Genomic DNA, 53,900 nt, shown 5'->3' on the forward strand with positions numbered 1-53,900 from the left:
AGCTACATTATCCTTTTCTTAATCACACTGTGGTCATTTACGCCTGATAATTTTACTTCTATTCTCCCATACCTTCCTTTTGATTTTGCCTATTCTGGACGTTCATGTAAACGTAACCATATAATATTCAGTCTTTTGTGATTGACTTCTTCCAATTAGAAAGTCTCCAGGGTTTGTCCCTGGCATTTTGGTATTTTGTTCCTTTTTATACTGGAATAATATTGCATTGTATGGCTACAGCACATCTTATTTTTCCCTTCACCAGCTGATGGACTGTACTGTTTTGATCTATTGGTAATAATGCTGCTACAAATGCTCCTCTAGGAGTCATACCATTGGGTCATGTGGTCAATACATATTATTTAACCGTATGAGGAACTGACAGATTGGTTTCCAAAATGGCTCCACTTACAGTTCCACCAGTGGTGGACCTGGGTGCCAGTTCTTCCATTTACTCGCCAACACTTGTTAATCCACAGAAATATGATAACTTAGTGTTGCTTTTGTTCTGTCTGGCGTCTTGCTATGTGCGCCTATAGTTCGCTTTTGAAATTATTGCTGAGTAGGATTATGTGGTATGATTGTACCAGAGTTTGTTTATCCACTCATCTAGCCACACAGACCAATGACTGAAAATGGCGCGAACACACTTTTAGCTGAGTATTGAGACCAAGAGGAAGACCGGATTGTTTCCTGTTTGGGGCTATTGTGAATAAATGTCATATAAACATTTTTGTGAGGACCTATTGTTTTATTATTTCTGAGTAAATATGTAGGAGTGGATTTCCTGTGCCTGTAAGGGTTATTCTTTGCAATTCTCCCAACGAGTCAAATATTTGTTGAGGCTTTTTATTTGCAAAACTTTCCTCACAGTTCCTTGTTTTAAGTTAAATGGATGTAGTGCTGACACAGATTTTTCACTTGGGGGCAGTTGTCTACAGGCTTATCATGAAGACTTCAAAAAGCCCCTCTTCTAAACACAGTGTACAGGAAGTTCTTTCACCTCATTCTTCAAGTAGAGGTATATATTAATTATGGTAAGAACAGATCTTTAATTTTCATTCTAATGACTAAACACTACTTTTAGTTCAGCATGTAGTATATTATGATTACTAGTCCTTTCTTGTACATCCATTCTTCTCAGAGTTAATCTTATTTAACTTCCAGAATTTCTGGCCTTTGATCTTCAGAAAGCTCCTCACTTAATATTGGTTTCACCCATCCCACGAAAGAAGGGAAGCCCTTTACAGTGTTTCCTGAAAGAAAAGATGGATGGATGGCCTCCCTCATTGGAATCCCTCTTCAGTTGGCTTCTTGCTCCTCTCTTTCCTGAACAATAACCAGGTTTTCCCAGGAAGGTAAAGGAGGTTCCTCTGACTCCTTCACTTCCTTTTGATGGTGTGACTGCTATCTATCGCAGTTGCTTTTCCAGACCTTTTTTTGTCTTTAAATTCTTCCTCTTGCCTTCAACGCGCAGTTTGAACCATTCCTGCCATATTTTTGCTCCTTTTACCCTTTACCGAAGAAGCGTTTCATTTGTACGGACATTTAACTTCTTAACTTCGAAGATGGCTGCGCCTATTGTATTGTTTCAAAGTCTGCCTTTGCTGGAATGGACATAGCCCACTTCTTGTTTACTAGAATAGAGCCTATGAAAGTCCATATATAATCTGAGGCACAAGACTTAAGGCATCAAAAAATGGGGTGGCTCCTGTGATAAAAACAGCATGGTACTGGCAAAGAAATAGGCCTGAGGATCAATGGAACAGACTGGAAGACACAAAAACAAATGCAGATGTACTCAGCTACCTCATCTTCAACAAAGGAGCTCACCATCCTCAGTGGAGGAAAGATAGCCTCTTTAATAAATGGTGTTGGAAAAACTGGATATCAACCTGCCACAGATTAAAATTAGACCCTTATCTTTCGCCATGCACTAAATTAAAATCCAAATGGATTAAAGATCTAAATATTAAAACAGAAACATTAAACTTGCTGGAAAGTAAGTTAGGCAGAACTCTGGAAGACATTGGTATAGGAAAAGACTTTATGAACAAATCCTCAGTAGCACGGGAACTAGCAGAAAGAATCAACAACTGGGATCTCATCTTACTAAAAAGCTTCTGTACTTCAAAAGAAACCATTAGCAGAACTAAGAGACAATCTACAATGTGGGAAAAAATTTTTACCAGCTGTACCTCAGACAAAGGACTATTATCAAGGATATATAAAGAACTCAAAACAATCAGTCCCCCCAAATATAAAGACCCGATCCAAAAATGGGCATCCGAAATGAACAGACATTTCTCATACAAAGAAGTGAAAGCAGCAAGAAAATATATGAAAAAATGTTCCACATCACTGGTCATTCGAGAGATGCAGATGAAAACAACACTGAGATTCCACCTCACCCCACAAAGAATGGCTGCTATCAAGAAATCACACAATAACAAATGTTGGCGGGGTTGTGGGGAGAAAGGAACCCTCCTCCATTGTTGGTGGGAGTGCAGACTAGTGCAACCACTATGGAAATCAATATGGAGATACCTCAAAGAGCTTGGACTGGAGGTTCCATTTGACCCAGCCATCCCTCTGTTGGGTATCTTTCCAAGAGAACTAAAAGAATCATATCACAGAGAAGTATGTGCACCCATGTTTATAGCGGCACAGTTTGTAATAGCTAAATCTTGGAAACAACCTATTTGCCCATCCGTTGGAAACTGGATAAAGAAGTTGTGGTTTTTCTATAAAATGGAATATTACTCAGCCATAAAGAGCGAGAGAATAGATTCATTCATAGGAAAATGGATACATATTGAAGATATACTCCTAAGTGAAATAAATAAGTCCCACATGTGTAAATACCAAATAGTTTCCCTGGTGTGAATATTCTGCAACAATGCATAAGATTCTAATAAGATTACTGACATTTAGAAATGGGAGGAAAGGAGCTAAAGGTGTAGGGAAGGTGTGATACGTAGGGGAAGAACAAAAAGGGAAAAGAAAAAAATGTGAGAGAATGAAAAGATGAAAATAAAGTGTTTGTAGATGGGGAGGGGAGGAGGGGGTGAAGGGAGGGCAGAGGTAAGGGGAAAAAAATGAGAATCAAGACTTGCCATGTAAAGGTACATGATCCCAACAATGAATGTAACTGTACTGTATCCCTAAATGTACCAATAAACTCAATTAAAAAAAAATAAAATAAAATAAAAAAAATGGGGTGGCTCAAGTAGCCTTTCGCTGCCATTAGCCTTCCCAGGATGGTTAGACAAAACATAGGCCACTTTGCCTCCTGTACGTCCCCCAGTGTTGAAAGATGGCCGCCCCCACCTCCCAGGACACTGAGGGCGCGGACATATTACTTCCCTAAAAGGAAAAGCCGGAAGTCCAGGAGTTTGCGCTCTGCAATAATCGCCTCCAGTCCTCATCGGCCCCCGTAGGCGGAACGCGAATCCTGGGAGTGGCCCGAGAACACTAAGACTTCGAAGTGCAGCTTCTGGGAGGTCCTTGGGATATGGAGAAAATCGGGTCTGTGTGTCGCTCTCTGTGTGGAACAGGATGAGAGGCGGGGTGTCTGCGCGTGTCGATGCAGGTAAGAGTCACTGAAAGGGAAGCAAAAGGGAGTCAGCCCGGAAGGATCCCTGCGGCCGGCGGTGACGGGTATCGGAGTTTCGGATCTGCGGGTCCCTATGGGGAGAATGAGCTGGAGCGGTTTTGTCAGTGGACGGTGTCTGGTTCGGATTCGGGATTTAACGTGCAGCTCAGAGTCAGGGGCCTGGGGGCTGTGGTCAGTGAGCCCAAGGTGGGGCCCGGGATTCGGGATCGGCGCAGAGGAGTTTGGCCAGAGTTCGCAAGTGTCGCTCTGGAGGCACGGGGGACCCTGGTCGGTGAGTGTTTTGAAGCTCAGACGTTACAGTCCCCGTCTTACTCTCGTTGTTGAGACAAAATTCCCGACACCCAAAGTCAAAGGAGGAAAGGTTTATTTAGCTCAGTCTGTAGAAGTTTCAGACCATGATCAGCTGGCGCCGAGGCAGGGTGGCACGGCAGAGGGGCATCACCGAGAAGAAACAGTTTGTGGCAGGCAGAAGGTAGGAAAGCAAGCAAGAAAGGCAGGAGAAGCCTCTTTCTGTTCTTTATGTTGCATCAGGGCGATAACAAACCAATGAGTGGACTGATCTAGTAATCACTCACCCCAGATCCTGGCCTCGCGCCATTAATCCCTCACGCACTCTAGATCCAGCCACCTCTGAAAAAGCCCCACTTGTGACTTCAAGAGGCGTTGAGGGGACATCTAGACACAAGCCAGAACATCTGTACAAGTTCTCTTTGGCTTCTTACATTTCTTCCTCCTCCCCCGCTTCAATAGGAAAGCTGTGGAAGAGGTCAAGACGGAATGAAATCTGAAATGGTAAGGAACATCTAATTCTCAAATAAATTTGATAACCTTTTTGTGTTATTTAAATTTCAGTCTGTTTTTCGATGCTTGATTTTTGCAATTCAAACTTCTGAAACATTGGTCTAATTTTTCTTTATTTGATTTCATATTAAGAACATTCATATAATGAACATATAACTTGTTTTAAAACATTTTTTGGAGATTTCTGTGATAGTAAACCATCAAAAGGCAAGCCTGTGTCATAAGGATGGAGTCACTAAATATATGCATATATTTAAATTTAGCTTAAATGTTAAAATGTTCACTTTTCAAATCATCACTTTTTGTTTTGTCTTTTGAGATAGCTTTGCTATGTAGTTCAGTCTGGCCTTGAACTCTGTGATCCTCCTGCCTCAGCCTCCCAAGTGCTGGGATTATAGGTGTGGGCCACCAAATCCAGCTGAGCACTTTCAAGAACAGGTTATGCTTCTGCGTTTCAGCAAGGGTATTGCTTTCTACGGCTAGTCTTTCTTTTTCTCATTGTTGCAGCTGTAAAGGGTATCTTTTTTTGTCTTAGGCCTTTTTGTTCTATTTACTATTATGTAGAAGAGTAGTTTAAAATTTTTATTTCTAGTTGCATTACTGAGTTGTTTGTAGTACAAGCTTTCTCATCTTCCAACATACAAAAATTTAAATACATAACAAGGTTTGAAGAATTTTACAGCTGAATATGTTTGTCTACTGCCTATATTTTATCATTTTTATTGTGTCTGTATATCACTCTTATTATTAATACAGCTTTTAAAAAAATTGTTTTCATTTTTGGTCCACTTCTAAGGAAGTTGTAGATATCCGTACATTTGCCATTAAATATTTCAGTAGGTTATATACTAATTAAGTTCTACTGGTAGCTTTTTCTAATAATAGCTTTATTATTCACGAACCATGTAATTCACCCATGTAAAGTGTATAGTTCGGTTGAGCTAAGTGGTGAGCCCCTGTAATCCCAACTGTTTGGGTGGTTGAAGCAAGAGGGTAACCACTACTTACATAATACAGCAAAATCTCATCTCAAATAAATACATAAATGAAATGTGTGATTTGGTGGTGTTTAATATGTGCAAACATCACCAAAGTCAAAATATAACTTTGAGTATGTGTGTGTGGTACTGGGAATTAACCCAAGTACTTGAACATGCTAGATAAGTCCTGTGCCACTGAGCTACATCCCCAGCCCTAATTATAGAATATTTTCATCAGTTCAAAAGCTTCATACTCTTTTACTACAGTCTGTTCCTCCCTTCCCCCATCTACAGGCATAAACCATAAACCTACTTTCTGCCTCTCCAGATTTGCCTATTCTAGACATTTAGTGTAACGGTCATCATAATATGTGGTCTTTTGTGGGTGGCTTTATTCCTTACAGCCTGATTTTAAGGCTCATCCATTTTACAGTATGTTGTTTTTATACTTGAAAAGTGTTTGTTTCCCACACTGGGAAGTGAATCCAAGGTCTCAAGCATGTTAGGCAAATATCGTACCATTGAGCTACACCTACAGCCCTTTTGGGTTTTATTTTGAGACAGGCTCTTACTAAGTGGCCTCAGCCTCCACAGTAGCTCCACCTGGTGGAGGCTCCAACCTGCCCAGCACGTGGGTGCTTTTCAATGGCCTACTTTCCCCTGAGAAACTCTCTGCACAGATTTTCCTCAAAATCTTTTGCCTATGCCTCTGCTCTGATCCTTCGGCCCAGGAAGCTGCAGGTGTGTCAGAGCAGACCCTGCCTTACAGTACTTTTCAGAAATGCCTACCACTTTCCCACAATGAGGGAGTTTCAAAGTAGGCAGAAAAGGAATGAGTGTATGATATATATTCTTCAGGTAACTCCTGGACAGTTTAAAAAAGACAAACACAATTCTCATGAAAAGTCCCAGTTTGGGAATGTTGGCTGCAGTCTTCAAGACCATAACCAAAGTTAGGAGGCAATGGAGTAAGGGCAAATAAACACAGGACAGAGCTTTGCCTGTCTTTCCCCCTCTTCCCTCCATTACTTTAGACAGGGTCTCACCATTGTAGCCTCAAACTTCTGATTCTTCCACTTGACTTCTGACAGCTTTTGATTCTGTTTTTGCTTGATTTTTAAAGTTTCTGTAGAAGAATGAACTTTTGGAGCTTGTTACCATCTTTGCTTAGTGGGATTTTTCTCCGTGATGTACTTTGTGTTTAGTTGTTGGTACAGTTTTAAAAGAAAGAACCTGCCAGGTGTGGCACACACCTGCAATCCTGGTACTTAGGAGGCTTAGGCAGGAGGATCACCATAAATTTGATGCCAGTTTGGGCTACCTAGCAAGCTCAAGGCCTGTCTGAACTGCACAGGCCCTGTCTCAACCCTTCCCCACAAAACACACCTGTAATCCCAGCCCTCAAGGCTAAGATAGGAGGATCATCATGAGTTTGAGGCCAACCTGGAATTCATAGTGCATTCAAGACCAGCTTGAACTATATAGCAAGATCCCGTTTTAAAAACAAACAAAACAACAACAACAACAACAACAACAAAAGAACCTGATGCAAGTACAGCTTGGTAATATCCTATAGTCCATTTCCCATTTTCCTTCCCCAGGGATAACTTCTCTTTTGAACCTGTTTCATATAATGTGCATTTTACTAAATGTGTATGTATCCACAAATAATATAATTGTTTCTTTTTTATAATGAAGATTTCTGAAGATGGCCTGTTTGCTAATGATATAGAATTTGTGGATACATGTGTTTTTAGGAATAGCACTCCCAAGCCCAATGAAAGAGCACAGCCTGAGAGGCAACAGAAATGGTTTTGTTCCACTCAAAGTTCTTATGGGTCAAGAATGAGGTAGGATCTGTTCACGTATTTTTGGATGAAGGGCTGTGGTGGCTCATGGGGAATGTGGGTTTGCCATGTGAGGCGCACATGATGCCTCTGAAACGTTACGTCCATGGTCTCTTCCTCGGGGGTGTTACATCATTTGGGCTCTGTACCTTTCTATGGGTGGCCTGGTCTGGAAGGTCTACCGCTTCCGTGAGGTGCCCCTGCCTAGCGTGATGGAGGGAAGAGGGCACAGGCAATCAGTGATTGCATGATGTGTCAGAGCAGACCCTGTAAGTTCGGAGGGTGCAGGAGAAGCACAGGGAGCCTATCATATTTCTACCCAGGTAGGACAGAAGGAAAGTTCAAGATGACTCCATCAAATTGGTGCTCCCATGGTGTGAGTTCTTGCTACTGCTCTAGGACTTAGCACACAGAAAGCTTCTGGGTCTGCTCACTCTGCTCTGCTGCTTTTAGGACGGGTGGGATTCATGCAGCTTTGTACATTTGTCCTGGAGGAAGAAGGTGGTTCCTGTGTCACTGGTAGCAGTGGATTCTAGAAGTTGCGCTTGCATGTCTCTGACCATGGCCGTTCTCTGTGTGATGCTGTGTGAATTAAATCCCCTCAAGGCAGAGCAAAGAGAACAAAGTCTTTTGAACAGGTACACAGGCCCACGTGGCAGTAAAGGAACGAATGTCCAGGTCTTTACCTTCTCTATATCTTTTTTTTTTTTTTTTGTAAAAACAGATCTGGCTGAGAAGGCCCTTGGTACTTTACTGGTTCTCCCTTCTCCACTTATCCATTCATAGTCAACTCACTGCCACCTCACAGAAGAAAGACATGCTATCCATACATTTAAAGTATTTTATTGCCTTCAAGTAAAAATATTCTGGGGCCCCAGCTAAAGGTTAGAGATGGACTTGAGCTAAGGGGAGTGCATGCAGCCATGCTGGTGTCTGGACCCAGAGATAATGTGTACTCAGAGTGAGTTTCTCCTCAGCCCACAGGGCCTGGTTCCAGGAGCAAGACATACCAGGTAAAGTGGGAGGACTCTGCAGGACCTGGGTATCACCATTGTGGAGACACCATTGATTGGAGACTAAGATTTTTAATTTTGGGCTGTTCATGAAGAAGACTAAAAACACAGCCTCCTGATTACTGGCCATTTCCCAATAACAGAAAATGATTAAGACTCAGGTAACTTTCAGGTTATTTTTCTCTTCATTCTACAATCAATTTCTGAAAAACTTTCAATCAGTTGAATTGAATGAAAAAATATAAATGTTGTAAATCAGGATTTGTGCCAAAATACACTTACAGCCTTAATTTTGGCCTCAAGGCAAAGTAGAAGCAGGTGTATATTTTTCCGGTCTTAGATATTAGGTCTTTATCCCTAGTTTCTGGAATGGAGCTCCTGAAAGCCTTGGAATATTTTTATATCACTGATACAGTTGATAGGAGCCTCTTTTGTTCTAGTAAAATGACTTTTTCTGGTTCTTTAGATAGCTTCAGGTTGGATGTGACTGGTTACCTGAAAAACCAAGTCTTATTTAAAAATTTGGAACTTTGACCTTGTCCCCAACTTCCGCCAAGATTAGTGAGGTCATTCCCCAAGGACCAGTGATAAAATCAGTCATGCCCATATAATGAGACCTGCATGAAGTCCTCAAAATGATGGGGTTGGTGTCCACATTGAGGTGCTGGGAGCATGGTATACCCAGAGGGCATGGCAGTTCATACAGTCTCCACAGCCCTAAACTGTGCCTTGTGCATCTCTTCTGTTTGGCTGTTCCTGAGCTATATACTTACTACCAGTAAGTTCTACACATAATAGAAATTTCTATTTAGATGAATGATTGGTGAATGAATGACAATTACAGAATATTTTTGTAGGGTTTTACCTCCACAGTGCATTAAACAACAGGTGCATAGGTACAGAAAATAAGCAGGAAAACTTTGTTTTCTGTATCATTACAAGGAAATTACAAGGTACTCTGTTGTTTCAGGAGTCGCTGACATTAGAGGATGTGGCTGTGAGGTTCACCTGGGAGGAGTGGCAGCTCCTGGGCCCTGATCAAAAGAACCTGTACCAGGACGTGATGCTGGAGAACTACAGCAGCCTGGTGTCAGTGGGTGAGGACAGCTGCCCCATGTCACTCAGAAGGTGCCCTCCAGTGGTCTTTCCTTTCTTGGCTCCTAGAAGCTCTGGAAGGCCTGTGGTAGACTCTCAGTCCCTTTCTGGCCCAAGATAAGAGAATATAATGTGGCCTCTTCTAAGAGAAGAAGCTTTGCTTTTCAGGCATAAACTGTGTAGTTCCTAAAATAGAACATTCACCTGTGATGACAAATGACAGTCCAGTTTGATGAGCCTAAAATGTCTGTCATTTCCCACAAACAGGGTATGAAGCCAGCAACCCAGATGCCCTTTCCAAGTTGCTACATGAAGAACCATGGTCAGTGGAGGATGCAATCCATAGTCATATCTATCCAGGTGAGTAAGTAAACCTGCAAAGATGGTGGCCCAGAGTCATATTCTATTTGTCAGAGGTGTCACTGCTATGAGAGTGTCTGAGGATACCTAAATGGAGCCTGCACATCTCTTTGTACCCACATAAGAACTCTGTTTCTTTCAAGCTATTTGTAAGAATATATACCTCTTCTTGGAGTTGGTCACTATTTCTTCTAGGTCTTGACTTTTTTCTCTAGGTTTCTTCTTTTTGGGGTTTTCAAATCTTGCCATTCTTTCTGTAGTAGTGTTCTTTTCTGTCTTTTTCTTGTCCTGCTAGGATATTCTACTTTCCATGCCTTTCTTCCATGAGATCTTCAATTTTCACACTGTCTTCTTATTGTATTTTCCTACCCCCTTGCACAGTGTTGCTTTCCCTTTCTAACATTTATCTCTATCTTTGATTCTGTGCCCCCGTGGTAATCTGGGCTGTTTCTTTCTGTATTTCTGTTTCCTAAGCTTTTCTGTTCCCACGTTAAGGAAGGAATTGGTAAATGACATGCAGAGATATGCAGAATGGAAGTAAAATAACAAAAGTTTATTTTGCTAGCAAAAGGCCAATCGCACCCAAAAGCATTACTAGAGATCGACCCCCTACTGTCTTGCAGCTCCCTCTTTTATAGGGTTTTACAGCCTTGATCTCATTCAGGTGGTTACATTTCATTTTCTCAGTTCACATTACCAATATACTAATCATGGTCACAAGACAGTTAACTTTCAACCCAGATGTAGCAATTCTTTGTAGTTAGGGGAGTTTACCTTCAAGATTTGCCTAGCTATCTATCCTAGCCCATAGGAAGGGGGTGTTCAGGGTCAGGAAAGAAAAAATTAAAAAAGATTCTTTTTTTCTTTTTTTTTTTTTTTTTTTTTTTTTTTTTTTTTTTTTTTTGGTACCGGGGATCGAACTCTGGTCCTTGTGCTTGTGAGGCAGCCAGCAGAACCACTGAGCTAAATCCCCGGCCCTTCATCTTGACACTTTTACCATCATGTGGTTTATAGAACTTCAGAGCTCAGGGTCTTGATGTGCCCTGTTATCTCAGGATGAGACCAGATGCCTCATTCAGTGGTTAATGCTTCAGTGTTTGTTGATTCTGAACTAAACAACTGCTGTCAGAGACAGCAGAAGCCATTCTACATTATAACATTTTGTAGGTTTTGCTATTTATAGGAGTTTTATCTATCACCCACTATGAGATCTGTAAAGGATTATTTTTCATGTTTTGTTTTATTCTCAATCCCATAAATTTTTATCATTCCAATTTCTTAAGCTCATTTTCTTTGTTTAGATTTTCAGGAATATGTGTATCTTAATGCTTCCTAACTTACATGTTTGTACTATATAATTACTCTTTTCCTTGGCATCTTCTTGAATCTGTCCTGGCCACTACAGAAGTAACTTGAAACTTCCCTGCCTCCTCCGATCCTTAAAGTCTTGGCTCTTTCTGTTGATTTTTTAAAAATTCTTATTTTTGGTTTACACCCCAAACCAACTCATTGGGATTGGGCTTCATGCCTGCTTTGCTTTAATTTCCCTGTGCAGCTAATTCTGCTCATTATTTTAGTTTGTTTTAAATTATATTACTGTACTCATTCCCATGATGCTTTCCTTTTCTTATAGTCTGATAGAATTAAGTCCCAGTTAGTCATAGCAGTCATCTAAGAGAATTTTATCTTCTGTCAAGTGATATTATATATAGTCAAGCCTCCGTCTTGTTTATAGTATTTGCTTCCCTCTTCCTTTTCCTGACTCAAAATCATCTACATTTAAAGCAGTCTTCACAGTGTGTTCTACATATATGTGAATCTTTGTTTCATTACCTTACTTTGTGTGTGTGTGTGTGTGGAACCAGGGATCGAACTCAGGACCTTGCACTTAAGAGGCAGGTGCAGTGCCACTAAGCTAAATCCCCAGCCCACTTTAAATACTTTTTGATTGCCTAAAATGTTTTTTTATAGCCTATTACATACTGTACCATTCCTGACAACTGTGAACAATAAAAATTCTTCTTGGGATAACATTCTACAACAAGGAGGCAGAACAGTAATCAAAATAAATGTAATGGACATTGCATCCTACACTTATAATCCCAGCACTGGGAGGCTAAGGTAGGAGGATTGCTAAGAGTTCAAGGACAGCCTGCAATCCATAGGGACACTGTCTCAAAAAACCAAAAACAATCAAATGTCTTGTGATAAGATTTGAGAAGGTCGATAAAAGAGCATAAAGGAATAATGTGGGAGGGGAATAATGTGGGAGCTGTACTTTAGGACAGGAATGGCTGTTTGGAAAGGTGTCTTTGAGCAGCTGTGTGAGGCACATGAGTAGGTCACTTGGGTGAATTACTTTCCTTGTAGATAAAATAGGAAGTTCAAAGGCCCAAAGCAAGTGTATGTTTGAGGAACTTGAAGGAAACTTATTTACTTGAGTAAAAGGAGTGGCAGTGTTTGGAGATAAGATCAGTATGGTAGTTGCTAGAGTTAAGGGTAGACAGGTCACGTAGGAATTTTCAAGACTATTTTCTTTTAAAAAAAAAGAGATGAGAAACATGAGGGAGTTTTAAGTAGAGGATAACATGTTATAATTTATATTTAAAAGATCAAGTTGGCTCCTTTGTAGCAGGAAGAAGAGGTGAAATCCATATAAGTGACTGTAGCTTTAACAGACAGAGTGATTGTCTGACTTGGGTAGCGGGGGATGAACGTTAATAGTTTTTAAATATATTTAAAAAGGAGGGTAGATGCAATTTTCTATTGATGTTGACAAAGGGTGCAAGAGAAACTAAGGATTATAGTAAGGTTTCCAGTATGAGTCCCATTTCCTGAGATGAAGACAATGGGCAGAAAAGGAGATGTAGGCTGAGAAATCAGGCCTTCTGTTTTGGAAACTATAATTTAGACATGCTTCTCACTTTTGCATAAGTGCTCTCTGCTATTGTAGGATGTACCAAACCTGGAAGAGGTTAGGACTAGGATAGAAATTTGCATTAGGTAAAATCTTCTTTAATGAGAGCACAGATAAAGAAGTTTGGACAAGTAGTGATGAGAAAGATGAGTATCTGTTAAGCGAATAGTTTTCTATCGTGTCTACCAACACCTCTTCTTCTGAGTCCATTTCTGTTAGATTTGGGGTGACAGTCTGGGCTAGTCAATACATGAGTTTAAGTAAGCCCTCTTGAACCCAGTTTATGAACCCAATCCTAGCAGGCTAGAGATTGGATTTATGGAGAAATGAAAGAAAAGTTGTCAGGAATAAGATTTTAGTAATAATAGAGGACAGATTTACTTGTAATACATAAAAAAGTTCAGCTGCTGAACTTGAGGCACCCTTTGCTACCGTTCACAGCTGTAGAAAGTAAATTGCCCAGATAAGCAGTAATAGAGAATGCTTTAGAAATTTATGGAAATAGAGATTGCAGTCACCTAGAAGGGGGAATGATAGTATGATTTATAAGTGAGGCATATTTAAGATTTGAATAAATAAAATGATGAAGGGCTAGGAACGAAGGGGATACACATATACAGTAAATATGTGGAAGCAATAGATATGTTAATAAGCTGGATCGTGTATATGATTATTTTACAATATGTACCTATATCAAAACATCAAATTACACATTAAATATATTCAATTTTTATGTGCCAGTGACCTCTCCAGAAACCTATTTAAAAAAAAAAAAATAGCAGTGTAGATGTGAAATTGGAAATGCGCAATTCCTTGTGGGGGGAGCTGTCAAGATATTAGCTTGAACCTGGAAATTAATTGAGTATAAACATGGGGGTAAGAAAGTTAACCATGTAGCTGAGATAGAATTGAGGTGTAAGTTTGTTTTGTGTTATTTTGGGGTAGACATTCTTACATATTACATGCATACCAAGTACAGAATGAGACTGAAAAAGGTGATAGTTGCACCAGCACATGTTCTGGAGACTATGTGGTCTGAATCCATGGAGAATCACTATTTTTCTCTTTTGATACAGAAGAATATTTCATAGCAATCTAAAATGTTGACATGTTTGTTATGGAAGTTTTCCTTTAAATGTGAAATTGATGTTTTGGGTAATTTGGTTTGATAGTATTCTACAGAGTGAAGGATTAAAGAAATAAGATGACCACCCAAGAATTTACTAGTTATCTGGAAATCAAATGTTGAATTTACAACCTTCTAATTCACCTCTTTTGGTATATAGTTCCTAAAACCTGTATCATAATAAGTGTTTATTTTCTTGGTCATTGTAGTGTTTGATACCCTCAGTGGGCTTTTCTAAACCCAAACTCAATTATTGCAGCAATCATAAGTTTGAGGTTAATAAATGACTTTATTTTGTTTCATTCTGTTATGTTTTTCCAAACATGATCTTATCCAATCACCTGTTTATTGTGCTGGTAATTTCCACTTTTTCCATTATTAAAAATGGTAATTTGGGCCAGGGATTTAGCTCAATGGCACTGCACCTGCCTTGCAGGTGCAAGGTCCTGAGCTTGATTCCCACTACTAAAAAAATAAAAATAAAAATGATAATTTTCATTATTTCCAGGCAAGACCATTCTCAATTTATATATTCAATTGTATTTTTCATACCTGGATTTAAGTATTCAAAACCCATCTCGAGGATGATACTCTTTAAAATGCCACTTGATTTCCCCCAATACTCAAAACCTCAGTGTTATTACCCATCTCATGAAAATGACACTATTCCACTAGTAGCTCAATCCAAATAATTGGGAATAATCCTTAACTCTTCACCTTTATTAATCTCCTCATGTTGAAACCACGGGTGAACAGTGTCTCTTCTTTCTTCAGATTATATCCAGGTTTCCTCCACTTTTCTTCCTCCCTGCTCCCACCAACCACTTTTCATAATTTGTACTATATTCTATCTATATTTCATTGTTTCCGTGTTGTTTTTTCTGAGAATAGATCCTCAGAGAATGGGGGGATGCTATTATATCAATATCACCAATACAATGCTTGATACAGTCATAATTTAACAAGGGTTTGTAGATATATGAACGTGCCCCTCAGCATTTTGAAAGAAATACTAAGTTCTATCATCTAATGCTAATCATGACTTAAATGTATTTTATTATCTCAGCATACTTTGTAAAGTCACATTTAAATAGAAGCTTAATTTTTATTTAATACTAACCTTACTTATACTCTGTTCTTTTTAAATTACTGTATTTACACTTGTCCAAGTGATAATGAACATATCCACTGGGAATTTCTTTAACTTGGGAGAATAGTGTTACCAATAAAGAAACAATTTCGTGAAGTAATTTTATTCTGTTCTATGCTCATGGAATGCTTTTTTGTTATTCTCTTTCCTAGAAATCCAGAAAGTTGATGTACAGGTACGCTTACAAACCCAAAGATGGCTGAAGAGAACAGAACACCATAAACATGAGGCATTTGGAAATATCATTCATCAGAGGAAAAGTAATTTCCTTTTAATGCAAAATCGTGATATATATAACTTACATGAGAAAACTCTGAAATCAAATTTAAGTGATGTTAAACAGAATAGAGGCTATCAAGTAAAGAATCCTGTTGAGATTAATGGAGATAGAACATCATTCCTCCATGGCAAGCATGAAAATTTTCATACTGAAATTAAATTCCCGGAATGTGGAAATTCTGTCACTATAAATTCACATCAAAAGTCAGCTAAACCCCATGTATGCACTGAATGTGGGAAGGCCTTCCTCAAAAGGTCTCGCCTCAGTGATCACCAGAGAGTTCATACAGGAGAGAAACCTCATGGATGCAGTGTATGTGGGAAAGTCTTCTCCAGAAAGTTCCGCCTCACTGAGCATCAGAAAACTCATACACGAGAGAAACGATATGAATGCACTGAATGTGACAAAGCATTCCGCTGGGAGTCACAGTTCATTGCACATCAGAAAATTCATACAGGAGAGAAACCCTATGTATGCAGTGACTGTGGAAAGGGCTTCATCAAGAAATCTCGGCTTATTAATCATCAGCGAGTTCATACAGGGGAGAAACCTCATGGATGCAGTCTGTGTGAGAAAGCCTTCTCCAGGAAGTCCAGGCTCATTGAACATCAGAGAACTCATACTGGAGAAAAGCCCTATGAATGTGCTGAATGTGACAAGGCATTCCGCTGGAAATCACAGCTCAATGCACATCTGAAAACTCACACAGGAGAGAAATCCTATATATGCAGTGACTGTGGAAAAGGCTTCATCCAGAAAGGCAATCTCACTGTACATCAGCGAACACATACTGGAGAGAAGCCTTACACGTGCACTGAATGTGGACGAGGCTTCATCCAGAAGGGCAATCTCCTTATACATCAGCGTACTCATACTGGAGAGAAACCTTATTTGTGTAATGAATGTGGGAAAGGCTTCAGCCAGAAAACATGCTTGATATCACATCAGAGATTTCACACAGGGAAGACTCCCTTTGTGTGTAATGAGTGTGGAAAATCCTGTTCACACAAGTCAGGTCTCATTAATCATCAGAGAATTCACACAGGAGAGAAGCCCTATATGTGTGGTGACTGCGGAAAAGCTTTCAGAGATAAGTCATGCCTCAACAGACATCGGAGAACTCATACAGGAGAGAAACCCTATGGGTGCTCTGATTGTGGGAAAGCTTTCTCTCACTTGTCCTGCCTTGTTTATCATAAGGGAATGCTGCACGCAAGAGAGAAATGTGTTGATTCAGTGAAGCTGAAAAATACTTTCTCAAAGAGTCACAGCATATCACAAAGAAACGATCTACAGGGGAAAAATTCTATTAGCATGGTGACTGTACAGAAGCCTTCTGAGACTTCATTAAGCAACAGTGAGTTTCAAGCAAATAGGAATAGAGTCATTGTGGGACAAAGAGATCCCAGAAGTTCACCCTCAGCAGAGAATATAATTTTCACTGAAGAGAAAGCTTATGAAGGCAGTGAATATAATGGTGCTTTTGGTGATCAGTTACATCACATTTTATGCCATGAAAAAACACAAAGGAATAAACCATGATACACTTAAGGTAGAAGAGTAAAACCTAGCTCACTGTTGGCCAATAAGTGTATGCCACGAGAAAAACAGTATGAATGCAGAGACTAGGAAAGTCTTATGGGAAGATAGACCCTATCATCAGTGATGATAGATCACAGAAAATGAGCTCATAGTTGCTAGAAATATGTTGAGCATAGAAAAGTCTTTGCCCAGGAATAAGTTCTCTACTGCAGGTGTCAGAGTTCATGCAAAAGAGAAATGGTTGGAAGACCTTTGATAGTGAACATAGCAGGGTTGCCAGTGGTTTGTTCTGCCTCAGTTGTCAGAGAAAATAATATAGAGATTAAACTATGAATACACTAACTGGAACATTTTCAGCAAAATATCAAAGAAGCAAATAAGCCCAGTGAAAAAGCATAGTTCAGAGAATTCTGTCACAAGTCTAAATCATTACAGATAACATAGAACTTGTATTTTAGGACAGTATACCTTAAATGAACCTCTTGTTCAATATGTTAGTGGCTCCTTAATAAAAAGAAGGTGATTTGCATTGTACCTCATTGGTCAAAGTTATAACACTATGCACACCCCCCCTTTTCTGGTATGAGTCTTCTGTTTCCACCCAGGATCATTATATAGTTACCACTTGTATTTCTTTGGTTCTAAGAAATGAAGTCCTTCGAAAGGAAATGGAATATGCTTAATTCAGTAATGTAACATGTAGATGTGTTTATCATGTCAGGGAATGAAGTTCCCAATGAGTATGGAACCAGTAACCAGTCAGCCACATTCTTACCCTGGAAGGCAGTTCTCATCCTGTGGTTTGTCTCGTTACTGGTAAACACACCACTGAGAAAAATTTTTATCAACTATATTACCTGGTGCTATTCTAGAAAGTGTAGGTGATGACAGTGATGAACAAAAAAGTTCTTGCTATTTTTGAGTCTCCATTTCATTTAAACGAAATTCCATGCATGTAGAAATTTTTACTCTCCAGCTGGGTGTAGTGGTGGTGGCCTATAATCCCAGCACTTGGGTGGCTAAGGCAAGAGGACAGCCATGGGTTTAAGGCTAGCCGAAGCTACATAATGAGACCTTGTCTCAAAAAATGAATATTTACTCTCTAGTGCATGTACTTAAAGGATGTATATAGCTATAATACATGCAGTGGTATCAAAGTATCCTTGTAAGTTCTTGTTCCAGGAGCGTATTGTCCTTTAGAGTGGAAGGGAGAAAGGATTAATTTTATATAAAACAGGATATGGGTATCTCTTCTAAAATGACCCTATCTCTGTACCTAAATTATAAATTCCTTCATACTTTGTAGGTAATTGTATATTCCCCAATACATAGCAAAATAGAAATTATATGTAGAATTGGAAGGTAAATGAATGACTTAACAGACTAATCAATATAACTTCTCATGGAAGGAAAGGGGCCAGTGGAAAGAAATTCTAAGGATCAGTATCTGCCCCCCCACACACACACACAAAAACCCCGAGATTGGTGAAGGTGTGAACCATTCGGATGTCTCGGAGAAGAATCCTTTTACCCATCAATTTTTAACACTGCCAGGATCTCAGACATCCTGGCTCCACTGACTTACTGAGTTGAGAAATATGCTTTATCTTCATCATTTGTCCTTCTCATTTCTTCTATACACAGTTCTTTCCCTTAATAAAGCTAGATTTAGCTTGGAAACAATAAGTCCTATTTATAAAGAAAAGAAATTTGCTATGAAGTTGCTGTCTCACAGTGGAACCCCACACTCAGGGTATCAGGTAATTCGCTATACTGTATTGTTATTGAGTATCAGCATTGTATTAGGCACTATTGTAGACACTAATGAACAAAATAGGGAAAGTAATGGCCTATCACGGATGGCATTCAGACGGATGCTTCGTAGCAAATAAGAAATGGACTCCTCAACCCAAATTTCAAATCCTATTATGTCTTGTGATTCTACACATCCTGTCATGTCACATATTCCCTCGAGTCATCAGCCAGTGTCCCCAAATGGGCTGCCCTGAGGACCAGATGCTGACTTTATGCCAGGTAAATACAAAATCTTAACTAGACAATTCCAAGTTGCTTCTTTAAAAGAGGCAATACCAAGTTACATTCTTTACTGCTTTACGTCTTCAGCATAAAAACTAGCTAATATTTATCAGGTGTTGTTTGCCAAATACTGGTTTATTTAGTCATGTAGTAGTTTTACATGTTCCATGTCCATCTAAATGTGTTTTAGGAAAACAACTGGTTCCATCTGAAGCCTGATCCTTATCTCCTACCTCTACACTCCATGCAGCTGTACACAGACACTGCTCTGGATAAATGTTTTCATCTCCCGTGGACATGCTAAGCATCAACTGCTTTTTTCTACTCTGGCTGCTGCGTCTACGTCTTCCTCAGACCTCGTCTTGCACAAACCTCGCAGGTTCTCCAGAGGCGCTTCCAACGCAGAGGCCATCAGGCTACTCCCAGGTTTGTCTAAGCACTCAACATACTGTAATGCCCTAAGAAACCCACGTGGATACCGCTCCCGCCGAGAGCGCACAACCATCAGCCTGCTGACATTCGTGTACCTCTTCTAGTAACTTCCGCAGTAAAAGCGGTGATTAAGGCGCCCTGAAGTTAATTCAGTGTGTAGCCGCCACACCGGTGACCTGGAGCCGCCATCAATATCCGGGTCCTAGAGCTCTGAGGGGCGTGGCCGTGACGTCAGAACGCGGAGCTTCCGCAGGCTCCGACTTCCGGGACTTTGTGTTTCCCACCCGACCCCCGGTCGCTCAGCTTCGCTGGGAAGGGCTGAGAGTCTGTTGGAGACCAGCAAGTGCCACACTCCAGTTGTTTTGGAAGGGACTTCAGCCTTTGGTCTTTACTAGTAGAGTCTGGAGGGACTCAGGATTCTGTGTGACTGGTTCTAGGCGCTGCTTGGCAGTAGTATGAAGGGGAACCGTGCGGGACCGGAGATAGGGTTTAGGGTCTGGGGAGTCTTGGCTTTGGCGATGGAGCCATAGGCGGTCAGTGATTAAGAGTCTTGAAGATAACGACGGCGTGCAGATGTCAGGGTTTATGGTCATTGAAGAGCATTCTGCGTGATTAAGTGGCCTAGAATTGGGGTAGGAAGTGTGCATTGGTAAAAGCAGTGTATGATTCAGATTAGCAATTCACTGCGGGGCTCCGCGACAGAGAAGCTTGGGATGAGAGAGATGTTAATGCAAAAAGGTTTGTTTTAGTTTTCAGAAGTAATTTGAATTCAGTGCTGGAGGCTCGAATGTGTTTGAGGCCTAATGAGTTTTGGAGGCACAAGGCCCCTGCGACACAGCACTGTCCAGCAGTGTCTCAAACCTGAAAGAGCAGAGGGGTGGAGATGGGGCAGAGAGAAAGGAAGGACACCAAGACAAGAGTCTGATCAAGGCGACGTTTATTGCAGGCAGGCATCAGCCTTTTAAAGGAAAAGACCAAACTATTATGGGCTAGGATTACCGTAGTAACCTCAACACCCGCTCCACGGGAACGAGGGTTCACACGGGAAAGAGAAAGCAGGCTCAAGAAAAACGAATTAACAACACTTGCGACTAATAATCATGATTCCCAAATAGGTGGAGGAACTTAACAAAATGGAGTTACAACACCTGACTCCTACAGATAACGTCTGATCCTTAACAGGAAGCACCTGACTCCTACAGATCTTTGGCTGTCCGAGTTTCTCCCGTGCAGGGTCAAAAACAAGTTTAACACGTGCAGTCCTTAAAAAGGAACAAATGTTATCTTTCAAAAAGCCAGTGGGCCATGGCTGGCTTCCCACAACTACCCACTAGAAACAAACAGGAAGACTAGAGCCAACCAAACGGGTAAAAAGCATTTTTTTTCTTCTTCTTCTTTTTTTTATAGGACCAAAGGTTTCCCCTTTGCGGGAATGCTGTTAGCTGCATGATGACGAACTGCTGTTTTAGGGAGGTTGAAATGGGAAAAATTCAGATGTCACGTGCCCATGGGTGCAACATACAGAATGTGAAGGTGACAGTTTTTACATCCTATTTAGAAGCACTTGTCCTTCTAGAGAAGTCTACGGAGAGGTAGACTGCCTCCTACAAATTTCTCAAATCACCATTGTTTTCCACCTTTTCCTCTTTCTTCAAAATGTATAGGAATTGCCCACTGCAAAAGCAAAGAATGGGTATCGAGAACAACAGTTCCCCTTTAAATGTCAATTGGTGCTTTGAGAAAATTAGCTTGACATTACAGAAGGAAGAAGAGGGGTAAATTTTAGAAACTGTACAGATACGTGGCATTCTGACTGCCTTTTCAAGACACTGATTTAAAACAAACATCTCTTCCCGATTAAAATAGCCAATAATTGGACACCCTCACTGGGCTTTTTCAAACCAAAAGTCTGAATATTTGAATGATTAAAATCTTGGTCCTTGCAAAATTCCCTAACAGTCATGGCTTCCCTGTTTCATTGTAAGTGTAATGTATGGAAACACAACACAGCTAGACCAAAGGTTAAAATGTTGACTCTTCTATGAACTGTATTAGTACTTTGGGAAAGTTAATTTCTAGTGGTTTACATGTCAAAAGGCACACTTAGAAATAGGATTTCCTCATAGAAGTCAGTTTCAATTCATTTTAATTCAGATTCTATAGACCTCACATCCATGTTGGGTAACAGATATATTCTACACATTTTATTTTGCATATTTTTCTGACTTTTGTAGTCAGAGTTTCATTCCTCGAAATGGGATCTAAAACTCCACTACAGGAATATCTAAAAATCTTGATTTTGTACATTCATCACTTTTCACTTTACATGTCCTCCCAACTTATCATCCAGCCCTCTTTTTCTTTCCTTTTGTGGTGCTGGGGATCAAGCCCAGGGTCACATGTGTGCAAAGCTTGTGGCTCTATAAGGGAACCACAGTCCCAGCCCAATTTCTCTTCTCTTGAATAATTCGTGTATATTTTCACATAGCTATATTCGTTTATACTTTGAACTAGATTCTTGGTGTTAGTATTACATATTTAAAATCAGTCCCAAACTTCATATTTCACAATACAGACTTTATTTTATAGGTTCTGGGCTTAGTAATATTCCCCATCTTGTTATAAGATTCTTCCACCTCCTCCGTGGCTCCTGTAGTTAGTGAAATAACCCTCGATTCCTCACTTTCATTAACTGTTCTCTCCTTTGAAGCCATCATTTAACTCTGTATTTTCTTTATACCAATATATATACAATATAAAAATTTCTCCCTCCATCTCCATTGCTTCTTCAAATCACATTTACCATGTCTAACTCCCTTCTTTTTCCTTTATTTCTCATTTATGTTCCCTTAGATTTTGAGAACAGTGATAATAAGGCGTATTTTGTATATCCCTAACATCAGTAGTGTGCTTTTTACATGAGAGCCATTTAATAAGTATTTGTGGAGTGAATAAATGTCATTTTATCATTCTGGATCAGGGTTCCATCATTTGGGACTGATATATCCCTAAGTTTTGTGGAATAGTATTCCTAAAAACCCAGTTATTTGCTTACAAGAATGATTTGCTTGTATTCTGTTGTGTTTACATGTTTTGCAAGGTCCTATTTAGGAAACAACCGAAGCCCTACAGATTGTTAATTGGCAAACGTTACACACTTTTATATATTTTTATATACACATTTAAATATTTTTTAAATTTTTTATTTGTTTAGATTATGATTTTGCCAATAAGTGCGAAATAAGGAACAATCATTTAGGGACTTTTTAATACTGTTATCATAGTGTCATCACAAAAAAGGCTTTTTTTTTTTCCTTGAAGTGCTGGGGATTGAACCCAGGGCCTCTTGCCTGCTAGACAAGCATGCACAGTCACTGAGCTACATGGCCCAAACACCATTTTTTAAAAACACCAAAGAACCTTTTACAAGTATAGTCCACATATGCTATAGTTCATTATTCTCTTCTTTTGTAGAAAATGGCAGAGTTGGTAAACATGGGCAGCGTCACATGAAAAATCAAAGAATGCTGAAGAGTATGGAACACTACTATAAACACAATGCCTTTGGAAATAATGTTCTTCAAAGCAACAGTGTTACACACAAAATCTTTGAAATCAAATTTAAAGTTTTATCAAGCAGAACAAAAACTATGAAATTAAGAATGCTACTAAATTTAAGGAAAATGTGGAGACATTTATGAATGGCAAGTGTGAAGAATTCCATTCTGCAGTTAAATTTCTTGTAAGTAGAAACCCCATTAACAAGTCCCAAATCATTAAGAATCAGAAAAGTCATGAAATAGGAAAATCCATGTATGCAGCGAATGAGGAAAAAGCCTTTGCCAAGAAGTCTCAGCTCAGTGATCATGAGAGAGTTCATTCAGGAGAGAAACCTTATGGATGCAATATGTGTGCAAAAGTATTCTCAAGAAAGTCCAGGCTCAGTGAACATCAGAGAATCCATTAGAAAGACAATTCATTTACTTGCAGTGAATGTGGAGAAATCTTCACCCTGAAGAGCCGTCTGGTTGAACATCAATGAATTCACACTGGAGAGAAAAACTTATGTATGTAATGAGTGTGGAAAAGGGTTCTCAGGCAAGCGTAATCTCATTGTACATCAACAAAATCATACTGGAGAGGTGTCTTATGTATGTAGTGAATGTGCAAAAGGCTTCACTGGGAAAGCATGCTTATCATACATCAGCGAACTCATACAGGAGAGAAGGCCTGCATCTGCAGTGAATGTGGGAGGGGCGTCACCACAGGGCACTAAGCCGTCCTACACGGATGAAATCATATAGGAGAGAAACCATATATATGCAATGAATGTAGGAAAGGTTTCACCATAAAACGTCAGCTTGAACATCAACAAATTCACGCAGGAGAGAAACCCTATGTGTGCAGTAAATGTGGAAAAGGATTTGTTAGGAACAGTAATCTCATTGCACATCAGAGAAATCATACTGTAGAGAAGTCATATGTATGTAATGAGTGTGGAAAAGGTTTCACTGTGAAGACTGCACTCGTACATTAGCGAACTCATACAGGAGAGAAACCCTCCATTTGCAGTGAGTGTGCGAGAGGCTTCCCCTTGAAGAGTCGGCTGATCGTACATCAGCGAACCCATACTGGAGAGAAACCTTACAAATGTAGTGTATGCTGGAGAGGTTAATAGTTAACCTTTTAATCATTGTTAATAGTGAACTGATGGTACACCAGTGACCTCATATGGAGAGAAACCCTATGTATGCAATAAATGTGGAAAAGGTTTTTTCTTTAAGAGCAATCTTGTACATTGGCAAACTCACAACACAGAGAAACCTTTTGTATGCAGTGAATGTGGAAAAGGATTCACCATGAAATGTTATCTCATTGTATATCAGCAAACTCATATAAGAGAGAAATCCCATAAATGTAGTGAATATGGAAAAGGCTTTGTCATGGAAACTGAGCTCATTTTACATAAGCAAGTTCATACCGGAGAGTAACCATATGCATGCAATGAACGTGATAAAGGCTTCACTGTGAAAAGCAGCCAAATTGTTCATTAAAGAACTCATACAGGAGAGGAACCCTTTATTTGCAGTGATTGTGGAGAAGCTTTCTCCTCAAAGAGAAATCTCATTGTGCATCATCAGCAAACTCATAATGGAATCAAACCCTGACAATTTAATGAATAATGCTTATGCTTTCAGGAAGAAAGTACATCTTGTGCAACATCAGATATTTCATGTAGGATAGACTTCTTTTATGTATATTGAGTGTGGAAAATTCTACTTTGTACATTGTCACTCTAACTATTTACCAAATAATTTAGACAAGAATTTAATACAATCACTGTGGGAAAATCTTCAAAATGAATTGTCTTCTAATTCCTTGATGCACCCATTGTAATCAAAGAGCTAATCCTAGAGAGGAGACTATGGATTTAGCAGCTGGAGGTAGCCTCATTTATCAAGTTTCATTAAAATACAGCAGTACACACTTGAACAATCTTATATCAGGGTACATAATCCTTTTCACATAATCTGAACTCATTACATACAAGAAAAGTCACGTAAGGGCAAACTGTATTAGTACTGGGATTCACATATTAGTGTGCATCTAGCATTCATGAGTATAGTGTAGAGCAACGTACTACTAGGTCTTTATTATTGGAGATTATGGAATTGCTTGGAATGAAATGAAACGTCTATAGAAAATGTACTAGTGCCTTCAGTGATTAAGTTGAGGTGTATGTCAAACGTGGGAAAACCCTCTGATACACTCAAAGTAGAAAAGCCTTGAAGAAAAATTTCTAAGTAATTACATGTCTAGAAAAGTGTATGTTGAGATACAGTACATATTAAGTCAGGAGACAAAGCCTTGTATAGGAAGAAAGACTATCTATCTCATTGGTGTTCAAAATAGATTATCAGTGAGCTGAAACACAGTAGTGCCATAACGAGCATAGAAAAACCTTTGCCCAGAAATGAAATCTTAGTAATGAGATAAACACTGAAGAAACCTCCAATGGCAATGAATGTGGCAGGCTTTCAGTGTTATACTCTGCCTCTTGTGTCATTAAGGAGCACAGATAAAACTGGTAAGACACACTAAACGTGTAGTAACCAGCAGAGTGTCACGCATTCACAGAAGCAAAAGAGCCTCATGAAAACAATCTATTTGAAGGGTTTTCCATCACAAGGCTAAAGTTATCACACACCTGGTAACTATTTTGGAACAGACCAACTTTTCCAAATGATTCCACCATTTTAAAATGGCTTGTTCTCATAATTGATTAAATTTCAATGTTATGTAAAAGGCAAGTGTGTTCTGTGCCCACGTAACGTATCATCAGCTAAGAATTTGTCTACTACTGATACACTTCAAAAGTACATTAAATTTATAAATGTAGCTAAACATACTGGTGTCTATCAAAGCGCATAAGTAGTATTAAGTAGTTGACAAAAATACCTTAAATGATTTCACAGTTTTGAAATAAGTTTAGGTTCACAAGAAATTACAAAATACATGTTCCTTTAGTACCCTTCACACAGTTTCTTCAGTGATACTATTTTAGCCATAATATGTTATATAATTAAAACCAGTTAAAGTGTCAGCACTTTTTAATATTTGGTGCTCAGGATCAAACAACTTTGGGAATAGTGTGTGCTTGCTCTCATTAAGTGAGATTCACAGTTTAGAGATCAGTTCCAATTACATTACAGATCTTATTTGGACTTCACTAGTTTTTCAATGCATCTGATAGATAATGTTTTATTAGTTTTTATGTGTATGCAGAATTCTAAAAAATTCTGTAATGTACAGGTTTCTGTAAATTCCACCCAAATCACAAACTGTACAAGAAAATATCATCCTGTTCTATTACCTTTTAATACACAAACCCTCTGCCCCCAGCTTGACCTCAAGGTAACTGCTGATGAGTACTCAACCACTGCAATTTTGTCAAGGATGCTATAAAACTGGAATCATACAATATGTAACCTTTAATATAGGCCCCCTTTCACTCAGCAGATTGCCCTCTAAAGTCCATTCAGACTGCTGAATGTGTAGTTTTTTTGAATTCAGCTCTGCTAAGTGCTAGAAGAGCTAGGACGCCTAAGTCAATAGGTCGTAACTGAAGAGCCAGTGTAATCATTTTCAGGCCAGGTATTTCTGAGTAGATGTAATCAGAGCTAAAATCCAAGTGTTGTGAGGGGTGTATAATATTTGTCAGTCTAGAACACCACACAGTTGTTTCCGAGGGTTGTATCTGGGACCCTGACTCAGCATCCTCCAAGAGGCTTGTAAAAAAGCAAGTCCAGACCTCCTACCCTAGAGCTTCTGAGGTTGGTGTCCAGGATTCTGCACTTCTGCAAAGAACTTTCTGAGGGCTGGGGTATAGCTCAGTGGTAGAGCTCTTACTCAGCATGCATGAGCCCTGGGTTCAAGCTCCAGTGCTACAAAAAACAGATAAAAAGAACTTATGCTCTATGCTTCAATCAGAACATCTCTGCCCTAAATTCTGGATTATTAGATTTGAGGCAGATATTTTCCATCAAAGAATCAGGTGCTGAGCTTTGCCAGGTAGACTGTTGAATCCTGGCTGTCCTGTGAATCTGTACATCCTGCCATGGCAAGACCAGCTCAGCTCACTGTTTGAACCGATCACTAGGTTCCTGGATGAGGTGTCCTGAGCTCTGTACCAAGTGCTGAACTTTTCAGAGGTTGGTAGTTTAGATGAACAGGCCTGAAATTTAATCATACTGGAGATGACATAATACCCAGGAATTTAGACACATTTTTATATATAAATTGGAATATATAACAAAGTTAAGAAATTTTAAGTCACTATAATTGTACCTAAAGTCAAACATTAACAAAATATTCTTCTCAAGTTTTCAGATGCATGTAAGTATATTGATCTTATAAAATGAGACTAGTTTTTTATGTATCTACTGTATGATAAACTTCCTTATTAGTCATTTAAAGTTTTTTCCTGAAATTAAAACCTCTACAATAAATTCATGATTATGATTCAATATATTAACAGAATTGCCAAAATTGGAATTTTTAAATCAAATTTATGACATTTTCATTGATATGTACCCTAATGTAATCTAATTTGTTGACTTTTTTTTTTTTTTGGTCCTGGGGATCGAACTCGGGACCTTGCGAGGCAGGTGGCGGAACCACTGAGCTAAATCCCCGGCCTCTAATGTAATCTAAACAATGCTTTAACTAGTCAAAAATTTCAAAGATACATGTTTATGATTTATTCCAATAACCAGACCATAATACATATAGTATCTTACAGATCGTCTTTTTTTCCTCTGAAGAATCTATTATCACATATACTGAAAATATAGTAATGAGAGAGAGCAGAAGCGAGGCCCAACCCTTCTCCTTTCCCTCTGATGGCCAAAGGTGACCAGCTGCCGTCACACCACATCCTGTGCTACCCTTGAGTCCTCCAGGGTAATGGTCTTCCCACCAAACATGGTGTTACTTTGCTTTTTGACTTCTCCCTGCAGGCCATGCTGACATGAACCAGAGCTTGGCTGACAGCCTTAACACCTTTCTTTGCTCCTGCTGTTCTAGGTGCTGCTATAGCCTCTGTGAGGAATGAACAACAACAACAAAAAATCACATGTGATGGGGCAAAGATTGGGTTGGGATGTGGCCCACTGCTGAAATCTTGGAAATCTGCACTCAGCTGAGTCATGAACAGCACAGCTGACCTTTCTAGAGGTGGCTTAAGAGCAACAGCAGTTGCAGTTTTAGCCTTGCCACTTTTATGCAAGGCGGGAGGTGTCAGTCAAGTGGCTGCTCGTGCCCAAGTTCTGCTGAACTGATGCCCCAGCGTGACTCCAGGAGACATTTGCCGTGGCTGTAGCAGGCTTAAACTATGGATCTATTCCAGATGACTGCCCTGTGGACAGTTCTGAGGACCCTGTTTCCCTCTGTCATGACTGCTGAAGTCCTCAGAAGGCTGGTAAATGTATAAAATCACAAGGGCAGTCCGTGCCTGCTGTAACTAGCACTCCCTCACACTACTCAGGCCAGGCGAGAGGGGTTCCCTCCTGTGCATTACCCCTCCTATGCTGCAGCATACATCTTAATAAGCCCCTGCTGGATTGGTCCTGCTACCTACTCATGATTCCTACCTCAAGAGTGGACTAAGTAGGTTGCACTAAAGCTGGTAATAGCAGTGGCTAGTACCTCTAAAGAGATCATTGGTGGACATCAGCAGTAACCATCAGGGAGCAGCAGCAACAAGTATCAACCGGTGCTGACTGGTGGCGACCAACAACGACCTGCAGTGATAGAGCCCAAAGAACCTGTGGAAACTGCTATAAGGGCTCTAGGAAGCTATCAAGGAGGCTGGAGCCTCAGCTGCTCAAAAGCTAATAGCAGGGGCTAGGAGCCACCAAGAGCACTAACACTGTGAGCTGTAACAAGAGCAGAGAGCCGCTGGCTATCCCTGAGCCCCTGACGTCTAGGAGGATGCCCTTTACCAATTCTTTTTTTTTTTTTTTTTTTTTTGGTACCGGGGATCGAACTCGGGTCCTTGCGCTTGCCAGGTGGGCCACCGAACCCCTGAGCTAAATCCCCGGCCCCCTTTACCAATTCGTGACTTCTATTCACATTAAGCAAAAGAATCCTCAGCTGACTCATGACAGTAAATCTAAATAGCTGTATATTTTATGCTCCATATTTTACCACAGTATTCAACTAATCATTGTACATCGTTTTTAAATACAAAAGAAAACTTTATAAAAAATTCAAAGTTAGTATTTGAATTGTTGTGTCAAAAGAAAATGAAAAATTGCAACTGGATCTAGGTTGCATTCCAAAAAAGGAACATCTACTACATTCTGCTATGATTAACACCTCCTATACCTGAATAAACTGAACCAATATTTTTGGGGGAACTACACATTCTCATACTGACACACCCACACACTATCCTCAAAGGTTGGAGTTCAAAAACGCCTTTGTTTTTGCCAACTCTGAACGCTGCTAATTCTAGGCTTTCACAGCCCTTTCTCCTCGCCTTCACCGCTGTACGGACTCCGACCTTCTTCTAAGATGGCCGCGCCCAATGGCGAGGCGGAAGTGCGCAAAGAGCATCGCTATCTTTCCTTACCGTCCCTAGCAGACGCCCGCGTCTTGTTGCCCTTGGACACGCACTGGCCTGTTCGAACTTACGCAGTTGCACAGCGTAGTAGGGCGTCCCTGGCAACCAGAAGGAAAAGGGACCAAAGCGGCTGGGAACGGCCTCAGTTTCCTCGCACCCCTCCCACCGCAGCGCCGCGATGGGCGTGGCTTGCTCCATCCGCAATGGCGCCCCAGCGTCCACTTCGCTCTGAGTCCCCGGATTGTGAAAGGGCGGGGCAGGGGGGGCGAGAATAGCGGAAGTGTGGGACGCTGGCCAAGCGCACACACTGACAGAAACTTTGGAGACCCGCTTGGCAGTCCCTGCCCCAGGCATCCAACTCCCCACCCCTTCTCTAGGTGCAGAAGGAGTAGCTGCTGAGAGCAATAGCACTTCTTTCCACATGCTAGGCTTTTTCTGGACACCTTTTTCAGTACAGTGGTCCCGCCCTGCTCACCATGTCTGTGGGTCTGTCTTTTTCTGAGCTGCCTATACTAAACATGAAGCACACACTGTAGGGAAAACGGCCTCCTTTCTGGGTCAAGTACAGTGCTATCCTGGATGAGCAAAAGCAAATGTAACTAGCTTTCTTTCCTCCCGCTTCGCCCCCTGCCTTAAGTGGAGCTACACAGGCAGTTGCTGCCAGAGGTCCTGCACACGTACAGTACCACAGCAGAAGGCTTTTCCTACCCGTTGCTGTGGCCCAGGTACTGGTAACGTGGAAAATCAGTAGCAGCACTATGGCCCAGGTGCAGATTTGCGGGTTGTAGCAGTGTCGTTTTGTTTGAGTAGGAGAGGAAGGGGAAAGTGGGAGCCAATGATGCTCATTATCAGGTTTAGAAAATTCCCGTTTATAGGTTTGTGGGTTTTTGTTTGTTTGTTTGTTTTTAAGACAGGGTCTCGCTATGTAATTGAGACTGGGCTGGAACTCACTATATAGCCTAGGTTGGTCTCGAACTCACAGCGATCCTCCTGCCTCAGCCTACCGAGTGAATACTGTCCTCTATTTCTAGAGACTAAGGTTCTTATCCTCCTGTGTGTTCTTACTATTTTAAGGATATTTTGCCTTTTCTGCCCTGCCTCTTCTATATTCAGTTAAGTCCAATCACACACAAAAGTTTTGGGTGACAGTTCTGTTAAGTGTTGTTCTCTTCAGTGATTTAAAAAAACCCCACTTTTTGATTAGCCCCTTAGTTCACGAATTCAGTTTCTAAATCAAGAAGTTGTTCTTCTCTGTGATTGGGAAACAAAGTCATGCAAACCAGCACTCTTCAAACTGTGCGATGGAAACAGACGCCCCGCTGTCTCCGCGGTGCCACCTCCGTGGTCCAACTTGGCAGCCCCGTGGGAAACTGCTGCGCTGTGGTTTCTGTCAAAGGACATAAACAGGAGCTTCTCTTAAACATCAGTTCACCCGGGTGCAGTCGTTACTGTTACAAGGAAGAAGCCGGCTTGGACGCCCGCAATTCCTCGTGCGAAAGATTTCTAGTTCCCCGCCCCAGCCCCCAGCAACTCTGCCAAAACCCTCCAGACCATCAGGCCAGGCTGTGAACCTCTGAGCTGCCCAGGGGGAGCAGGTAAGCGACCCCCAGGCCTTAGGACACAGAAGGTGCAGCTCTGTGCTCAGTGTACTCTTCCGCAGAAGTAAAAATTGAGTCTAGGCTTCTTTCCAACAGCTACTACTCATCTACGGCCAGTGCGAATGAGGAGTTGGATTTCTAATTTTGCACTCATAGGTTTAAAAATTTTAAGTAAATACACCACAAAAATTATGTGCTTTGCAATCTCTTGGAAAGATAAGGTGTGAGCATGAAAAAACAATATATTTATTTGTGCTCTAAGGCGTTTTAAATATAATTGTAAACAAATGTTCCCCATTCCTCAAAACAATATGCTCCTTGAACAATGAACCATCATATATATATCCCTGCGAGACTTAACTCACATTCATTTCACCTAACGTAGGTGTTTGTATCCCCTCCTTAGACTGGCCGGAGCGTACCGATAGCACTTAAACATAATCCAGCTAGCTCAACGCTCTCTCCAAAAGACCACGGACATTTTCTTTTGTTCACCATTGAAACCTAAGCTCCTAGAGCAGGACTAGGTACGAGGAAAGCACTTGTCAAACACTTGTTAGATAAAAAAACTGACTCGATGGGAGGCTGCTCTTAGGTGCCTTTATATACTGCAAAATTCTCGAAGTTTGCCAGGTGTGGTAGTGCACGCCTGTCATCCCAGCACTTGGGAGGCTGAGGCAGGAGGATTGCTGCGAGTTTGAGGCCAGCCTGAGCTACTGGACTGAGAAAACAGAACTGACATGGCTGTGCTCCACAGGCTCGTGGCCCGATGCTAACCCTTTGACAGCCATAACTTCCTGTTTTTTTTTTTTTTTTTTTTCGTTCACAGCAACATTCCAGATACCAATTTAAACCTTGAAATACTTATTTCCTTCTCTTAAATGAACTTAGGCTTCCTTCGCTCATTTAATCAACAGGACAGCAACTCCTGGGCATGTTTTGGTGGTGTCTGTGTAACAATGCAACCTTTAGTGAGGATGCAGGTATGGGCTTGTCTAGTCTCTGCCTGTATACAGCTTCTCCCGCTGTTTCCCAGCCACACAAAGAACTAGAAACTTCTGCTCAGTGCTTTTCCACACAGGATGTATCTGAGTGCTTTCCTATGGGACATAAAAAACGACATAATTGACAACTGGAGGCACAGCCATATTCACCGCATTCCTCGGGTCTCTCTCCCGCGTCCACTCTCTGTTGTTTCCTAACCGTACGTATCTGGCCCCTGGCTGCCCCACAAGGACTACATTCCTGTTTGCTAGAAGGCCACTAACGTTTAGTGTTGATGGAGAGGCCACAGAAGGCACCTGGGTGATCAGGGTGCTAATGCGTTTTGTCTCCTGTACGACACCGCCAGTGTGTAATGAGCTGTCGCTCTCAGCAGGGTTTTCCGACCTCGTTGTATCTCTCTGTTTTTCCCTTGTGTGTACTTTCTTATGCTTCACGAGGCAAGACATATATGCGAAAGCTTTCCCACAGTCCCTGCAGCCATAGGGCTTCTCTCCTGTATGAGTTCTTTGATGAACAATGAGCTTCTGCTTTGTGATGAAGGCTTTCCCACAGTCACTGCACACAAAGGGCTTCTCTCCCGTGTGAATCCTCTGATGTTTAATGAGACCCGACCTCTGGGAACAGGATTTTCCACATTCACTGCACACAAAGGGAGTCTTCCCGGTATGAAACCTCTGGTGTGCTATGAGGCAGGTCTTCTGGATGAAGCCTTTTCCACACTCACTGCACATATAAGGTTTCTCGCCTGTATGAATTCGCTGATGTACAATGAGATTTCCTTTCTGGATGAAGCCCTTTCCACACTCACTGCATATATACTGTTTCTCTCCTGTATGCGTTTTCTGATGGATGTTGAGCCGTGATCTCTTGAGAAAAGCTTTGCCACATTCAGTGCATGCATAAGGTTTTTCTCCCGTGTGTGTTCGGTGGTGCTCAGTGAGCATGAACTTTCTGGAGAAGGCTTTCCCACACAGACTGCAGCGATGGGGTTTCTCTCCAGTATGGATGACCTTGTGATCGGTAAGCCAAGACTTCTTGATAAAGGCTTTCCCGCATTCTCCGCATACATGACGTTTCTCTACTTTTTGAGTCTTCTTAGGCTTGGGGCTACTGAAGTGAGACTTAAGGTTGATGCATTTTTGACTTGCAGGAAATGGAATTTCAGTACGGAATTTTTCACAGTTAGCAGGGAAAAGGGATTCCTCATGTCTAGGGAATGCCATGGGGTTCTTTATTTCCCAGCTTTTGCTCTGGTTAACCAAAGTTAAATCTGACTTCATACTTTTTCCATGTAAGTGAAACAAGTCATGATTTTGCCTCAACAGAAATTCAGTTTTGCTCTGTTGAACATTTTCACATGTATTATGTTCATGCCACTCTTCTGACCTGTTCACCTTGCTTTTGTTTCGTGAATGACTTGGCAGATCATCACCAGCTTTCCAAATGTCTAAAAACAAAAGAACAATGAGCTTTCCGTCACCTTGATTTGGAATTAAGGCATTTAAAAAAAGTGGGCGGTATCTCTTTAGTGGCAGCTCTATGACAACAGTATAAGTACAACTCTACATTTAATGTGTTTTGCATGGATAGAAAATAATGAACTAAACCAAGAGTCAGCGATAGAAATGAGGTTAGATAATTAATAATGAATACACACAGATTGTGACGCTTTCATAACAAGGTCTTTCGAAGACATGCAAAGATAATTCATTGTAAGCAGCAGAGCAGAGGTTGGGGAGCCTCCTCACCCAAAGGGTTCCCCAGTCCTTACTGACTTTGTCTCCTCCTCTCAGGACAAAATCTTTGAGAGCTTGTGCTCTACCGTTTATTCCTGCTCACTGCTGTTTTCCCTCAACACACACTAGGCCAGCAATAATAACTCTAAAAGGAACAAATCAAGGAAGTAATCACATATTTGGGACACATCTGTAGGAAAGATGGAAATCTGTGCCACCGAGACGACACCCTATCAGAGGGGTCGGGAAGAGTTTCAGTGTCCGAAGCTGGGTTAACAGAAGTTAACACAGGTAACAAGATCAGAATAGGACAAGGAAAGACACAAGGCAAACACAACGGCGACGTCTACAAAGCAATGGAAGAAAGCTCAGAATTAGCAAAACTACAAATGAGTCACACTGAAGTCGGCATGCGTTCTGACCTGAGAATATGCAGGGTGTTCAAAATACCTTTTCTAGCTAGAAATTCATCATGAACAGCTCAATGAAAGAGCTCAGTAGGTAGAGAACATCCGAGCAATACAGTAAGTCCCCAATTCATGAATGAGTTCCATTCTGGGAGAATTGCTTCTAGGTCAGATTTATTCATGAGCTGACAAAGTGAGTCTTACGCAGTACACGACTGTAAGACGGGGACTTCCTGTATCCTGATGGCCCGGATTTAGGACATACGGGAGTAAAGCAAAGTCAAACCTGGCACTGCTTTTCTTGGAGAGATGATGATTGTAGCTTCTTACAGATATTAGGAACTCCATGATATTACTTTATTTTATGTCTCCTCCACTTAAAACAAAAGTTCTCTGTTGTTTTTACTGACTGCTAGTACCATCCAGCATACATTATCAAAAAATAGTTTCTGAAGGAAGAAATCAAGGAAGTAATCACATGTGTGAAACACATATTACAAACACCTTTAGTAGCTGCTGTATTAAGACAGCAGGAAGCCTTGGCATCAAGAGCTGTGAATCACAGAAAATTAAAGTCTGTATTCGACGGCATGAGAGAGATACCAGTTTGGGACACTGCTCCCGGAAACAGAAGTTTAACTTATTCGGCTAAAGGAAAGGCTGGAAGGTGAGAACAGATAAGAAAATGGAAAACAGAGCCTTTGGGGGTCATCACGGTGAGAAGAGATGCTCAGGAGGCCAAGGGCTGCTGAGAGACCAGGTCACCTTGGCATCAGAGCTGGGGCCAGCAGTATCAGTGGAGCACGAGGACATGGCAGTCGGGAGCCAGGGAAGAGCCAAGCTTAGTAAAGAGGAATCAGATCCCAGAAGAGATAAACAGGTCCGTTTTCCTCTGAACTCCTTCAAAGCAAAGTCTCCCAGAGACAGCACGCAGAGGAGGCCACGCCGAGGCGACCTGGTCTATCGTGCTGCGGCCTCCCGCGTGTCTGCTCTCCTCACTCCGACGTTCCCACTTTCTCATCAGTTGTCATATCCTAGACCCCTTCACAGCCACGAGGCTTTCTCACCCCCGCCTTTCCCCCGCTAGTCCTACTCACCCGGATGGGGTCCGCAGTGGTGCTCATCCCCCACCGCCCATGGTTCTCCACGCAGCAAGCAGGAGAGGGCATCGGGCTGGCTGGCTTGATACCCTGCTTGTGGGAAATGACAGCAGTCTTAGGCTCAGCACACTGGGCTGTCCTCTGTCAACATGGGAGGTCTATTTTAGGACTGTGCAGTTTACATCACAAGGTAAAAAGCTTTTCTCTCAGAAGAGAGCACACTGCGCTCTTTTTGGAGGCCAGAGACACCACACTCAAGGCTCCACAGGACCTCCAGGGGTTCCAGAAGCCGAGAAAGGACAGGCCACTGACGGGGGACCCTATGAGTGACGCGGGGCAGCTGTCCTCACCCACTGACGCCAGGTTGCTGTAGTTCTCCAGCATCACCTCCCGGTACAGGTCCTTCTGAGCAGGGCCCAGGAGCTGCCACTCCTCCCGGGTGAACCTCACGGCCACATCCTCCAGTGTCAGCGACTCCTGAAACAACAGTCTCACTAATGACTTGATAAACTGGGAGGATATGAAAGAAATATTAATTAATTTGTTTTTCCTGTTCTTTCCATTCCATCTGTACACCTAGCTGATGTCTGATACACTGTGGTAGTAAAATCCTAAGAACACATTCTGTAACTGTCCATTTGATTATATATTACATTATACGCAGATATACACTCGAAATCATCGGTAACATAATGACAGGAATGCATTGCAGGAAATGAGACCTTAGACAATTTCACCTGTGGGCAAACATTCTTGTACTTGTACAAACTGAGACAGCTACAGCATTTCCAGGCCACACACGCCCACGGGACCCATCGGTATATGCTGTCCACCGCCGACCGACACAGTACTCGGCACGAGTGTGCACCGCAAGGCTCAGCCTTCGAATGTCGGGCTCACCAGCTTTCACTCAGAGTCCCATGAGCCCTCCCTCGAGTTTGATAATTCATTAGAACGGCCCACAAAACTCAGAAATGGTTCACTCGCTGACGGCATTTTATAATGAAGGCTTGATTGGGAAGAGCCTAACGGAAGAGATGCTTAGGGTAAAACCCTGGGGCTTCCTGCATTCCCAGTGTTTCCACCCTCACCCGCCCAGATGTCCCTCCGCTCTTCGATGGCAGCTTTACTACCTAGGCGGGACTGATCACATCACTAGGCTGTGATGATCACATCCGTGTCCAGCTGCTCTGCTCTTCTCCGGTGGGGCTGTAGGCCGCGACCTTCTGTTAACCAGACCGGTTACCCAGACAGCCGGCTTTTCTGCCTTCAGAGCTTCCCCGAAGCTACTCTGCTGGCACCAGTTCAGGTTATGAATAGCAAAGCCATCCCTTCGCCTCTACCCTCCAGAGCCGTGTCAGGAGCCAAGGACAAAAACACAAATACAAGTACAGATTCTTCTATTGTTCCCCTCACAAAGGAAATTACCACAGTTTTAGGAGCTCTGGTCAGAAGCCAGGGTCAGACACAAATATTTATTTCTTATATCACAATATGATAGCGACAGTGTATTGTTCAGTGGCCCAAAGCTAAGACTTTTAAAGTTATTTTACAATGACCATAAAATGGCACAGTTAGTTACTCTGCACAGCAACCTGAAATGTTCATTAAATATAAAATTAGTGCATTCAGCAAATGACTTCTCTGTAGCTACCTTCAGAAATACTGATACACCTTCCTAAAAAGGCATTAACAACAATGTGCACTGCTGCACAGTGTGTTATAAGAAAGTCACCCAAATGTTCAACAAGAGAACAGTTAAATGATGGCACCCACATCATTCGGACCACACTGCTGTCATCCCAGCACTTGGGAGGCTGAGTCAGCTGGACGGCCCCAAGTTCAAGGCCAGACCGGGCTAAATAGTGAGCTCAAGGTCAGCCTGAACTACAGACAGAGCAAGACCTTGTTGCAAAAAAACAAAAAAGAAAACAACAACAACAAAAAAGAAAGTAGGTAGGCATGTCATAACATCTAAAAAAAATGCAGGCATTTTAAAGGGAAAAAAACACTACCAAAAACAGAGGGCCAGGATGTAGCTCAGTGGCACGGTGCCTGCCTGGAAAGTACAAGGTCCTCAGTTTGACCCTTGGTACAAAAAAAAAAAAAAAAAGTAGTCTTGATTTCTTTCAAAATCACAACAAAAACACTAACAAAAAAAGTACACTTCTGCTGAAAACACAATAGAAAATGCACATTAAACTGATAGCCCAGTTCTTCCTAAGGGAAGGGATCATATACGAGTATATGGGTCTTGGACTTTATTAACAATGCTTAGGTTTTTCTCTTTTTTTTCACATTAAGTATGGATTTGTTTACACACACAGGTTTTTTTTTGTTTTGTTTTTGGACAATGTTAGCTTAGCACGTAGAGCTGAAGAAATAATATAGAAGGCGGGGGTACAGCTCAGTAGTAAAGTGCTTCCCTCCATGCATCAGGCCCTAGGTTTCATCCCCAGCCCTGAAGAAAAACGAAAGGAGAACAGGAGGGGAACGGGGAGAGGAAGGGGAGAGCAGGAATGAAAGAGGGGCAACACCAGGACACTGGCGGGATAGAACCCGTGTTTATCCTGGTTCACTGCATCAGCGCACAGGACAGGTACATCACGAGGAGCTTTCTGTACATCCTTTTAAAGCCACAGCCTTCTTCCCCTACCCACCCTCCCAACAGCCCTGGCCACCACTACTCTGTACAACTTTCAGAGGTTTAACGCTGGGCGTGGTGGTGCCCAGCTACCCAGGAGGCTGAGGTAAGAGCATGGCAAGTTCAAGGCTAGGCTGGGCAACGTATTGAGACCTTGTCTCAAAATAAAAATAAAAAGGGCTTGGGATATAGCTCAGTGGGGGAGTGCGTGCCCACCTCGTGTGTTCCCAAGTCTCAGCCCCAGGAAAAAAAGTCACACGACGCACGGTGCCTTACATAACATTCTTGGGATGACAAGATTACAGATAGAGACACTGTCCAACGAAAACAAATCACAAAAATAAAAAAAAAAGTCATTGTCATTTCTCCAGAAAAATGAACGTAAGTGTAGGCTCCTTTGTCATTTTTCAGATACAATACTCAGTTCTCTCCCAACCTCTAGAGGTGAAAAACATATTTTAGTTTTTCAAGTAACACTGTGAACTGATTGAATTTTACACAGTTAATGTCTTCTGATCAATTACAGCCATTGGTCTTTGGATGCTCAAAATGTACCATCCTAGGGGTTGACACAGTGCAGTCCCTTCGAGTAGGCTGCTATAGTCCGTGAAATGTGATGTCATTAGTGTAAAAAAAGACAGCATTGCTTTATGTCTACAGACATGTCTTACTGTATATAGACATATAACACTTTTTAAATACATATACAGATATACATCCAAATGCAGACAGTGACAGAACATAAATATTACCAACCATTTACCAAAGGGGATTCGAAGGAACTGTATGAATAGGGAACTTATTTCTGCCTTATGTATTTTGTTATTTATCAGGATACAATCACAGATAACGATAGCTTAGCACATATAGTTGAAAGAAATAACACAACGGGCTAGGAGCGTAGCTCAGTGGTAAAATGCTTCCTACCATGCATGTGGCCCTGGGTTCAATCCCTAGCACTGAAGGAAAAAAAGGAAAGAAAAAGAAGAGGAAAAACACAAAGGAAGAAAATAAATAATACAAATAGAGCACATATGCCTTTCACCCAGTTTCTCCCAGGGGTAACACCTTGCCTAACTAAAGGACAATATCATAAGCAGGAAACTGGCCTTGATGCGATCCTTATTCAGGTTCGCTAGATTACACGTGCTCACGTGTGTGGGTTTCTATTCGGTTTTATCACACATGACGCTCCACGCTTGCTATCAGCACAATCAGTACACAGAGCAGTTCCACCACTGTTCTGTCTCAATGTGGATTCTCATAGAAAGTAAACATTACCAACCAATTACAAAAGGGGATTGGGGAGGAAATGGGTGAACAGGGAACTGAATTTTGCCACGTGTATTTTGTTATGTTTATCGGAGTACAACCACGGATGGCCTACATGGCTGACCTGAGGCCCAGCCCCTGGAAGTCAGGTTAAAAACTTTAACCTCCAGTTCTTCTAGAGATCTGAACCGTGATCTAAGGCTCAAATCTCCTCCATAGATCACGGTTTTAGACTGTTCAATGGCTGAAGCTTGCAGGGGAACAAAGATTTTCCTGCCAGAGAGAACACTCCGGGTGTCCCAGTAGTCTCCCTCTAGTGTCCTGAGGCAAAGGCTACACTCTTCTTTGCATAAGGTCAGTTTTCTGCTAGCCAACAGAACAGGACTCTGAGTTTTCTATCATGAAGTGAATGAAGGTCTAAAGCAAATCCTATCAAGTCCAACAAGCCAAGCCCTTGCCACACAACAGTACATCAATGCCCTACATGCAAGGCCGAATTCAAACACCAGTTCCACTCTGCTCACGGACACTTGCACACCCCGCAGTCCCTCCACCCGCTCCATCTTCCTGGGCCGTTCAGCTTTTATTCCTGGATAAATCCAGTCAGCCACAAGGCTGAAGTCAATGCGCTTCGGTCCCCTGCAGTCACTTGGTCTGTTCCACAGAGGTCTGGGAGGAATCCAGGAAGAGGCAGCCGCAGTTAAACTTCCTTCTGCATTTGTAAGAAGGCTGCTCTTCCGGACACCATCCACATCACGTCTGGGAAGAACAAAGCAACAGATTTCCCAAGACAAAGTGCCACGAAATACAGGCATCTGCAACAGGAACAGATCTATTTTCTCCTCAGAACCAGTGCACACCACTTAAGTTCTAACAGTTCTTTGGTGGGGCTGCCTGTCAGAGAGATCCGATATGTAAGCTGACAGCTCACGTGACCGGCCATGTACGTCCCAATGTTCGTAATTTACTGTAAATCCTATGAACAATCTGTTCCCTACCCTACCAGGCCCGATGTTCAGTTGGAAGACTAAGTTAAAGCCAGGTGTACCTACACCTAAAGCCAGTGCATACCTACAGTCCCACCTAATCTGGAGGCTAGGGTGGCAGGATCACTTGAGTCCAGGAATTCAAGGCCAGCCTGGGAAACATAGCAAGATTCCAATCTCAAAAAGCAAAGCAAAAGAAAAATAAATAAATAAAGATTTGGTGTCTTTTTTTTTCCAGATCCTGCTTCTGTGAAATTTAAACTTTTCAGATTAATGTAACTGATTTGTTTTTTCCCATAGGCCTCTTAAAACTCAGTAGGGAAGAAAGGAAAGGAAAGACTGTAAAACAAATCCAAAGTTAGTTACCTGGGCCTGGATCATTTTCTTTCTTTCTTTTTTTTTTCCCCCTGGAAAACTGATGGCCACTGGGATGCTTTCTTGGTGTCTTCCGCTCTAATGCCGATACCCCGATGCTGTAAGTTCCTCCTCCTTTATGTGATTCTTTTGCTCCTGAGAACTGAGGATCTGTGAGTTGAAAAGGAAATTTAGTTGGAATGGTACTTTGCCTTTGGGCAGTATAGTATCACGGCTCCTAAGCATTCATTTGAGCACAATGTCCCCCACACGTTAACTAGCCCTGTATAGTGCTCCAACAGACGATATCTCTGGCCAATTGAGCCAGAGGTTCTGAAGGCAGCAGACCTACGCTTTTATTCTGTAAAGTTTAGCTGGGATGACTATGAAGGAATGTGGAAAATGAGCCCCGGCATGGCACCATGCCTCAGCTACAAGAGAGTTCAGACATCTATGTTGGGTTGGAAGAGAAAGTGAAATCCCAGCTTGGGACACACACAAAAGTCATGTAGGCGTCAACTGTCATCCTCAGTGGGTCAAGCAAAACCATAAAGTTTTAAGGAAATATTATAGGAGGCTCTCTCAAGGGTATTACAATAGAGGAAATTAACCTTAAACAGCCCACATAAAGCAAATGATACTCTTCTAGAGGAGCTGTAGTGCTACAACCACTTTGAAGAAGTTCAGACTTGAGGTTATATGCCCTACGATGTACTAATTTCTGTCTGAGGTGCATATTTTAAATATGCATCTCCTGCCTCCTTCCCAATAAGGGCACCTTTGAACCAGAAGACATTTATGAAACTGTTCAAAGCAGCATCATGTATAAAAGTTCAGATTGTAAGCAACAGAGAGGTAATTAACAGGCAACAACCGCTATATATTCAAATAATTGAATGAAATAGCAAGACTTGGTTAATTATAAACTATATTTTAAAAGCCTAGAAGTAGTGCCTATAGCGAGAGTAACCATAATTACCTTTGATAGAGGATGGAAAAAAAGCTCAGAAAATACTACTGACGGCTGGCAATAGTCTGTTTCTGTCTGTGACGATGCGGCAGCGACCTGTCGCTGATCCCTCCAAGCCCTCAAACACGGTAGTGACACCAAAGGATCCCGACCACAGCCCGGCGAGTCTGGGGCAGTCAGGCACCTGTCGGACACCTCCGCCACCTCCGCCAAGAACTCCAGGGGTCTGCGCTACTTCGTGTCCACGGACCTCCCTCATCTTCCGCCGAGACAAAGGTAACTTCCAGGAATAAAGTCACACACGCACCTGATTTCCTCCAGACCCATAAGAAGAACCTGATCGTTGCACTTCCGTGAAGCGCTAGTGTACTTCTGGAGCCCTTCCGAAAATGCTAGTTAGCCTACGGCGGCCGAGAAGGCGTAAAGCACTTGAAAGCACAGGAACAAAACTTCCGGTTACTAACCTAGTAGGTAATATGGCTGCGCCCGCTCACTGTGGCCACATGGGGGCGGCCACGTTTGAATACTGACGTAACGGAAGGCAAGGGGGCTTTTGCCTTTGCAGGAATGTAGCCCAGGTGTGCACAACTGGGAGTATTAGTAAATGTTCCTTATCTGCAGTCATTGAGTTTGTTGTACTTGTCATTTAAGGTTTATAATACAACAAACCCTCGTGTGAATATATATTAATAGGTAATTGTATAAATCTCATAAAGACAGTATGCAGACTTATATAAAGAAAATTAAGGGTAATATTTATGAGTAGAAAAAATGAAAATATTCTGTTAAAAAGTATTCATAGGGGCCGGGGATTTAGCTCAGCGGTGGGGTTCCGAGTTCGATCCACGAAACCCTAACCCTAACCCTAACCCTGCATCAACCACCGGAGGAGGTGAATTACACCTGGCCATCACTCCCAGCAATCTTCTTGATGATTTGTTGCATTGTTTGCCAGTATTCTATTGAGGACTTTTGTGTCCATGTTCCTTAAGGAGACTGCCCTGTAGTTTCCATGTTTTGGTTGGATTCTACTCTAGTTTTGTTAACAGGATAATGCTTGCTTCCAGGAATGATTTTGTGAGTATTGCTTCCCTTTCAACTTCATTGAAGAGTTTGAGGAGTAGTGGAATTAGAACTTTTCTAAAGTTCTTGTAGAATTCAGCAGTGAATATGTCAGGACCTGGGCTTTTTTTGTTGGTAGGTTTTTAATTACATCTTCAATTTCATGGAATGACACTGGGTTATTTAAAAATTTTATATATTCTTGATTCAGCTTTGATAATTCATATGTACCTAGGAATCTGTCCAATTCTTTGGAAATTTCTATCTTCTTAGAGGTCAAGTTCTTGATGATTTTGTGGATTTCTGTAGGATCTGTTGTGATTTCACCCTTTGCCTTCCCAATTGCATGGAGTTGAGTCTTTTCTTTCATTTTTTGAAAAGGTTTGCTAAGGGTCTTTTATTTAATCTTTCAAAGATCCAACTCTTCAATTCATTGATTCTTTGCATCATTTTCTAAATCTCAATTGCATTAATTTAGGTTTTGATCTTTATAATTTTCTCACTTGTATGTACTTTGCATTTCACTTGCTCTTCTTTTCCTAGAAGCTTATGGTTCAACATTAGGCTATTTATTTGACCTCATTCTCTTTTTCTGATGTGAGAATTCACCACTATAAATTTATCTTGTTGGATTGGTTTCATCAGATCCTGTACGTTCTGCTATGTTGACTGGTATTATTGTTAATTGTTGAAACTGCCTGATTTCTTCTTTAATTTCATCTGTGGCCCATTGGTTATTCAGGAGGGTGTTATTTAATTTCCATGTGTTTAGGTAGTTTTTGTGGTTTCTTTTGTCATTGATTTCCACTTTCATTGCACTATAATCTGATAGTATGTATGGGATAATTTCAATCACTTTGCATTTACGTAGGCATGTTCCATGAACTAGTGTTTGATCTTTTTTGGAGAAAGTCCTGTTTCTGCATTCTGTTTTTGTAGGGTGAATCACTCCGTATATATATTTACTAAGTATATTTGTTCAAAGGTTTGGTTCAACTGATATTTCTTTGTTGATTTTTTGTCTAGCTAAGCTATTTGTGATAGTGAGGTATTGAGGTCTCGCATTATAATTATATTAGTATTTAATTTTTCATATCTGTTATCATTTATGTAGTTGGTTGTTCTGGTATTTGGTGCATATACATTTATGGTTGTTGTCTCTTCTTCTCGGATTGTTCCCCTAATAGGTAGTGACCTTCTTTATCTCTTCTGATTCTGAGCAGAATATCTACTCGTGCATTTTTTTCAGGTTCCTTTCACATGGAATAGTGTTTTATCTCCTTTGACTTTCATTCTGTGAATTTCTTTTTGAGTTAAATGTGTATTTTGTATGCTGCATATTTTTGGATCTTGTTTCTTGATCCATTCTGCCAATCTGTTTCTTTTTATGAATTAGTTGAGACCATCAACATTGATAGTTATCACTAATATGGATTGACTTATCCTTGTAATATTTTCCTGATGTTGGTTCCCTTTCTTTCCCCTCTGTTTGCTTGCCTTACCTGGTAGATTCATTCTATTGGGGTTCATGGAATTGTAATCTTCACTATTTCTTTCTAGAATATCCTTCAGGACTTTTTGGAGTGCTGGGTTGGTGGTCACAAATTTTTTCAGGTATTCTTTATTGTAGAAAATCTTATTTCTCTGCCAATTATGAAAGATAGTTTTGCAGGGTACATCCATCTGGGTTGGTGTTTTTCTTTTAGGGGTTGAAATGCTACACCTGAAGCTCTACTTCATTTAAGAGTTTGTATTAAGAAGTCTACTGTAGCTGGGCGTGGTGGCACATGCCTGTAATCCCAGCACTCAGGAGGCTGAGACAGAAGGATCGCTGTGAGTGCAAGACCAGACTAGGCTACGTAGTGAGTTCCAGGTCAGTCTCAACTACATAGTGAGACCCTGTCTCCAAAAAAAAAAAAAAAAAAAAAAAGAGAGAGAGAGAGAAAGAAAGAAGATCCATTTTGAATTGATCCACTATATGATGTTGATAATGACTGAAGTTTTTCTTTTTTTAGGGTCACTAAGCATAAGTTATTGATTTGCTGAAATGTTTTTGCTTTCTCCCCACATGTTCTCACGTGTTACTTCTCCAGGTTAATACTGCCTTACGTATTAAATATGCTGAGGCTCCATTTCATCTCCTCTTCCTCCCTGAGATCTTCACAATCCCACAAGAGCAAACAACTTTTGGTGTCAATTCTACAAGAGCCTTGTTACTCAGAAGAATAATTGCTATCAGAACTTAAAAGACATTTTAGAGGAAAATGACAAAAGAACTTCAATGGATTTGGCTGTAAGAATAATCTTCTTGTCACATACTACCATTGGAATCCTAGGAAATTCCTTTCTTATTTGTCATTATTTTCTACTTTACCACAATAAAAGCAGGTTAAGGTCTGCAGATTTGATTCTCGGGCATATGTTTATAGCCAACTCTTTAGTTATTCTTTCTAAAGGACTGCCTCACACAATGGTAGCCTTTGGGTTTAAATATGTTTTTAACGAGATTGCTTGCGATTTTATCTTGTATATCCAGAGAGTACGCAGAGGTATGTCAGTGCATTTCAGAAAATCACAATAAGCCCCCTGAACTCTTGTTGGAAAGATCTCAAGGTAAAAGCTCAAAAGTAGATTGGCTTCTTCATTATCTTTTGCTGGACCCTACAGATGGTGGTCAATTTAATTTTTCCTCTGTATGGATTGCATATGTCTGGATAGCAGTATGGCAGAAACATCACAAAGAAAAAAGATATGGGATACTGCCATGTTACAGACTGTGGGACAGTTATGGATTTAGTCTATACAGCTTTCGTAGCATTCCCAGAAGTTCTTTTTTTTTTCTGTGCTCATGATCTGGGCCAGTGGCTCTATGATTTTCATTCTGTACAGACACAAGCGGCAGGTCCAACATATTCGTACCACTCATGCTTCCCTCAAATGCCCTGAGCCCAGAGCCACCCAAAGCATCCTTCTTCTGGTGATCAATTTGTATGTTTTTACACCCTCTCCTCCATCTTTCACACTTCCATAGCTCTTTTCTATAATCACAGTTTTTGGTTGATAACCACAGCTGCATTAATTTCTCTGTGTTTTCCGACTATCAGTCCCTTTCTTGTCATGAGCCAAGATTCTTCTATATCCAGGATCTTCTTCGCATGGATAAGGAACAAAGCCCCTCCCAATCTTGTCAGGAATATATAAATTGTATGTATTTGCAACACTTTCAGTTGTTTACTCCTCATTCCTTTATTTGTTTTGGTACTGGGGATTGAACTTGGGTCCTTGCACTTGCGAGTCAGGCAGCAGAACCACTGTGCTAAATCCCCAGCCCCATACCCCTCCTTCTTTTTTAAGAGGTAACACAGAAATGTAACAATAGGCCGTGCATTTTCTGTAGGTCAACTAATGGGTATTTCAGCTTGTTAAATGCCAGACTTAACATGGGAATAATGGGCGTGAGAGGAGCAGGTGAGCCCAATTCTGGTGCACACTGTCCTGCCCATAGCTACCTGAATCAAAAATTTCTGGAGGAAATTTAAATGGATTTAGTCCTAGGTAATGTGTTGATTAATCAAAATATCTTACTAAATCCCTTGCTTACGGAATCATTCAACAAATGTTAATACAATAAAGAAATGGGTAGAAGACGCCACTGAAAGACAATTCTCTGTTTTTCCTGTGTCTAATGGGCACATTTTGCCTATTACAGCTTTTCATGGTTGTCCATGAAGAAAGTGTCTTGGATGATAGGGAAAATATCAATGTTTAACTCAGAAAGTGTATTTGCTTACTGTGTATGGAAATACAACTCCAGCACAACAAAAGCAATACCCAACACGACAAGAATTTTTGGAGATCCACAGGAAAATATATGCAGCAGAAGTCTCCATATCCTCAAGATCTATGGAAAGGAAGTCCTGAGAATGAAGTAGAAAACTTCCAAAAGTTGAACAAAGACATGGATTGCATAAGAACTGTAGTAAACATGTCATGGTGGTTGTTTGCCGATGTTCTGGGTAACTACTTTCTTTTAAAACACTTTCTTCATAACTCAGTGCCAAAGCATCTCTTCCAATTGACCATCCCCAAGATCACCTGCCTTTTTGCCTCGCTGCCTCAACCCCACTTGCAATCTATCTCTTCATTCCCTTCCCATTTACAAAAGATATATTTCTCTATTTCCTATCACTTCTTTATTTTGCTCGTTATGTTTATTTGGTGTTTCTCATCGAAAAGAGACCATGTGATATTTAACCTTGTGTGTCTGATTTATTTTACTTAAAATTATTATCTCAAAGTGTATCCATTTTCCTGCAAATGACTCGTTTATCCTTTGTCAGAGTAGTACTCTATTGTATATAAAAAAATCACATTTTCTTTATCCACTTATCTATTGATGGATATACAGCCTGCTTCAAAGATTCAGCTACTGTGAACTGTACTACTGTAAACATTGGTATGCATGTGTCACTGTAATATGGTATTTTTAACTCTTTTGGCAAGATACTCAGAAGGGGAATAGCTAGGTTGAATGGGGTTTCTAGTTCTGCTTTTCTGAAGAATGTCCGTACTGTTTACATAGTGGTGGTAGTAGTTTACATTCCAACCAACTAAGGGTTCCTTTTCCCCTGCAGCCTCTTTAGCATTTGTTACTTGATTTCTTGATGATAGCCATTCTTTATATGGTAAGATGGTATCTCAGGTGTTGTTGTAATTTACATTTCTTTAACGGTGAGAAATGTTAAACATTTTTTCAATTATTTATTAGCCATTTGTATTTCTTCTTCTGAGAAGTATGTTTATTTCAAAAGTTGCCCACTTTTGATGTCATTTTAGTTTGTAGACCTCAGTTTAGTTCTTTATTTATTCTAGGTATCTGTGCTCTGTCTGATGATAGCTGGCAAATTGTTTCCCCATTCTGTATGTTGCCTCTTTCTGTTGGTTGTTTCCTTTGCTGTGAAGGGAATTTTTAATTTGATATGATCCCATTCATTGATACATGGTATTATTTCTTGTGAAATTGGATTTCTGTACAGAATATTTTTGCCTATGTTGATATCTTCAAGAGTTTTATCTATCAGCAGGTTTTGTTTTAGTACTTAGATCTTTGACCTATTATGATTTTAATTTAGTACATAATGAGAGATAATGGGTCTAGACTTAATCTTCTGCATGTGGATAGCCAGTTTACTCTGTACCATTTGGTAAAGAGGCTTTCTTCCAGTATGTTTTTCACCTCTTTGTCAAAGATCAGGTAGCTGAATGTGTGTGGAGTCACTTCTGCATCTGTTCTGTTCCTGCTTTCCCCTTGCTTCCCTGGATTGTGTTTGCTACTCCACGTGTCTTCTGGTTACATACAAATGTTAGGATTATTTTCTCTAGTTCTGTGAGGAATGCTGTTGGTATTTAGATTGTTTTGGAAGTATGGACATTTTGACTATGTTCATTCTGCCAATCCAGGAAAAGGGAATTTTTTCTCATTTTTAAAAATGTCTTTCTTTTTCAATCTCCTTTTTCAGAGTACTGTAATTTTCACTGTAGAGGTCTTTCACTGCCTTGGCTAGGTTAACTACTAAGTATTTAATTTTTCTCAATATTATTTTGAATAGTATTGTTTTCCTAATTTCTTTCTCAATTAGTTAATTATTGGTATAGAGGAATGCTAATGATTTTTGTTTGTTGACCTTCTATCCTGCTATACTACTAAACTTGGTCATTAATTCTAGGAGTCTTTTGGTGGAACAGCTGGGTCTTCTACATAGAGGATCATGTCATCTGCAAATAATAATTTGACTTCTTTCTTTTCTATACATAACCCTTTTATTTCTTTGCCTCATTGCTTTGAAAAATGGTTCAAGAACTCTGTTGAACAGCACTGGTGATCTGGTGATAGTGGTCATTTTTGCTTTGCTCCTGATTTTACAGAGACAACTTTCAGATTTTCTTCATTTAGTCCAATGTTAGCATTAGATTGTCAATAAATGGCTTTTATCAAATTGAGACAAGGTCGTTCTATCCCTATTTTCTTTAGAGTTTTCATCATGAATGAATGAGATTTTGGCAAAGGGTTTTTCTGCATCAACTGAGATAATGATGTGATTATACTGCCCTTGCTTCTATTTGCTATCGAACCCCTGCCTCTGCATGCTATTCCTTGGCTTTCCCTGTCCTCTTTACTGCTGGGTCAAAGCAATACTCTTGTTTACTGAATTTTAATTAATTTATTTTTTTGTTTCAGCTTTAATTGAGTTTATTGGTACATTTTAGGGATACAGTACAGTTACATTCATTGTTGGGATCTTGTACCTCTACATGACAGGTCTTGATTCTCATTTTTTCCCCTTACCCCTGCCCTCCCTTCACCCCCTCCTCCCCTCCCCATCTACAAACACTTTATTTTCATCTTTTCGTTATCTCACATTTTTTTCTTTTCCCTTATTACCTTTCCCCTACCCATCCCACCTTGCCTACACCTTTAGCTCCTTTCTTCTCATTTCTAAATGACAGTAATCTTATTAGGATCTTATGTTTTATTGCAGATTATTCACACCAGGGAAACTATTTGTTTACTGAATTTTAATCTGACTTGGGATTTTAGTGGTTTCTGGGGGCTTTCAGGAAGTGCTCTCCAGTGGTGCTGATCTGGACTGTGTTCTCCAAACCAAGTTATTCCATCTCCCAGCTGATCATCTGTCTACACAGTCATCTCTTTCCAGCCTGCAAATTTAGGGCTCAGGATAAGACAGCCCTTCTGTGTGGAGTTCAGTACCATTTTTGGCCAGTGGGAGGGAGCCCAACTGGGTGCAGAGCTCCACGTATTTGGGAGCCTGTAGGAAAGTGCCCACTCTGGCATTGCTTCTGTGTCTTCTCCACCCCTGGAGCCCTCCAGTCACAGCTGCTGCCAGTCCCTGTGATTCTGTTTCATGGCTTCCTCAATGCCTTGATCTGGGTCCCTAACCAGGACCAAGCCCTTTGCTCCTCTTTGTCCCTATAGCTTGGCAGTTCCATTCAATCACTGCCCTGAGTGGGTCTCTTTATGTGTGCTTTTCTTAGTGCCCTCATCTAAACAGGCCCTCTTTTGTGAAGAGGAGAGTTGGGCTATGTGGGCACTGCCCTTCTTCCCTCCAGGGGATCAGAATGTCTTTCTAGACAGCATGTCTGCCAAGCCTGGACTTTAAGCACTGCAGAGACAGAAAAGAATTCCTACTTCTTAAACACCCTGGATTTCGTGTCAAAGGCTTCTCCAAGTTGCCTTCCTGTGGCTGGGTTTTTGTTCAGCCCCTGTATCCAAGTACCTGCAGACTTTTGTGTCTCCTAGCTCAGCTGAGCACTATGGCTTGTCACCCACTATGATGTATTCACCTCTTACTTCAGTTTTTATGTCTTAGTTCTCTTGGGAAAAAAAATATCCAAATGAATACAGTCTAACAGCATTTAAAGAATAGTTTTATGTTAATATACTAACAGACATACTTGAGAAGAATTTTCTAGCAAATTTTCTAACAAATGTGCTCTTAACACTTGTTTTGTTTTCTTATGGCTGTCTTGATTACTTCTGTGTAATTCATTTTTATAATTCCACATTTTATCTCTTTTCTTTGGTGGTGTATACTTAGTATCTCTCAGATTTTAACTTAGAAATTATAGCATACTTTTGAAAACTCGCCACACTGTAAAATTATTTTTAAAATTTACCCTCCTCCTTAGAACATTTAAGTTACTGTATACTATTTACCCTCTTTCAATGTATTAACTGCTGATGTGATTTTAAAAATAATTTTACCCTCAGGTCACGAGTGTACTGTTCAGTGAGATTTCACCAACTGAGTCCACTGCGGCATGAAGCCCCTATGTCTAAAACTGAGAACACAGTCAACGTCACAGATGCCTTGCTGCACAGTTCCATCACAAGAGGGACCTCTGTAGAAGACAGAGCTATGTACATCACTTTCACCTCCTCTGTACTAAATGTAACCAAACATCCCAAACTCTTGAAATCTTTTAAATTCCATGTTCTTGTGGATTTATCTGTATTTTTCATTTTGTCTATGATATAGTTCCATTGCATTAATATCAATTGATCTGGAAATTCTTTTCTTGATGTGCATGAGGGTGGTTGTCTTACTTTCTCATTGCTGGGAGATAATATCTAACACATAATATCTAATCAAAGGAAGAAAGGTTTCTTTTAGCTCACAGTTTGTAGAGGTTTCATTCGGTCCATAGTGGGCTGGTTCCAATGCTGGGCAGGGTGGCAGAGGAGAAATAACAGTTCATGGCATGGCAGGGAGGAGGCAGCATGAGTCTTCCTTTCCCCTTTATTCTATCCAGGGTATAAGCCTATTGATTGGTGCCAACATCCAGTGTGGACCTTCCCGTTATCCACTCAAAACTATGCTAACTCAATCAGTGAACTAATTTAGTTATCACACACCTTTAATCCATGTTCACACAGCCTAGATCCAACCACTTCTGAAAAGCCCCACCTGAAAAGCATGAGGCTCTAGGGAGACATCTAGATGCAAGCACAGTGGCCTTCAGTGTAAGGCTATCACCGATCGTCTTGGCGTGTGAGTGCTCCTACATCCTTTGGGGATACACGTCAGATTTCTACAGCACGTGTAGAAGTGGGAGGGCTGAGCCACAGCTTTACAGGTTTCCACAGGTTCTGTCTTTATTTTAGAAAATACTTCCCTTCAATATTCCAAAATTTCTGTATGCATTTCATCCCAAGAAAAAAGCCCTTAATTTGAACACAGTATCATTAACTTACTAAGTTGCCCAGACTGGACTTGAACTCAAACTCCTCCTGCCTCAGCTTCATAAGAGTGCGGGTATTACAGAGGAATGGACCACGCCAACTTCAAGTAGCTATTCTGAAACTTCAGAGTCTTCTCAAGGATTGTAACTTCCAGGGGAAAGGCTGGAATGCAAACTGCAGGCAATTTAAAGTCTCAGCACGTCAGCTAGCCTGCCCCAGGCCCCACGACAGGCAGCCTGAACACGAACAGCCGCCTATGACTCTGGCTAACCACAAGCCCATGATTTTCTTGGCCAGTAACTTTGCATCCCCACTTCCACATCCATTCTCAAAAAGTTCTGTGTATTTTACCTCCCACAATTCAAAATGTTCCATACACGAAACACCCCCCGCCATACGCTCCGCCCATGCTCTTGTTTTCACTGGACACACTGAGACTTTACTTGTAAAGTGAAATTTTGTTGTGGAATATTTTAGAGGACAGCAAGTGAATTCTGTGGGTTATTACGAGTCAAAGACATATTTTGCAGGAAATCAAAAGTGAACACACTGTGCATTCTGAAGAGCGTAATTACCTGGGTACTAGCAATATTCCCTGGAAAACATCAGATTTCCAAGGCTATGGCTTTGTTGGGATCAGAGTCACAATTTCTAAAGGGTGAAGGAAGACGGCCGATAGTTGAGGCTCTTAGAGAACAGCAGGGGAATTATTCTAAAGTAGATGAAGAGTATCGAGAATGGGTAGAGGTAGAAGAGAAGACCCACAGAGGGGCTAATGGGGCCAGGACAAGTGGTATTAGATCAGACAGTACGGCTGAGCCTGTGGGTTCATACTTTGTTTTTCCCCACCCTTAAAATCCTCTGGGACTGTTGCCTTGCTGTGAGGTAGTACGGGATTCTAGGGCTATAGAGTGACGTGCATTCTAGTGTTTTGTCTTCAAGAGACTGAGCTCAATGTAAGTGACTCATGGCGCTTATTTCAATTTCCATGATCACATATCTGAAGTTTTAAGGTAACAATATAAAATGAATTTCAAGCCTTGTTTTATTTCTGGTTACCTTTTGGTCATCTCTAGGTCCAAGTGAAGTCACGGGTTTTAGTAAGAACCTCTTTTAAGTCCTTCTGATTGGCTCAGAAGCAAGCACAAGTCATGCTTTTGATGAGTAACAGGTTCAAGGTCCAGGAGCATGTCATCTTTTGTTCCTCTCTGTGTTGAGAGATATTTTATCCTTTAATTTTATGAAGAAATGGACAACCCCCAAACACACAACACACACACTCACACCATTTTATTCTCTGGTTACTTTGGTGAGTCTTTAAGACTGAATAGGTAATCAAAATTTTCTTTCTACTGTTGAGGTCAGACAAGACTCCACAGGATTAGTTTTTTTGGGTCTTGTGAAGAGTTGCTTGGTGAAGTGGTGTTATCTGTCAGGATGTGTCAGGCTCTTGCTAATCCTCTGTCTTCTCTTGAAAGCTTAACCAGTTATAAAATGATTAAAAATATTTTTTGAAAACAAATAGAGTTTACATGTTAACTTTCTTAAGATTTAGTTTTTTTTAAGTAATTGTTGCTTGTGTTGGTCTCACTCAGCCTACGCATCATCCCACTTTGCATCCTTGGATGTCTTACAAATGTAGGATCCATGATCACAGATTTATCAGCTGGTTGCTCCCTTAACAGCTGGATTCTTCTTCTCCATTTATCATCAAAAGTTGTAGGTGGTAATTTTTTTGTTGTTGTTTTGTTTTGTTTTGTTTTTTGTTTTCAGGTTGCTGCTTTAAAGCCCTGCCGCTTCCCTTTGTAGAGAAAGCCTAGAGAGAGGGCAGAATCCCTCCCACTGCTTCTTTATCCTTTGCCTTCCATGCCAAGGCTTTTATACTAAACTCACACGATAAGGCTGATCTGCAGGGTGCTGTGGAGGCCATGGAATCCTTGCTCATGCAGCAAAGAGGAAGCTGTGCCTCAGGAAGCATACTTTACTGATGGAGCTCGTACTCCAAGACGAGAGCGTCTGCACACAGCAGAAAACCACTGACTGATGCACAATTAAGGACCACTAATCTGCTTCCCAAAAATGAAAAGGATTTATCCTAAAGGAACTTGGGCAAGCTATAAAGCCAGAATATTAATAATGATTGTCTGAAATAAATGCAAAAAAATTGAAGTCATCCCCTGTATATTATCAGATCATAGTGCAATCAAACTGGAGATCAATAGCACAAGAAGCTACAGAAACTTCACAAGCACATGGAAACTGAACAACACTCTCCTAAACAATCAATGGATTACAGAGGAGATTAAAGAAGAAATTAGACAGTTTTACAAATAAATGAGAATGCCAATACAACATACAGGAATCTTTGGGACACAATGAAAGCAGTTCTACGTGGAAAATTCATAACATTGAATGCCCACACTAGGAAAACAGAGCAGACTCAAATAAACAACTTAACAATGAAACTTAGACTCCTAGAAAAACAAGAGCAAGAAAAACCCAAAAGCTTGAACAAGAGAGGAAATTATAAAGATTCGAGCAGAAATCAATGCAATTGAAACTAAGAAAATGATACAAAAAATAAATGAAACAAAGAGCTGGTTTTTTGAAAGAATAAATAAAATTGACAAACCCTTAGCTAATCTTATCAAAAAAAGGAAAGAAAAGGCTCAGATCCATGCAA

At 40.9% G+C, this 53,900-nt stretch overlaps 2 protein-coding genes and 1 pseudogene across 9 annotated transcripts; 2 read left to right on the forward strand and 1 right to left on the reverse strand.

The window, feature by feature from the left end:
* The first annotated feature begins 3,439 nt into the window (after window positions 1-3,439).
* On the forward strand, window positions 3,440-24,785 carry Znf613 (zinc finger protein 613). Of its 5 annotated transcripts, XM_033766081.1 has the most exons (8): window positions 3,440-3,592; window positions 4,367-4,408; window positions 9,228-9,354; window positions 9,620-9,712; window positions 15,058-16,542; window positions 18,955-19,190; window positions 20,604-20,729; window positions 22,671-24,785. In XM_033766081.1, exons 1-6 carry the CDS (start codon window positions 3,587-3,589, stop codon window positions 18,981-18,983), a joined length of 1,782 nt encoding a protein of 593 aa, XP_033621972.1. In that variant the 5' UTR covers window positions 3,440-3,586; the 3' UTR covers window positions 18,984-19,190; window positions 20,604-20,729; window positions 22,671-24,785. The 5 variants fall into 5 exon arrangements, with proteins under 5 accessions (XP_033621972.1, XP_033621971.1, XP_033621973.1 ...); XM_033766080.1 differs by lacking the exon at window positions 20,604-20,729; XM_033766082.1 differs by lacking the exon at window positions 20,604-20,729 and having other exon boundaries at window positions 19,015-19,190.
* Window positions 24,786-30,276: 5,491 nt separating this feature from the next.
* LOC104857214 (zinc finger protein 350) lies at window positions 30,277-41,806 on the reverse strand. 4 transcript variants are annotated; one of them, XM_033766089.1, is made up of 6 exons: window positions 41,404-41,806; window positions 40,437-40,595; window positions 35,519-35,645; window positions 35,166-35,261; window positions 33,312-33,372; window positions 30,277-30,709 (listed from the first exon to the last, which is right to left on the reverse strand). In XM_033766089.1, the coding sequence occupies exons 2-6, from the start codon at window positions 40,449-40,451 to the stop codon at window positions 30,556-30,558; spliced, it is 453 nt and encodes a 150-aa protein (XP_033621980.1). In that variant the 5' UTR covers window positions 40,452-40,595; window positions 41,404-41,806; the 3' UTR covers window positions 30,277-30,555. The 4 variants fall into 4 exon arrangements, with proteins under 4 accessions (XP_033621980.1, XP_010615285.1, XP_010615286.1 ...); XM_010616983.2 differs by lacking the exon at window positions 30,277-30,709 and having other exon boundaries at window positions 31,148-33,372; window positions 41,702-41,806; XM_010616984.2 differs by lacking the exon at window positions 30,277-30,709 and having other exon boundaries at window positions 31,148-33,372; window positions 35,166-35,258.
* A 2,931-nt stretch (window positions 41,807-44,737) lies between these two features.
* LOC104857288 lies at window positions 44,738-45,657 on the forward strand (annotated as a pseudogene).
* The last annotated feature ends 8,243 nt before the right edge of the window (window positions 45,658-53,900 follow it).

Source organism: Fukomys damarensis, unplaced genomic scaffold (genome assembly GCF_012274545.1).
Source record: "Fukomys damarensis isolate Sample0158 unplaced genomic scaffold, DMR_v1.0_HiC HiC_scaffold_19, whole genome shotgun sequence".
NCBI lineage: Eukaryota > Metazoa > Chordata > Mammalia > Rodentia > Bathyergidae > Fukomys > Fukomys damarensis.

Coding starts and splice junctions, on each gene's coding strand:
- Znf613 (XM_033766081.1), top strand. Junction 4,409..9,227: donor ACGGAATGAAATCTGAAATG/GTAAGGAACATC, acceptor CTGTTGTTTCAG/GAGTCGCTGACATTAGAGGA. Junction 16,543..18,954: donor TGAGACTTCATTAAGCAACA/GTGAGTTTCAAG, acceptor AATGTGTTTTAG/GAAAACAACTGGTTCCATCT.
- LOC104857214 (XM_010616983.2), bottom strand. Junction 35,262..35,518: donor CAGCAACCTGGCGTCAGTGG/GTGAGGACAGCT, acceptor ATTTCCCACAAG/CAGGGTATCAAGCCAGCCAG. Junction 33,373..35,165: donor CCACTGCGGACCCCATCCGG/GTGAGTAGGACT, acceptor TTTTGTTTTTAG/ACATTTGGAAAGCTGGTGAT.